Here is a 69,687-nt window from a genome sequence, read left to right on the forward strand (position 1 = left end):
TTGGCAAAGGTGTATGTAAACTTTCAAGTTCAACTGTACATGATGAGATTATTATGGATAAGATGGAGATAATTTTTACTTGTCAAATGGTAGTCAAGCACCGATAATCATGTCACCAGAAAAAGACAGTTGATATTTATTAGAAAATAGCATCAAGCTCATCACCGTGCACTTTAACCACCCCGTGAAGTTAATCATAATTTATTTAATCTGTAGCCGAATAAACTGCATGGTTTCCCAAGTCGTAGTGGGAGGACCACACAGCATATCATCGCATAACTCCAAGTTGACTTCGATTTGATGGTTATTAAATCAATATTTTAACATGAAGGAGTTTCAACTGCCCTTTCTTGCATTATTAATTTTACAGACACAAAAAGAACCCACCATGTCAAATTTACAAATTTTAAGGAATTAAAAAAATTGTACCGAAATATCCTGTTTCCATCACAGCTGTCATGATTTGTTTTATAAGGTCTGACTTTACTCGCATAAAAACTCTGGATGGAAACACGGAACTTCTTAGGGCTGCAATCGCATTAATGGGATGATATGACAACATAAAGTGCAGGGCACCAAATTCAAAACAACAGAAATCTCATAATTAACATTCCTCAAACATACAAGTATTTTACACCATTTTAACCTCTCTAGGGTATGTGGGACGCTAGCGTCCCATCTGGCCAACATCCAGTGAGGTTGCAGAGCACCAAATTGAATTACAGAAATGTTCGTTATAAAAATTCAGAAAACAAAACATATTTTACATAGGTTTAAAGATTTACTTCTTGTTAAACCAACCACAGTGTCACATTTATAAAATGCTTTTCGGCGAAAGCATACCTAGCCCAGAACATAGCCCAGTTGACAAATTATTACAAACAGTAACCAGCCAAGCAGAAGCGTTACAAAACTCAGAAATAGAGATAGAATTAATCCCTTACCTTTGATTATCTTGATATGGTGGCAATCAGAAGACATTAATTTACTCAATAAATGTTCCTTTTGTTCGATGAAGTCTCTATATATCCAAAAACCTCCGTTTTGTTAGCACGTTTTCTTCAGTAATCCACAGGCTTAAACTCAGTCAGAACAATCAGACAAAAAAATCCAAATTGTAGCCGTAAAGTTCATAGAAACATGTCAAGCGATGTTTATATTCAATCCTCAGGTTTTTCTTTTAGCCTAAATGATCTATAATATTTAAACCGGACACTAACGTCGTCAATATAAAAGGTAAACAAAAAATGCACATGCGCCTGAAAAAACTTGTCACGTTAGGGTCCACTCGTTCAGACTGGTCTTACTCCCTCATTTATAAGAATGCAAGCCTGAAACGATTTCTAAAGACTGTTGACATCTAGTGGAAGGCATAGGAACTGCAAATGGAGTCCTCAGTCAATGGATACTGTAATGGCATTGAATAGAAAACTACAAAACAAAAACAAAAACTACTTCCTGAATGGATTTGTCTCAGGTTTTCACCTGCTAAATCAGTTATGTTATACTCACAGACACAATTTTAACAGTTTTGGAAACTTTCGTGTTTTCTATCCAAATCTACCAGTTATATGCATATCATATCTTCTGGGCCTGAGTAGCAGGCCGTTTAATTTGGGCATGCTTCTCATCCAAAATTCAGAATGCTGTCCCCTACCCTAGAGAGGTTAAAGATTAACTTGTTGTTAATCCCACCACAGTGTCCGATTTCAAAAAGGCTTTACGACGAAAGCACACCATCTGATTATGTTAGGTCAGTACCTAGTTACAGAAACACAGCCATTTTTCCAGCCAAAGAGAGGAGTCACAAAAGCAGAAATATAGATCAAATTAATCACTAACCTTTGATGATCTCCATCAGATGAAACTCATAGGACTTCATGTTACACAATACATGTATGTTTTGTTTGATAAAGTTCATATTTATAAAAAAATCTGAGTTTACATTAGCGCGTTACGTTCACTAGTTCCCGAAAAATCCGGTGATTTTGCAGAGAGCCACATCATTTTACAGAAATACTCCTCATAAATGTAGATAATAATTCAAGTTATACACATGGAATTATAGATATACCTCTCCTTAATGCAACCGCTTTCAAATTATTATTATTTTTTTTTACTTTACGGAAAAAGCAAACCATGCAATAATCTGAACGTCGGATGAAAACTTCAAAAAGTTATGTTACAGGTCGAAGAAACTTGTCAAAATAAGAAAAGAAACAATCTTTAGGGTGTTGTTATCATAAACCTTCAATAAAGTTCCAACTGGAGAATTCCTTTGTGTGTAGAAAAGCCATGGAACGCAGGTCGCTATCATGTGAATTGTGCATGACCAGGACCTGGCTCTCTGCCAGTAACCTGACTTATTCAGCTCTTATTCAGCCACACAACACAGTATAAGCCTCATTCAAGTTTCTAAAGTCAGTTGACATCTAGTTGAAGCCCTAAGAAGTGCAACTTCATCCATATCCCACTGTGAATTCAATAGGGTCTGAGTTGAGAATCGACCAACCTCAGATTTCTCACTTCCTGTTTGAATTTCTTCTCAGGTTTTTGCCTGCCATATGAGTTCTGTTCTACTCAGAGACGTCATTCAAACAGTTTTAGAAACTTCAGAGTGTTTTCTATCCAATACTAATAATAATATGTATATATTAGCAACTGGGACTGAGGAGCAGGCCGTTTACTCTGGGCACCTTTCATCCAAGCTACTCAATACTACCCCTGCAGCCATAAGAAGTTAATGACAATGTCCAAACATTTTGCATCGCTCTAACTTGTAGCCAAGATAGATTAACGTTCATGTTGCTTCTGCATCAAAAGCATACTGAATGTTTTTTTGAATCCTTCAGAAGTCCAGCATATGGTGTATGTCTGGGAAACCAAATAGAGCGTAATCGTTACGTCCAGAAGACATACATCAAAACCACCAGACTCCATGCAAATGACTGGAGACAGGTATAATATACTGCAAACATTGTTGAGAGGCTACTTAGTACCGCTCTACACAGCTGGCTAAAAATATTACCAGTCTGTTGAATGGCGTTGATCAACTTGATGGGATCATTGTCACATTAGTTTTAGATTGATTGAAATGCAGTGTCATGCAGCGAGAAACAGAACAGTGCAACACAATGGTGCCCCTTAAGTTTTTCTGGTTTTGTTCTTGTACAGATGAACTCATAGATACTATTTGTATGCAGTTTGAAAGAGGTTGAAGGTTTTTGGGAGCGATTGTTCGCATGCTATCTGATCCCATAGACTTCCAGTCATTACACCAACGCTAGTTAGCAATTGCGCTAATGCCTAGTTATCAACTTCCTTCAAACTGGATGCAGAGACATACAATTTGTATCCATGAGTTCATCTGACTGTGTAAGTAGCAAAATAGTTACAAGTAGCAAAATAGTCACATTTGACATAAACTACAGAAATAATCTATCTGTCATTGTTTATATAGTATATGTTCTACTGGGGCATCGTAACCAAGTTCTTCAGACACCACTTAACCACAGATTTGTATTATAATTTTATTGCTCAGGGCCATTAATTAAAGGCAATGACTCATGCCCCAAAATATCTTCAACCGCAAATACAATACCAACAGCGTATTTCCCCAATAACATCTTTAGGTATTTTATGAATGTGTGAAGCTATAGTAGGGAAGGCCTCCACCTCCACACAGTCATGCATTATTCATCCTGATACAGGAGTGAGTGCTTAAGGTGAAAATGGAAGGGGAAGTTTGGCGCCGTGTCGCGGGGTGGTAAATGAGATTGCCGCAACAGCCAGGATATCACGGAGCCTGTTAAGTGAGTGAGCTGCAGCATGAATAAATGTAAATGTTGGCAGAGAGCCCAGTGAGGGAGTTAACCCCACACAGCCAGCTAGAGCTGCCTACCTACCCAGGAGTCGGCGTCCCTGCCGCTCCTCTTCCAATCATGGATCGGGAAATCATCAAACGATTCATGCTGACTTGCAGATTTAGCAAGGGCACCTCTTCTGGCTTCATCACAAACACAGTGGTGGGTGGGTATGTCATACCATCCTGATCTCTCACTGTGCTCTTTCTTCCTCTCACTCAGCACCGTTGGGGGGAAGGTCTTTGTTTACATACAGATGGCTTCACTTAAAATTAGGTCCGTAATTGAATGGATTACAATGCTGCGGTGCTAAACAAGAGACATTCTCATAGATCAGGCCAACACATCAAGCAACACATTAAAAGGGGGAGCTCAATTGAGGTAGACAACCATATCGGCCTGGTGGGTAAACAGATCACACTGTGTTACACTACATGCCTCTCCCTGATTCCTGCCCTTTGCATTTACTGAGAAGCATTAACAGGAGTGTGTGGAAAATCAGAGGTTTCCCCCCCCCAGACAGATTATCCCAGCCAGGAACCAGTCCCACATCACACTCATCAGCACTTCTCATTCGTATCAGTCATTTGGAGCAGTCAAGGAGGCTACACCATTTCCTGTAGTCTGTCTATAGTCTGGAATGAGCAGGCCAGGACGAAAGTGGTTTGTACTTAATGCATTAATTTATAAAAGGGCATACTGCATTGGTGTTAACATCTGGACTCAAAGAGGATCAATGAATAGGGGCAATTGATGACATTGTGTTCCTCTAGTCTTAATAAGACAACACCCGTGGGAATTTACGTGAATGACTGATAAAAGTAGAAAAGAACAGTCAGATTCCAGAAACATTCCAGTCCTCCTTCAGAATTCAGACAGTCAGGAAAGGGGATTTATCTAGAAAGAGAAAGCCTGCCTGCCCTACCGCAGCATCATGACCTCCTGGAACCCTTCCGTCTGATTACTCTTTACAAAGGTTGGTTATTTACTTTGTGCCTGTCCCATGTGCAGTAAAGTGTGGAGACAAGGAGCTGTTAAGAGCTTAGCCCGCCTCTCCCCACTCCCCAGTCTCACAGCTCCGCTCAGAGGGTCGGCTGAGGGGGTGGTACAGACAACGTGTCCAGGACTCTCTGCCCGACAGGACCGGGGCCAAGGGGACCCAAAGTCCACACTTGTCAGACTGGAGCCTGGGCATCAATCGCTAGTAGGACATCTGCTATGAAAGGTGCTCTGCCCAATATTTGTCTGTTTTCTCATAGTGGCCGGTGTTAGGGGATGGTGCCCACTGTCCAGACAGTTACTAATGACCTCTGTCTGCCACCCCCTTTGTCCAGGGGAACTAAAGAATGGACGGAAGGGTCGGATGGGTTGGCTGGCCAGAGAAGGGAGAAAAACAGAAGAAGCTGCCATCCCAGCTAGCATCAATCATCAAGTAAATGTTAGAATTAGATTGATACAGTATGTTATGTTTGGTATGGTTATATAAGACAAGATTACTTAAGGCAAAAACTAAAGTAGGGGAGTTGGTTAGGGTGGATAGTAGATGTATAAAGCAAATGTCTAGCAACCCAAAGTCTGCGTGTTCGAATCTCATCAAGGATAACATTAGCATTATAGCTAATTAGCATCTTTGCAACTACTGACAACTGACTAACCCTAACCCTAACTACTTTGCAACTACTTAGCATGTTACCTACCCCTAACCCACTGCCAAACCTTAACCCTTTAACCTGAATCCTAATCCTAACCTTAACCCCTAAACCTAAACCCTAGCCTAGCAAACTTTAGCCACCTAGCTAAACTTAGCTTTAGCGACCTAACTAAATTTACCCACAACAAATTGGAATCCGCTAATTTGTATCATAGTGTATGTGTCCTTGATTTACATGGACTATTTTACCTCTACCACTAATTCCAGGTTGAGCATATTGTGTCTTTCACTGAACAGAAATCTGGTAACTGACAACCTGTCTTGCTCTGTTTGTCTGCCTCTGAATTATTAATGGGCACACGATTTCCCCGGAGCCATGGCACAGACATGTTTGGCTATTTTAATGGTCCATCTCCTTCACTGAGCATTAGAGGCAGAGGAAAATCAGAAGAAACTCACATCACAGGACAAATCTGTGGAATGAATTGTTGATATCTGGGGCTTGGTTTCCTCTTGGCTCCCCAATGCTGGCCATGTGTTTGTGTCCAAGGCCCATTAGAGGGGACTTATAGGAGGAGTGAATTCCTATTACCCCCAAAAATGGGATCAGCATTTTCTGTTATGCCACTAATTCGCTGGGAATTCGCTGGCATCCGGTTGTCACACATTACTCTGACTGAAGCATCATCCACCAGAGTGTGGCTACCGCCAGAACATTTGACTGTCATTTATCTGCTGATCGAGAGAGAGAACAAGGGATAGAGAGAGAGAGAATGAGGGATAGAGGGAGATAACCATTGATAGAGGGAGAGGATCAGTGATAGAGGGAGAGAATCAGTGACAGAGGGAGAGAATTAGTGAGCCATCATGAACTCAACTACAGAGGACCAAGTCTGCTCAGACCTGATGGTACAGCATGTCTGCTGAAAATAAATATCTCTGTGTTCTATAACATAGCAACAATACATTTGATTTGTCAGAGATGAAGAGAGTCAGAAATCTTATGACATCATCTAATATAATAATTTATCAGATAATTTATCAGATACTTTTATCCAGAGCGACTTACAGTCATGCTTGCATCAATGCTTACATATGGCTAGTCCCAGGAATCAAACCCACAACTCTAGCAGTACAAGCACCATGCTCTACCAACTGAGCCATAAAGGACCAGGCATCTCTTAGACGAGATCTACTCCTTTGTTCTGGAAGACGGAAGAATGGTCTGCAATACATAATGTCCTCTATAACCCTCATCATCTAAAATCCACCCAGGGGAATGTAATCCACCCAGGCATTTACAATGTATAGTACTACTGTGCCCCTGTCACCTAGGCCTAATGAAAAGGGCATATGACATATTTGGAAAATAAATTACTCCCTGTTCAGTAGGTGGGGCTATGAGTTAAAAAAATATTTGAGTTATTTTACCGTTATTTTACCAGGTAAGTTGACTGAGAACACATTCTCATTTATAGCAACAACCTGGGGAATAGTCACAGGGGAGAGGAGGGGGATGAATGAGCCAATTGTAAGCTGGGGATGATTAGGTGACCGTGATGGTATGAGGGACAGATTGGGAATTTAGCCAGGACACTGGGGTTAACACCCCTACTCTTACGATAAGTGCCATGGTATCTTTAAATAATGACCACAGAGAGTGAGGACACCCGTTTAACGTTCCATCCTACACAGGGCAGTGTCCCCAATCACTGCACTGGGGCAATGGGATATTAAGGACTTTGCTGTGGGTGGTGCTCTTTGTAAATTTATATCATATCTTTATCAAAGAGAGAATCAGTCCAGAAGAGACCTAGGACACATTTAGGGTTTCACTAAGCGTACGTCTAAGGTTATTTCACTGTGGTTATTAGTAAAAAAAGCAAGAGTAACCAGCAGCCATCTTTTATGTAACTTTAATATTGTGATTCACAGCGTGAGTGAAGTAACTGATGATACATGAGATGGGATGTCACTCACTCTCTCATGCCATGTTGATAGAGCCTCAAAATAGACTCGACAGTACTCTCTTCATTGTAGTTCTGATGATCAGCAAAATGGTAATAGACCAAAAATGTTTTCTCCCCCGCTCTCTTTGGTGTCTTTGCATGTGAAATCAGTTCCCCTTAATATGTCTCTTATCCAATGATATAAATCCTACATTTGAAAATGAATTCATTTATCTTTCTACTTGCACTGGCCCTCTTTGCAGCCTCACCATTTCCCCCCATTGCATCAATCATGCTTACGTCCCATAATCCAATCAAAACCCTAATGGTGGACACGGCCCAGAGGCACAATGCTGATGCCAGACATTTTTATTGCTGGCATTAAAGTACATGTAAATAAGTGTCTTAGTTAGTGTATAATCAGAATGTAGGGACAGCGCTTTGGGAAAGATGTTGCCTATACCTCAGCTTCTAATTGATCACATTTGCAGTAGCAGGACACACAGGCCTGCTGGCTTGACAGCTGTCCTTGTCTACCTGTTTCTTTTCCCCCTTCGTTGTTGTTGCCCAGATGTGAAGGCCGGACCCCAGAGAGACGTGGCATTGTGGTAGGTGTGGAGAGTGATTCTGTGCACCTTTGCCAACACACTGTTTTAGTTACCTGCAGACATACACACACATATGCATGCAGACACACACCTGCCCTCACACACACTCCAGTAACCGAAAGTTTGCTGGATCGAATCCCAGAACTGACCAGGTAAAAATCTGTCGTTCTGCCCCTGAGCAAGGCAGTTAGTTACCCCACTGTTCCGAAGATGTGGATGTCAATTAAGGCAGCCCGCCGCTCTGATTCAAAGGGGTTGGGTTAAATGCGGAACACACCTTTCAGTTGAATGCATTCAGTTGTACTGTCACGCCCTGATCTGTTTCACCTGTCCTTGTGCTTGTCTCCACCCCCCTCCAGGTGTCGCTTATTATCCCCGGTGTATTTATTCCTGTGTTTCCTGTCTCTCTGTGCCAGTTCATCTTGTTTTTGAACCAAAGGTTCAAGGCTACAATGGAGCAAATACGTGAATTAGCTCATAGGCAGCACACCACATCTGAGACCTCCCAACCACCCAGTAAACTTTCTACTACTAGTGGATTTGTTCAACCTACCCCGGCTCCCGGAGAACCCCGGTTACCTCCTCTGGAGTGTTATGCAGGCAATCCTGGTACCTGCTGGGCATTCCTTTCCCAGTGCTCCCTCATTTTTGAACTCAAGCCCTCTTCGTTCCCGTCGGAACGATCAAAGATAGCATATTTAATCACGCTAATGTCCGGAAGGGCGCTCTCCTGCGCAACGGCTGGGTGGGAGGAGGGAGGCGGCTCGAAAACTACTGCAGGTACATCAGAACTCCCGTAGTGTGGCAGACTACGCAGTAGATTTTTGCATATTGGCCGCCGAGAGTTCCTGGAACCCGGAGTCTCTGTTTGACACCTTCCTCCATGGACTGTCGGAGGGGATGAAGGACGAGCTCGCAGCTCGGGAAATGGCTGATGGGCTGGGCTGCTGAAAGTTTTATGGATGCTACCATGGTTTCTAAATTAGGTATTCCCATTCAACTTCTCTTTGTCCCTATGGATGCAAGGGCACTGGACGGCCACTCTATTGGAAAAGTCACCCATAGCACAGTGCCCGGGTATCAGGAAACCAGTGCGACCATACAGTTCCTCCTCATCGATTTCCCCCATGTTCCTGTGGGTTTGGGATTTTCTTGACTCTAGAAACACAATCATGTAATTGACTGGACCACGAGCTCCATCCTGGGTTGGAGCCCGTTTTGTCATTCTCATTGCCTTAAAGCGGCACAGCCCTGTAGCTCAGTTGGTAGAGCATGGCGCTTGTAACGCCAGGGTAGTGGGTTCGATCCCGGGGTTCGATCCCCGGGACCACCCATACGTAGAATGTATGCACACATGACTGTAAGTCGCTTTGGATAAAAGCGTCTGATAAATGGCATATATTACTATTTATATATTACAGCCGTCCTTGAGACATCCCCTTCATCCTGTCTCAGCAATCTGCCCAGGACCAAAAGTTCCATCCCTGTCCCTTCCTGTCCCATCGCCTCAATCCTGCAGAGAGACAACCGAGAACTCCTGGCGGTCAAGATGGCGCTGGAAGAGTGGAGGCACTGCAAGGAAGGAGCAGAACAGTCATTCTTAGTTTGGATGGACAATAAAAATGTGGAATATCTCCATACCGCCAAGCACCCTAACTCCAGGAAAGCCTGGTGGGCTTTATTGTTTACAGGATTCAACTTTAAAGGTCAGAACGTAACAGTACCCCCCCCCCCCTCAAAAGGTGCGGACTCCAGCCGCAAAACCTGAACCTATAGGGGAGGGTGTGGTTGGGCGTCTGTCCGCGGTGGCGGTTCTGGCGCGGGAAGTGGACCCCACTTCACCAAAGTGCTGGTGCGCCTCTTCGCCCGCCTCCGTGGCTTCTTTAAAGCAGCGACCCTTGCCACCAACCTGGGACTGGGAACCCTAGACATGGGTCCCGAATGGACGGGGGATTCAGACAGGATGGGTGCCAGACAGGCGGGAGACTCCGGCAGCGCTGGAGTGAAGGACGCCTCCGGCAGCGCAGAAAGGCGGGAGACTCCGGCAGCTCCGGAGTGAAGGGGGATTCTGGCATCACCTGGCTGACTGACGGCTCTGGCAGATCCTGGCTGACTGACGGCTCTGGCAGCTCCTGGCTGGCTGGCGGTTCTGGCAGCTCATGGCTGGCTGGCGGCTCTGTCAGCTCCTGGCTGGCGGCTCTGGCAGGTCCTGGCTGATTGACGGCTCTGGCAGCTCCTGGCTGACTGACGGCTCTGGACAGACTGGCGGCTCTAGCAGCTCAGGACAGACTGGCGGCTCTAGCAGCTCAGGTCAGACGGGAGACTCTAGCAGCTCTGGACAGACGGGAGACTCTAGCAGCTCTGGACAGACGGGAGACTCTGGCAGTGCTGAAAAGGAGGAAGGCTCTGGCAGCGCTGGACAGGCGGGAGACCCTGTAGGCAGAAGATGGAGAGACAGCCTGGTGCGGGGGGGCTGCCACCGGAGGGCTGGTGCGTGGAGGTGGCACTGTATAGACCGGACCGTGCAGGCGCACTGGAGCTCTTGAGCACCGAGCCTGCCCAACCTTACCCGTAGCACGACCAGTGCAGCGAGGCCGGCCCAAGGAGACGCACTGGAGACCAGATGCGTAGAGTCGGCTTCATGGCACCTGGCTCGATGCCCACTCTAGCCCGGCCGATACGAGGAGCTGGAATGTACCGCACCGGGCTATGCACCCGCACCGGGGACACCGTGCGCTCCACAGCATAACATGGTGCCTGCGCGGTCTCTCTCGCTCTCCGCTAAGCACAGGAAGTTGGCGCAGGTCTCCTTGCTTCACCACACTCCCTGTGTGCACCCCCAATACATTTTTGGGGCTGACTCTCGGGCTTTCAACCTCACCGCCATGCTGCCTCCTCATACCAGCGCCTCTCTGCCTTCGCTGCCTCCAGCTCTGCTTTGGGGCGGCGATATTCCCCTGGCTGTGCCCAGGGTCCTCTCCCGTCTAGGATTTCGTCCCAAGTCCATGAGTCCTGTGTCTTCGGCCGCTGTTGCTGCTGCCCATTACCACACCGCTTGGTCCTCTGTTGGTGGGTGTTTCTGTAACGACAGATTTCCTCCTCTTCGTCTGAAGAGGAGGTGTAGCAGGGATCGGACCAAAACGCAGCGTGGTAAGTGTCCATATCGTTTATTATAAGACATAAACTGAACACTAAGAACTACAAAACAATAAATGTGAACATGAACGAAAACCAAACTGAAACAGTCCCGTGTGGTGACAAACACAGACATGGAAACAAACACCCACAAACCAACAGTGAAACCCAGGCTACCTAAGTATGATTATCAATCAGAGACAACTAACGACACCTGCCTCTGATTGAACCATACTAGGCCGAAACAGAAACCAAACATAGAAACACAAAACATAGACTGTCCACCCCAACTCACGCCCTGACCATACTAAATAAAGACAAAACAAAGGAAATAAAGGTCAGAACGTGACAACCATTCTCTCTACCCCATGCCTTGCGGCTTCAGTGGGTTGGGGTATTGAAACCTTGGTCCGCAAGGCACAATGTCCCCAGCCTGAACCCGACGGGGGCCCAGCTAACCGGTTGTTTGCCCCTACCTCAAGCTTGCCTATCGCCTGGTACTGTTTGGACTCTGACCTCGTTATGAACTCTCGCCTGTCCCCGACCTGTCTTTTGCCTACCCCTTTTGTTATAATAAATAGCAGAGCTCAACCATCTGCTACCTGTGTCTGCATTTGGGTCTCGCCTTGTGCCCTTATACAGTGGGGCAAAAAAGTATTTAGTCAGCCACCAATTGTGCAAGTTCTCCCACTTAAAAAGATGAGAGAGGCCTGTAATTTTCATCATAGGTACACTTCAACTATGACAGACAAAATGAGAGAAAAAAATCCAGAAAATCACATTGTAGGATTTTTTATTTATTTATTTGCAAATTATGGTGGAAAATAAGTATTTGGTCACCTACATACAAGCAAGATTTCTGGCTGTTCACAGACCTGTAACTTCTTCTTTAAGAGGCTCCTCTGTCCTCCACTCGTTACCTGTATTAATGGCACCTGTTTGAACTTGTTATCAGTATAAAAGACACCTGTCCACAACCTCAAACAGTCACACTCCAAACTCCACTATGGCCAAGACCAAAGAGTTGTCAAAGGACACCAGAAACAAAATTGTAGACCTGCACCAGGCTGGGAAGACTGAATCTGCAATAGGTAAGCAGCTTGATTTGAAGAAATCAACTGTGGGAACAATTATTAGGAAATGGAAGACATACAAGACCACTGATAATCTCCCTCGATCTGGGGCTCCACGCAAGATCTCACCCCGTGGGGTCAAAATGATTACAAAAACGGTGAGCAAAAATCCCAGAACCACACGGGGGGACCTAGTGAATGACCTGCAGAGAGCTGGGACCAAAGTAACAAAGCCTACCATCAGTAACACACTACGCCGCCAGGGACTCAAATCCTGCCGTGCCAGACGTGTCCCCCTGCTTAAGCCAGTACATGTCCAGGCCCATCTGTAGTTTGCTAGAGAGCATTTGGATGATCCAGAAGAAGATTGGGAGAATGTCATATGGTCAGATGAAACCAAAATATTACTTTTTGGTAAAAACTCAACTCGTCGTGATTGGAGGACAAAGAATGCTGAGTTGCATCCAAAGAACAGCATACCTACTGTGAAGCATGGGGGTGGAAACATCATGCTTTGGGGCTGTTTTTATGCAAAGGGACCAGGACGACTGATCCGTGTAAAGGAAAGAATGAATAGGGCCATGTATCGTAAGATTTTGAGTGAAAACCTCCTTCCATCAGCAAGGGCATTGAAGATGAAACGTGGCTGGGTCTTTCAGCATGACAATGATCCCAAACACACCACCCGGGCAACGAAGGAGTGGCTTCGTAAGAAGCATTTCAAGGTCCTGGAGTGGCCTAGCCAGTCACCAGATCTCAACCCCATAGAAAATCTTTGGAGGGAGTTGAAAGTCCGTGTTGCCCAGCAACAGCCCCAAAACATCACTGCTCTAGAGGAGATCTGCATGGTGTGTGAAAATGTTGTGAAAACTTACAGAAAATGCTTGATCTCTGTCATTGCCAACAAAGGGTATATAAAGTATTGAGATAAACTTTTGTTATTGACCAAATATTTATTTTCCACCATAATTGGCAAATAAATTCATAAAAAATCCTACAATGTGATTTTCTGGATTTTTTTTCTCATTTTGTCTGTCATAGTTGAAGTGTACCTATGATGAAAATTACAGGCCTCTCTCATCTTTTTAAGTGGGAGAACTTGCACAATTGGTGGCTGACTAAATATTTTTTTGCCCCACTGTATGTACAACTGACTAGGTATCTTCCTTTTCCTTTCTTGACAGCTCTGAAGAGAGCAGCAGGGCTGTTGTGAGTGAGTGAGACTCCTAGAGGAATAGGTGGGGAGCTGTGGCTCTGTGGTACGGGAGCTAGACTAGAGGAAGAGGTCATTACCATGCACACCACAAGGCTTTTTATTATGGGCAAACGCTACAATGATGCAACTCTCTCTAGCTTGAAATTGAAGAACTGTCATAGTATGTTTTCATCAAAAATGTTTATTTGTCAGCTTTGCAGAGTTCAATAATAAGTTTGAGTCACTCAGAGAAGGGTTGTCTTGTTTCTGAAAAATTATTTGAAGACCTATTCACAATCTACTATATTATTTTATTAAGGAGGGTGTGCTGCCCTATGTTGGAAAGAAAGAGAGAGACCTTCCTCTGACAATAAACGATTTCTAGGAAACAGAGAGATGAAGAAGTTTGGGAAAAAGTGCCAGCAAAAATAAATATCAAGAAGAGACAAAACAGCCTGACAGCTTGAAAATTCTCCATAGGGACACTCCACGTCAATCTTAAATAAATCACTCTTTATCATCAGAGCAATGGAGAGGTTCCAACCAACTCAATGCACCAAGTACACATGTCGATCAGGAGCTCCAATGGGGCAGTCCAATTAGTTATCTTATATACCTACTGCTTACACAGAAAGTAATATTTGCATGATTTAGCTTATTCATTATTCCTAATTAATTCATCATTAACGTTTGCGTCATTCATGTGACCAACCAATACTGGGTCATGCATGTGACAGACCAATACCTCACGAGACTTCTTCTGTCTAAGCTGAGACCTTGAAACTGAGATATCGTTCTCAAAAAGGGTCTGGGCGTATTGCCAAATTGCATATACTGATAGTGAGATTTCGTTCAATCAGTCACTTGCATGAACACAGAAATTGGTCATTAGAAAAGCACAAACAGGAACATTTCCATCACAAGCTCACCACATTCCTGCAATTATTCCAGCCAACTTTCCAAACACCTTTCAACGTCACTTTATTGGTGGAATAATGCTTGCACATGAATCTACAGGGGAACAGATCAGATGCAAATATCAAGACAATGCTAACCATGTCCCATATGCTCAATGTTTTTATGTCTACCTTACAGAAACTTACTCAATCCATCTTCCATCTGCCTGGTGGATTTGCCTTTGAAAAGGCAAGGAAACTATCCATGCATTTAATGTTAAACAAACGTGTGTGTCAGAGCAATTGTAATGGTATGTAATTCACTTGAGTTTGGCATGAGCCTTTTGAGGTGGAATTCAAGTACTGAAGATAGACTATTTATAGAGTAATTACGGTGTTATTAAACAGGTATAAGAGCATCTTATGTGAAGTGTTACCTGGCGGTCATGACATTTTGTCCAACGGTTATTGTCATTCAAAAGACTGCCAGTCTCACGGTAATTGACCGTTAATTAACATAATCACGTTTAGCATCTCCAGGCCTCCACTCATACAAGCTGCTGATGCGCACCTTTGGAACAAATACATTTAAAAAATATAATAAATCAATTGAATATACATCATCACAATAAATAAATTATTTAGGTCTAAAGAAAGATTATGATATGAGGTAAATGTATTTCAGAAGAACAGAATGTGAGTTGGCCTACTGTAGGTTTTATAGCGGAGAATGGACTTAAATATGAGCAGCTGGAAATATAAGGAAATATAAGAAAACTTATTTCACTCCATGCATCAGCCACTGTTTGAGGGGCATGCTCTCGCTTCCCTACGGGTGATATTCCACCCAAACCCTGTATGCCATGTAGTCTTCAACCTTGTTACTGCAGCAACCGAGAGTTGATTTATTTTGGGACACCAAGTGAAATCTGTTTGGGAACATCAACAGCAACATGTTTCACAATGAAACACATTTCACTAAACTGTTGACAGTCTGTCTGCGCGCTCAAGAAAGGAAAAGAACAGAGAGAAGAGGAAATGGAAACGCATGATGTATAGCTAAATGTAATGTGTCACCCAATTAATTATAAAATATAAAAATATATTACTAAGCTATTCATTCAAAACCAAATACAAATTCACTAAATTCAGTACATTCAATGAACCAACAGCATCGCTTAGGGCTATATGTTCTCTCCCAGAGTCACAGATAGAACTGTTGGAGTGTAGCATAAGGTAACCAGTCCATCCAGTGTGCATAATAATACAGTCCACACTCAAAGGCAATTACTAAAAAAAATGTTAGAGTATAGGCTAGACTAATTATGTACCAAAGAAATCTTAAGTCAGTTTTGTTTTATGTTTTTCTGCCATGCGTAATATGCGGTTGGCTATGAATTGTATAAGGGCACAACCATAATTTTAATTCCGTTTTTTGGGGGGGGCTTGAGCTCACAAGCCTATACATAAGCGCTAATATGCTTATGGGATGTTTTGAATTAATCATCACCTTAGAAAGTGCTTTCCATTTGGTTGTGTTAGGTTTTGAAACAACATCCACAACAACCATGTTTTACAGTGTTTCAACCTGTTGTTGAACATCTTTCGTCAAATTCATCATCACAGTGAGGTGAGTTTTAAAAGTATGATAGGCCTGCTGTGATGTGTTTTTCTATTTCATTTGCATTGATGTTAGAGTGGTTAGAGGGACAATAGAGCCCTGAGTAGCAGGCCATTAGAGATCTGATTGTAGTTAGCAAGTTGGGTACTACCAAAGCATGTCCAGAGTGCATAAAAGGAGATTGCCATGTGGTCATGACTCATGACTGTTAATATGGTCAACACAATAGCCCTAGCATTACCATACTTTCTTTTGGAGAGTTAGGGCTCATCTCTGCTCCGGGGAGATATTCACCAGAGAAGCTTTAGCACAGATGCACAGTCAGGTGTTATTGATTGTTTAGCCTCCAGCAGTAAGGCACGTTGTTAGATGTCTCTCTCTGTCTGCTATTGTCCCACTGTGTTGTCTCGTAGTCAACGTTGCCAGTTGCTCAGTAGCACACTCTTAGGAGCTTTTAAGACTTTCCTCTCATCCCTTTTTCCCCCTTCCCTTCCTTCACTTTGTCATCTCCCATTAGGCCGTCTTCCCTGAGTTTCACACAGAACAACAGGTTAGACCAGCTCTCTTTCCTCTTCCCAGTTGGTTCATTCTTATGTAGCTTGGCCTATGTTTCTACTTCCATTAAATACCATCCTCCAAGGTTGTTAGATGAGACTTGTTGTGATGCTCTTGTTGTTTCATATCCCATTTTCTTTCATGACTTACCTCTCTGTAACAAATAGAGGCAGTTGTATTTCAATAGAAAATCTGGTGATCCCTTATGATTTGAGTGAAGGAACTGGTTCATAACTCACTTTACAATAGTTTGTGTTCGATGATATCCTTGGATGGCTTCTACTATACATCTTTGAATAGATGACAAGTTCCAAGGAAATGGTAACATGTGTCTGCTCAACTTGATTATTTTTCTATCCAAAGATGGAATGGCTGAGGACGAGAGTGACACGCTGAATATCCATGGAGAGAGACACAGGAGTTGAGATGGAATCAGCCGTCCACAAACCACAGAGGGAGGCTGACAATGAGAAGCAATGGGTAACAATGCATGTCCGTGGAGCTAGGTCTGGGTGGGTGTATGAAATATGAGGCCGTTGTTATCATTGACTGTCTGTGCACGAGATATGCGATGTGACAGTTGAGCAGAGCTAGGAGGGCAGAGATGAATTCGCAAATGGTAGCCCCAGGGACAGCGGGTTGGGGTGTGGGGGTGAGAATGTGTGGTTGGTAGGAAGGGAGAGCACAAGAGAGGGCTCAGGAAGGCAAACTGTTCAGCCTGTTGGATGTTTTCTCTCTCTCTCAATTCAATTCAAGGGGCTTTATTGGCAATGGAAACATATGTTTACAAGCAAATGAAAATAGATAATAAACAAAAGTGAAATAAACACAAAAAAAGTTTCATGTACATGGATTGTATAATGTTGTATGCTCTCTCTCTCTCTCCACATTTTGTTGTGTTAGGGTCTGAATTTAAAATAGATTAAATTGAGATGTTGTGTCACTGATCTACACACAATACCCCATAATATCACAGTGGAATTATGTTTTGAGAAATATTTACACATTCATTAAGTATTAAACACTTTTGTTATGGCAAGTCTAAATACACTGAGTATACAAAACATTAAGAACACCTGCTCTTTCCATGACATAGAGTAAACAGGTGAATCCAGGTGAAAGCTGTGATCTCTTATTGATGTCACTTGTTAAATCCACTTCAATCGGTGTAAATGAGGAAGAGGATTTTTAAGCCTCGAGACAATTCAGACATGGACTGTCTCCAACCCCCTCATTCATTCATTGTGTCTCATTCAGAGGGTGAATGGGTAAGACAAAAGATTTACGTGCCTTTGAATGAGGTACAGTACTAGGTTCCAGGCACGGCAGTTTGCGCCAAGAACTGCAACGCTGATAGGTTTTTCAACACTCAACAGATTCCCATGTATGACAAGAATGGTCCACCACTCAAAGGACATCCAGCCAACTTGACACAACTTTGAGCCATTATCCCTGTGGAATGCTTTTGACACCTTGTAAAGTCAATGCCCCAACAAATTGAGGCTGTTCTATGGGCAAAAGAGGGGGTTGCAACTCAATATTAGGAAGATATTCCTAATGTTTGATACACTCAGTGTAAGTTCAGGAGTAAAAATGTCCTTAGCAAATCACATAATAAGTTGCCTGGACTCACTCTGTGTGCAATAATAGTGTTTATCATGATTTTTGAGTGACTACTCTATCTCTGTACCCCACACATACAATTATCTCTAAGGTCCATTAGTCGAGTAGTGAATTTCAAACACAGATTCAACCACAAAGACCAGGGAGGTTTTCCAATGGTTCGTAAAGAAGGGCATCTATTGGTAGATAGGTAAACAAATAAAAAAACAGACATTGAATATCCCTTTGAACATGGCGCAGTTATTGTTTACTCTTTGGATTGTGTCACTATACCCAGTCACTACAAAGATAAAGGCACCCGTCCTAACTCTGTTGCCAGAGAGGAAGGAAGCCGCTCAGGGATTTCACCATGAGGCCAATGGTGATTTTAGAACAGTTACAGAGTGTAATGGCTGTGACAGGATATAACAGAGGATTGTTCAACCACATTGTAGTTACTCCACAATACTAAAATAAAAGAGAGTGAAAAGAAGGAAGCTTGCATAGAATAAAAATCCAACACAACGCATCACTGAGTACCACTCTCCACATTTTCAAGCATGGAGGTGGCTGCATGTAATGGGTATCCTTGTCATTGGCAAGGACTAGGGAGTAAAAATACATGGAATAGGGCTAAGCACAGGCAAAATCATAGAGGAAAACTTGGATGAGTTTGCTTTCCAGCAGAGACTGCGAAACAAATTCACCTTTCAGCAGGACAATTACCTAAAACAAAAGGCCATATACACTACCGTTAAAAAGTCTGTGGTCACGTAGAAATGTCCTTGTTTTTTAAAGAAAATACATTTTTTTGTTCATTAAAATAACATAAAATTGATCAGAAATACAGTGTAGACTTTTTAATGGAATATTTAAATAGGCGTACAGAGGCCCATTATCAGCAACCATCACTCCTGAGTTCCAATGGTACGTTGGGTTAGCAAATCGAAGTTAATCATTTTTAAAGGCTAATTGTTCTTTAGAAAACCCTTTTGCCATTATGTTAACACAGCTGAAACTGTTGTTCTGATTAAAGAAGCAATAAAACTGTCCTTCTTTATACTAGTTGACAGCGTAAACTGTCTCTAACCAGAATAGAAAGAGGAGTGGGAGGCCCCGGTCCACAACTGAGCAAGAGGACAAGTATATTAGAGTGTCTAGTTTGAGAAACAGACGCCTCACAAGTCCTCAAATGGCAGCTTTATGAAATAGTACCTGCAAAACACCAGTCTCAATGTCAACAGTGAAGAGGTGACTCTGGGATGCTGGCCTTCTAGGCAGAGTTGTAAAGAAAAGCCATATCTCAGACTGGCCAATACAAATACCATTTTAAGATAGGCAAAAGAACACAGACACTGGACAGAGGAACTTTGCCTAGAATGCCAGCATCCCAGAGTCGCCTCTTCACTGTTGTCATTGGGACTGGTGTTTTGCAGGTACTATTTCATAAAGCTGCCAGCACCACCAAAAAGGGTACTTTGAAAACTAGTAGGGCAAAGGGGCATGTGCTCTGCACAGGTAGAGCCCTATTTGTGCATGTGCAGGCACTCCCTGGTGATGTGCCAGGGCCTCCACCCAGCTGGGGTTGTGCCAGGGCCTCTTATGCAGCCTGACAACAGCTTAAATCTGACTTTACATAGTAACAGTACTTGTCACTTTATTCTGAGAGGGGGTCAAATACTTATTTCCCTCATTAAAATGCAAATCAATTTATATGTAACGGCTGTTGGAAGGAGAGGACCAAGGTGCAGCGTGGTATGTGTCCATATTTATTTCATGAACACTGAAATCACAAAAATAACAATGCAAACGACCGAAACAGTTCTGGCTGGTGCAGACACAAAACAGAAAACAACTACCCACAACTCAAGGGTGAAACCAGGCTGCCTAAGTATGGTTCTCAATCAGAGACAACGATTGACAGCTGCTGATTGGGAACCATACCAGGTCAAACACATAGAAATACAAACATAGAACAAAACATAGAATGCCCACAACAACTCACGCCCTGACCAACCTAAAACAGAGACATACAAAAGGAACTAAGGTCAGGACGTGACATTATAACATTTTTGACATGCGATTTTCTGGATTTTGTTGTTCTTGTTATTCTGTCTCTCACTGTTCAAATAAACCTACCATTAAAATGATAGACTGATCATTTCTTTGTCAGTGGGCAAATGTAAAAAATCAGCAGGGGATCAAATACTTTTTTCCCTCACTGTATAGTGAGTGATTTAAAAGAAAAAGGGAATACATGTCTTCACCAAAATGCATGTTCATTTTATTCTGAATGGTGTAGCATTGAGACAAACAGGGGAAATTGTGTGGTAGTTAACAGGGGCATCATTTATAACCATTATAAATATGTTTCACACAACATTTCTGTGTGCCCCATTTCTGAAAAGTCTGTGCAAGTACAAAAATATAGAAATGTATGAACATGGCACATGCCATACTGTGTCACGCCTGCTCCCGCTATCTCTCCCTGGCGTTCGAAGGTGCCAGGCTCCCCAGCATTACGCACTCCTGCCACCATCATTACTCACACCTGCCTTCCCCTGTCACGCGCATCAGCAATTATTGGACACACCTGGAAAATCACCTGTGTCATTATCTCCCCTAGATCTGTCTTTTCCCAAGCTCTGTTCCCTGCTTCAGGATTAATTGTCGTATGTCGTTGTGTCACCCGTGTGCTGACGCTGTTCCTGTCTTGCTCCATGTCTGTTCCTCATTAAATGTTCTACTCCCCGTACCTGCTTCTTTACTCCTGCGTCGGACCTTACAATACTGTACATACGCGTGTTTATGTTATAAATCAGACCTGTCGTAAAAACTGTAGGCTGAAGAAATTTGTCTTGGCTCCTAAGACCCTAACAAACCTTTACAGATGCACCATTGAGACCATCCTGTCAGGCTGTATCACCGCCTGGTACTGCAACTGCACCGACTTGCCTTGAGATAAAATGTTGTGTGCCCAAACAGCCCAATTGTTTTTAAACGTCACAAAATGCCATCATAAGATATGCAAAAACTCTTCCAAACGGTTTTACACAGGCAGCAGAATTCGGATATTTTTTTCACTAATTGATGTTTGAGCAATCAGATCTGATTTGAAAAGATCATGTATGTCCAACAAAAGCCAATGACCTCAAAGTTAAACAAACCATACAACTCAGTAGAAATTATTAAAAGTAGTCATTGTGCATAGAGTTGTATGGTTTTTAAAACTTTGTAATCATTGCCTTTTGTTTAAACTATAACCAACGGGTATGTTCGCTGTGAGTATGAAGGTACTATTTTGAGCGTTTTAAGGGATCTCCCCTCATGAAAGTACTACTGAATCACTACTTATCACTACTACATAAGATTTACACAAAGCCTACTGGTTTTACTACTTGATTGCTACTGAGATGTCTAGTAAACCAGTATGGATTTATGTTATAATTTAAGTGGTAATGGGTGATAAATTGGGAAGTTTCACTACTGCTAAACACTACATATTTCCTACACATACCTACACAATTCCTATATGTTCACTATTGAATTACAGTATGCGTAGACATTAGAGTTGTATGCCCACTCAATCCCGATTGAATTACTACTGCCATTTGTGTGTATAGTGGTGTCACTACTGATCACTACTGAATTGCTCCTGCTCCTTTTTAATTTCCTACATAAACCCCCATTTGAATTACTATTGAAAACTGACACATTTACTTGTTTCACTACTGTGTCACTACTAGACTAGTGCACATGTAATTTCTGCAAGTTTCTAACTGCAGTTAATTCATCAAACAATAAATAATATGCTTATACAAACTTAATTTAATTTTTTTAAGACATTAAATTACATATTTACAATTTTTTGTTAATCTCTTTGAGGCCTTGTCTTCATTCATCTTTGACTTAACTATCTTCAGATTCTCTTTTTTGTTGCAGCCACATTCTCCACCAAGTAACCTTTTACAAAATAAAGACAAGCACAAGAGACAACCAATTATACAGTGAGCCATTATCAACCATCTGCTAACAGAGGACACTTAAGGTGTTTTCACCTTAAAATAAACTATATCAGAATCTTTAAAGTGAACTCTGTGTAAAAAAAGCTAAATAACTCAGTTGTCTTTTGTATTCAAACTGCCCTCGCCTTTGAATGACGACTCAACTCCTTTGCCAGTTCACTTCATCTATTTTGTGGTCTGAGTCCTCTATGCATTCACATTGCTATGTTTAGAAAGGAACCAAGATCTTTTCCCAACCTTCACTCAATGCACCATGGGTTTTTTCAATGTGCAGTACAAGCCATTCCATAAAAATGTGTTATCGGAACAGCTAGATCCAGTTGAAGTCAGAAGTTTACATACACCTTAGCCAAATACATTTAAACTCAGTTTTTTCACAATTCCTGACGTTTAATCACAGTAACAATTCCCTGTCTTAGGTCAGTTAGGATTACCACTTTATTTTAAGAATGTGAAATGATATATTTCAGCTTTTATTTCTTTCATCACATTGGTCAGAAGTTTACATACACTCAATTAGTTTTGGTAGCATTGACTTTAAATTGTTTCACTTGGGTCAAACATTTTGGGTAGCTTTCCACACGCTTCCCACAATAGGTTGGGTGAATTTTGGCCCATTCGTCCTGACAGAGCTGGTGTAACTGAGTCAGGTTTGTAGGCCTCCTTGCTCACACATGCTTTTTCAGTTCTGCCCACAACTTTTCTATAGGATTGACGTCAGGGCTTTGTGATGGCCACTCCAATACCTTGACTTGAAGTGCTGTCCTTAAGCCATTTTGCCACAACTTTGGAAGTATGCTTGGGATCATTGTCCATTTGGAAGACCCATTTGCGGCCAAGCTTTAACTTCCTGACTGATATCTTGAAATGTTACTTCAATATATCCACATAATTTTCCTCCCTCATGATGTCATCTATTTTGTGAAGTGCACCAGTCCCTCCTGCAGCAAAGCACCCCCACGACATGATGCTGCCATCCCCGTGCTTCAAGGTTGGGATGGTGTTCTTCAGCTTGCAAGCATCCCCCTTTTTCCTCCAAACATAGCAATGTTAGGAAAAGTTATATTTTGTTTCATCAGACCAGAAGACATTTCACCAAAAAGTAAGATCTTTGTCCCCATGTGCAGTTGCAAACCGTAGTCTGGGTTTTTCATGGCGGTTTTGGAGCAGTGGTTTCTTCCGTGCTGAGCGGCTTTTCAGGTTACGTCGTTTTACTGTGGATATAGATACGTTTGTACCTGTTTCCTCCTTTGCTATTGTTCTGGAATTGATTTGCAGTTTTCGCACCAAAGTATATTAATCTCTAGGAGACAGAACGTGTCTCCTTCCTGAGCATTATGACGGCTATGTGGTCCCATGGTGTTTATACCTGCGTACTATTGTTGGTACAGATGAACGTAGTACCTTCAGGTGTTTGGAAATTGCTCCCAAGGATGAACCATACATGTGGAGGTCTACAATTCTTTTTCTGAGGTCTTGGCTGATTTCTTTTGATTTTCCAATGATGTTAAGCAAAGAGGCACTGAGTTTGAAGGTAGGCCTTGAAATGCATCCACAGGCACACCTCCAATTGACTCAAATGATGTCAATTAGCTGATCAGAAGCTTCTAAAGCCATGACATAATTTTCTGGAATTTTCCAAGCTGTTTAACTTCTTCGAGATAGGGGGCGCTCTTTTAATTTTTGGATAAAAAACATTCCCATTTTAAACAAGATATTTTGTCACGAAAAGATGCTCGACTATGCATGTAATTGACAGCTTTGGAAAGAAAAAACTCTGACGTTTCCAAAACTGCAAAGATATTATCTGTGAGTGCCCCAGAACTAATGCTACAGGTGAAACCATGATGAAGTTTCATACAGGAAATGCCCCAGATTCTGAAGGCGCTGTGTTCCAATGTCTCCTTATATGGCTGTGAATGCGCCAGGAATGAGCCTGCCCTTTCTGTCGTTTCCCCAAGGTGTCTGCAGCATTGTGACGTATTTGTAGGCATATCATTGGAAGATTGACCATAAGAGACTACATTTACCAGGTGTCCACCCGGTGTCCTGCGTCGAAATTATTGCGTAATCTCTTGGTCCATGTGCGTTCCATTTCTTCAGAGGAGAAAGTCAACTGCCACGAAGGATCGATAGATATGTGAAAAACACCTTGAGGATTGATTCTAAACAACGTTTGCCATGTTTCTGTCGATATTATGGAGTTAATTTGGAAAAAAGTTCTCGTTTTAATGACTTAATTTTCGTTTTTTTTCTTACCCAAACGTGATGAAGAAAACGGAGCGATTTGTCTACACAAATAATATTTTTGTAAAAACTGAACATTTGCTATCTAACTGAGCGTCTCCTCTTTGAAAACACCTGAGATGACAGTGTTGTTAACAAAAAGGCTAAGCTTGAGAGCAAATACATTTATTTTATTTAATTTGTGATTTTCATGAATAGTTAACGTTGCGTTATGCTAATGAGCTTGCCTAGAGAATTTACACTCCTGGATACAGGTTTTTTTCGTAGCCAAACAAAACGGAGCGATTTGTCCTACACAAATAATATTTTTGTAAAAACTGAACATTTGCTATCTAACTGAGAGTCTCCTCATTGAAAACATCTGAAGTTCTTCAAAGGTAAATTATTTTATTTGAATGCTTTTCTGGTTTTTGTGAAAATGTTGCATGCTGAATGCTAGGCTAAATGCTATGCTAGGCTATCAATACTCTTACACAAATGCTTGTTTAGCTATGGTTCAAAAGCATATTTTGAAAATCTGAGATGACAGTGTTGTTAACAAAAGGCTAAGCTTGAGAGCCAATACATTTATTTCATTTCATTTGGGATTTTCATGAATAGTTAACGTTGCGTTATGGTAATGAGCTTGAGGCTGTATTCAGGATCCCGGATCCGGAATGGCTAGAATCAAGAGGTTAAAGGCACAGTCAACTTACTGTATGTAAACTTCTGACACACTGGAATTGTGATACAGGGAATTATAAGTGAAATAATCCGGCTGTAAACAATTGTTGGAAAAATTACTTGTGTCATGCACAAAGTACATGTCCTAACGGACTTGCCAAAACTACAGATTGTTAACAGGAAATTTGTGGAGTGGTTGAAAAACGAGTTGTAATGACTCAAACCTAAGTGTATGTAAACTTCCGACTTCAACTGTATAACTACCTACATTTTGAAGCTATTAGATTTAGTTAAAAGATGAGACATAATTGTAATCATTGTCACGCCCTGGTCAAAGTATTTTGTATTTATCTTCATGTATTGGGTCAGGCCAGGGTGTGGCATGGGGTTTTTGTATTGTGGTGTGTTTGTCTTGGGGTTTTGGTGGTGGTATTGGGATTGTAGCTTAGTGGGGTATCTAGCAAAGTCTATGGCTGTCTGGAATGGTTCTCAATCAGAGGCAGGTGTTTATCGTTGTCTCTGATTGGGAACCATATTTAGGCAGCCATATTCTTTGAGTTTGGTGTGGGTGATTGTCCTTAGTGTCTTTGTTCCTGTTGCTGTGTTAGTTGACAAGTATAGGCTGTTTCGGTTTTCGTTATGTTTATTGTTTTGTAGTGTTTGTGTTTATACGTGTTTACGTTTGTTTCATTAAACATGGATCGCAATCTACACGCTGCGTTTTGGTCCGACTCTCCTTCACCACACCTAGAAAACCGTTACAATCATACTATTAACAGAATACATAGCAGAAGAATAACTGCAGATTAAATAATGATGCAATTGAAAATTCTACACCCAATGTAGGCTACTGCCCCTTTAAGAGCTATAATCGATTTTGTACCCTATGATGTGATACTCACCAAATATTTTGTCTGCCACACTATTCAAACCCTACAATCAAATGGAAAGTGTCTGCAGCTCTCTTAGCCTTTAGATCACATATTGCAAACAAATAATCTGAACTAAAATCTCTGTGAATCCTTGACAATCGCTAATCAATAGGCCTATCCAAAAACAGTACACCTTTATCCGGGAACCTGCAAATCATCAACTTCTTTCTTTTGTAACACCAATGTGAGAGGGTTTATGACAGGGGAAGTGGTGTTGCAGTAGTCTAGAGTGTGGTCTGACAAGCAAACATGGGGAGTTTTGTGTTCACATTGCCCTAAAAAAGGGAACCGGACCCCGGAATAAAAGTGAACCAAACTCAGACCACCTCTCGAGGCTCTTTTGTTGTGTCTGAATTTCTTTTGGAGTGGTCACACTATTGTCTGAAAGGGACCAAGTGTGACAACACAACAGTTTTCTTATGTTGAGGGGCTCCTTGGCAACAGGTCAAAACAGGTATGTAGAATGGGTCATTATAGCAATGTGAACATACTGTACATCTGCATACAAACACACACAGTTATTAGCTAGCATGATGAAAACAGAGGGTACATAGCTACATTTCAATGTGTCCAGTGAACAGCTAGTCTAATCACAATACCGCTTTGGCTAGCAATCCTTTTGATGTGGTAAAAAGTGATATAAATGGCTAAACAACGACATGAAAGTGTTCATAAAACATAAAGGAAAGTTAAAAATACATATGGTGCCAGCATAAGGGCTATGAAAAACAAGATGGCAAAGGATGGAAGATGACATTTGTGATTGTCAGAAACAGTAGCTTTCTTCTGCGGTTGCGAAAAGCCTGTGTAGTAAAGCTATAGTGTTTTGAACACTTATAAAATTAAGTAGTAAAAATCTCTACATGATTACTACTGGAAACACTACTATTTTCCCACTGAACACTACAAAACTCTACTTGTGCCTAAACTACACATTCACTACAAAATCCCTAGACGTCTCTACATAGTCACTACTGCACAAATAGGGTTTGTGTAGTAAATAAGTAGTATTTTGTCATGTGGGTCTGCTCATGACATTGGTCTATGAGTCAACTCAATTTGCTGTCATGTATGGGACCACTTTGAAACGTTTGTAATTAGCCTTGTACATGTTTTGCCACAAAGATTAAGACATTGAGTTACCTGGGAAAAGTTGCAATATTCATCACTGTAAATGTGATTTTAACCTTCTGTACAGGTTGGGTAAAACTTTGAAGGCTCTAGTTGCAACATCATTGCTTTTCAACCATCGATGGCCACAACTTCTTTGGGAAAACTGAGGAACCTGTGATCTTTGGACATATTGTGCAATGGTCTGTAGAAAGCATTCAGAAGTGCCTGAAATGATTCAGTCCAAGTACAGCATCATATCAAAACAGAATGCAAATCATCTTTGGACATGCCATCCCCACCTCCCCTCCCTCCTTATAAGTGGAAAACAGTACAAATGGTTACATACAAAATAACTAAGAGCAATTGTTAGATGTGTATAGATGGCCAAGAGGGCAAAAAACAATAGAAAGCAATGTTATTCATCTGAAGAAATGAACTGCCATCATTATGACAACGGTTGTTCAGAGTAAAAGTTAACCAAAATGTAAAATAATTAACATACAAATATGTGGATTAATAATACTTAATGTTCTTGGTGGAACTTGAATAAGCAGTTGATAATAGTATCAAATCAATAGGTAAATAAAAAAGTTAGTGAGACAAATGAAACTGTCTATAGTTGTACATGCAGTTTATTCTGTGTGACCACAAAATATTCAGAATGCTCTATTCAATTATTTGGTCCAGTGTAGTCAAATTTTCAATTTCCCTATGCTTTATGTATATTTCCACACTATGAGATTGGAATAATACTGTGAAGTTGTGAAAATGGTGATAATGCTCTTTTAGTGTAAGAGTTTGAACATGCAAAGCTTCTTGTTCTTCTTGAACATGCAAAGCTTCAAGCTTCCCAGTGTATGTCCTCCTAAAGGTAGAATCTCCACCCCTACCACCACCTATTATGAAAATCATACTGCTGTCAAACATACCTCATAGTAGACCCAAAGTGTATGCGGGTCAGCTTCCTGGTATCAAATACGGCACAGTTGAATGTAGCAGTTGTGTTCTTGTCCTCAATTTCATCTGGATCATTAAACTGCTCATCCTCAAAGGCTTCTTTGAAGTGATCTTCATGATCCTTCAAGCCCTTGACGAAAATAGTATCCTGACCGTACACCAATGGCTCCATATTGTTGTACTCTTTGATTTTCTTCTCAACTTTGGCTTCCTGATTCAGATGGATTTTGTCAGTCTTAGTCTGAGGAATTGTGTTGTGTGACTGACAGTTAACTACATGAATAACTCAAACAACAATATATCATTGATTTTCCATTTTAACTTCACAACCATAATCTACGATGTAAAATATTTAACTTAATATTTACTCAACAAAGTAAGGCATCTGAGCTGAGGATAGCGTTTAAACAAGCTTCCCACACATCTCAAACTCTGCTTACACTATACCTTTAAAAAATTCAAATAAAATGTCAACATACAGATTTGAAGACTGGTTGATACTGGTTGATATTTAACATTAGGACTATACAAAGGGTTCTTTGCTCTTTTAATTTTAATTCAATTTTAAGGGGAGGCAGGCAGCTCATTAGAATATTTTGGGGCATGGTTTGCGCACAGCTGTTTTTATGCAACTGTGTGGGAGAGTGTCATTCCAGTTTAGCTCATGTGTTATATCATTGCATATTTTATATTACTATGGCCATTGATTACGTTTGTAATCGCTTCAAATAGTCTGCTTAGACCCCAACCAAGGATCATCAAAAGCCGTGCTATAAGTTCTCGGACAACCCAAAGATTCCTAGATGCCCTTCCAGACGCCACCTACTCAAGGACAGCACAGTACAAAAAACGGTTAACCACCGAACTGAGGAACTCAATTTAACCTTGTGTAACACCCAAGATGCAGTCGAACCCCTAAAAACAAAAATACATTTGTCATAGGAAACTAGCTCCCTGGTATAAAGAAAATACCTGAGCCCTGAAGCAAGCTTCCAGAAAATTGGAACGGAAATGGTGCTACACAAAACAGTCTTCTGACTGGCTTAGAAAAACAGTACCGTGCCGTATCAAAGAGCCCTCACTGATGCTCGATCATCCTATTTTTCCAACTTATTTGAGGAGAATAAGAACAATCCAACATTTATTTTTGATACGGTCACAAAGCTAACTAAAAAGCAGCATTCCCCAAGAGAGGATGGCTTTCACTTCAGCAGTGATAGATTCATGAACTTATTTGACAAAAAGATTATGATCATTAGAAAGCAAATTACAGACTCTGCACAACACTGTCAGTACCTAGGATCAAGGGAGACACTCAAGGTTTTTAATACTATATCCCTTGACACATTGACGAAAATAGTCTTGGCCTCTAAACCTTCAATCTGCATACTGGACCCTATTCCAACTAAACTACTGAAAGAGCTGCTTTCTGTGATTGGTCCTCCTATGTTGAACATAATAAAAGGCTACCTATCCACCGGATGTGTACCAAACTCACTAAAAGTGGCAGTAATAAAGCCTCTCTTGAAAAAGCCAAACCTTGACCCAGAAAATATAAAAAAACTGTTGACTTATATCGAATCTCCCATTACTCTCAAAAATGAAAAAGCTGTTGCGCAGCACCTCACTGCCTTCCTGAATACAAACAATGTATACAAAACACTTCAGTCTGGTTTTAGACCCCATGATAGCACTGAGACTGCACTCATGAAGGTGACCTTTTAATGGTGTCAGACCGAGGCTCTGCATCTGTCCTCGTGCTCCTAGACCTTAGTGCTGCTTTCGATACCATCGATCTCCACATTCTTTTGGAGGGATTGGAGACCCAAATTGATCTACACAGACAAATTCTGGCCTGGTTTAGATCTTATCTGTTGGGAAAGATATCAGTTTGTCTCTGTGGATGGTTTGTCCTGTGACAAATTTCGGTGATCCACAAGGTTCCGTTTTAGGACCATTATTGTTTTCACTAAATATTTTACCTCTTGGTGATGTCATTCAGAAACATAATGTTAACTTTCACTGCTATGTGGACGATACACAGCTTGTACATTTCGATGAAACATGGTGAAGCCCCAAAACTGCCCTCCCTGCAAGCCTGTGTTTCAGACGTAAGGAAGTGAAGTGGATGGCAGCAAATGTTTTACTTTTAAACTCGGTCAAAACAGAGAGGCTAGTTCTAGGTCCCAAGAAACAAAGAGATCTTCTGTTGGATCTGACAATTAATCTTAATGGTTGCACAATCTCAAATAAGGACCTCTGCATTACTCTGGGCCCTGATCTCTCTTTTTTTCCAAACAAATCAAGAATATTTCAAGGGCAGCTTTTTTCCATCTTCGTAACATTGCAAAAATCAGAAACTTTCTGTTAAAAAATTAGGCAGATAAATATATCCATGCTTTTGTCACTTCTAGATTAGATTACTGCAATGGTTACCCGGATAAAGCACTAAATACATTTCAGTTAGTGCTAAACACGGCACCTAGAATATTTACTAGAACCAACAAATTTGATCATATTACTCCAGTGCTAGCCTCTCTACACTGGCTTCCTGTTGAGGCTAGAGATGATTTAAGGTTTTACTGCTAACATATAAACCTACATGGGCTTGCTCCTACCTAGCTTTCCGATTTGGTCTTGCCGTACATACCTACACGTACGCTACGGTCACAAGACGCAGGCCTCCTTACTGTCCCTAGAATTTCTAAGCAAACAGCTGGAGGCATAGACTTTCTCCTATAGAGCTCCATTTTTATGGAATGGTCCGCCTATCCATGTGAGAGACGCAGACTCGGTCTCGACCTTTAAGTCTTTATTGAAGATTCATCTCTTCAGTAGGTCCTACGATTGAGTGTAGTCTGGCCCAGGGGTGTGAAGGTGAACGGAAAGACACTGGAGCGACGAAACGCCCTTGTCTCTGCCTGGCCATTTTCCCTCTCTCCACTGGGATTCCCTGCCTCTAACCCTATTACGGGGGCTTAGTCACTGGCTTACTGGTGCTCTTCCATGCCGTACCGTGCGTGGGTTGAGTCAGTGGTGTGATCTTCCTGTCCAGGTTGGTGCCTCCATCGGATTCGTGCCGTGGGGGAGATCTTCGTGACCTATACTCGGCCTTGTCTCAGGATAGTAAGTTGGTTTGGCCCTGTATCGTCGGAAGGTAGTGTGTGTGTGGCCCCATAGTGACACCATGCAATATCAATGCAAATTTCATCCTTCAGCATTGGAATTTCACAATCTATTGTCTAATAATAATTTCCAATGATTAAACCACAATTTAAATCAGAATAAGATACTATCTGCATTAGATAAGATTATCTCAGAAATATATGTCACAAATACTACACTCTGCTATTTAAAGCCTTAAAGGGCTATTTGGCTGTTCCCATAGGAGAACCCTTTCAAGAACCCTTTTTGGTTGCAGGTAGAACCCTTTTGGCTTCCATGTAGATCCCTTTTGGGTTCCATTTAAAAACCCTTTCTAAATTGAACCCAAAAAGGTTCTACCAGGAACGAAAAAGGGTTCTCTTTTTTCTGAAAGTGTACATTCTAGATTAAGGTTGTGAGTCAAAGGTTAGTAGAAAACCTTGTATTTGGCTGAAATGAGCCCTTAAAGGAGAGCCCCCGAAGTGACTCTTCTAATCAACTGTATGCAAGAATTTCCTCTGCATTGATCTTACCAACCTCCATTGTTTCACCTCTGAGAAGCAGAGTATATCCTTCCTGTTTGGCCCTGTCCGGGTGTATCATCGGATGGGTCACAGTGTCTCCTGACCCCTCCTGTCTCAGCCTCCAGTATTTATGCTGCAGTAGTTTATGTGTCGGGGGGGCTAGGGTCAGTTTGTTATATCTGGAGTAGTTCTCCAGTCTTATCCGGTGTCCTGTGTGAATTTAAGTATGCTCTCTCTAATTCTCTCTTTCTCTCTTTCTCTCTCTCGGAGGACCTGAGCCCTAGGACCATGCCTCAAGATGACCTGGCATGATGACTCCTTGCTGTCCCCAGTCCACCTGCCCGTGTTGCTGCTCCAGTTTCAACTGTTCTGCCTGTGATTATTATTATTTGACCATGCTGGTCATTTATGAACATTTTAACATCTTGGCCATGTTCTGTTATAATCTCCACCCGGCACAGACAGAAGAGGACTGGCCAGCCCACATAGCCTGGTTCCTCTCTAGCTTTCTTCCTAGGTTTTGGCCTTTCTAGGGAGTTTTTCCTAGCCACCGTGCTTCTACACCTGCATTGCTTGCTGTTTGGGGTTTTAAGCTGGGTTTCTGTACCGCACTTTGAGATATCAGCTGATGTACGAAGGGCTATATAAATACATTTGATTTTATTTGAGTTTACATCCGGTAGGTCTGCTATCTGATTGGAGGTTAACTTTACTCTAATACTATTGATCATCAACTCAGTTTTGGAATCTAGACAGCTCAGATGCTTATAAAAGGGTATTGGATTCATTGTTCTTTATCTTATGTTCCTGACCTGCTGTGGTGAGATACTCTCTCATTTCAATTTAAATTTTAATTTATGGGCTTTATTGGCATGGGAAACATATATTAACATTGCCAAAGCAAGTGAAGTTGATAACAAACAAAAGTGCAATAAACAATAAAAATGAACAGGAAACATTACACAGAAGTTCCAAAAGTATAAAGACATTTCAAATGTCAAATTATGTCTATCGACAGTGTTGTAACAATGTGCAAATAGTACAAAATGGAAAATAAATCAACATAAATATGGGTTGTATATATAATGGTGTTTGTTCTTCACTGGTTGCCCTTTTCTTGTGGCAACAGGTCACACATCTTGCTGCTAAGATGGTGGTATTTCACCCAGTAGATATCGGAGTTTATCAAAATTGGGTTTGTTTTCTAATTCTTTGTAGATCTGTGTAATCTGAGGGAAATATATGTCTCTAATATGGTCATACATTTGGCAGAAGTTTAGGAAGTGCAGCTTAGTTTCCACCTCATTTTGTGGGCAGTGTGCACATTGCCTGTCTCCGGCGGCCTTTCTCAATAGCAAGGCAACACTCACTGAGTCTGTACAGTGTCAAAGCTTTCCTTAAGTTTGGGTCGGTCACAGTGGTCAGATATTCTGCCACTGTGTACTCTGTTTAGGGCCAAATATCATTCTAGTTTTCTCAGTTTAAAAAAATTCTTTCCAATGTCTCAAGTAATTATCTTTTTGTTTTGTCATGATTTGGTGGGGTCAAATTTTATTGCTGTCCTGGTGCTCTGTGGGGTATGTTTTTGTTTGTGAACAGAGCCTCTGGACCAGCTTTATTTGGGGGTGCTTCTCCAGGTTAATTTCTCTGTAGGTGATGTCTTTGTTATGGAAGGTTTGGGAATCACTTCCTTTTAGGTGGTTGTAGAATTTAACGGCTCTTTTCTGGATTTTGATAATTAGCAGGTATTGGCCTAATTCTGCTCTGCATGCATTATTTGGTGTTTTACATTGTACACAGAGGATATTTTTGCAGAATTCTGCATGCAGAGTCTTAATTTGGTGTTTGTCCTGTTTTGTGAATTCTTGGTTTGTGTGCGGACCCCAGAATTCACAACCATAAAGGGCAATGGCTTCTATAACTGATTCAAGTATTTTTAGCCCAATCCTAATTGGTACGTAGAATTTATGTTCCCTTTAATGGCATAGAAGGCCCTTCTCGCTCTTTCTTTCTTTCTCTTTCCCTCTCCCATGACCTATGGACCATGGCACAAGCCATGATTTATTTTGACCATGCTTGGAATAATGCCTTGTAACGCTTGTTAACCTGTTAATCCTACCCCCTACTTTTTCGAACATTCTGTTAAAAATCGCGCAACATTTCAGCGCCCTGCTACTCATGCCAGGAATATAGTATATGCATATGATTAGTATGTGTGGATAGAAAACACTCAGACGTTTATAAAACTGGTTAAATCACGGCTGTGACTATAACAGAACGTGCGTTTCATCGAAAAGCGCAGGAAAATCTGATCACTGAAAATGGAAATATATATCCATGCGCGACTTGACCCCATTGATAAAGGTGAACCACATTTAATGGGGCTGAGGTTGCAATACCTACAGCTTCCACACGTTGTCTAGAGTCTTGACATTTGCCTAGGCTTTGTTTCTTGGTCAAACAGACGCAAGGCAACGCAATTCCTCCGGTCTCCGACCGGATATTTTGGTTAAGAGTTACCCGGACATTTTTTCCAGACGGACAGCTAAAGAATATACTTCGCCTCGTGATCAATTTGATCGCTTATTAACGTTTAATAATACCTAAAGTTGCATTACAAAAGTATTTCGAAGTGTTTTGTGAAAGTTTATCGTCAACTTTTTTAATAAAAAAAAATGACGTTACGTTATAAGACGCTATTTTTTTCCGTTTATCACACAGTCTTCATAGATCGATATCTAGGCTATATATGGACCGATTTAATCAAGAAAAAAAAGACCCAATAGTGATTATGGGACATCTAGGAGTGCCAACAAAGAAGATGGTCAAAGGTAATGAATGTTTTATATTTTATTTGTGCGGTTTGTGTAGCGACACTATACTAATTATTTTGTTTACGTCCCCTGCGGGTCTTTTGGGGTGTTACATGCTATCAGATAATAGCTTCTCATGCTTTCGCCGAAAAGCATTTTAAAAATCTGACTTGTTGCCTGGATTCACAACGAGTGTAGCTTTAATTCAATACCCTGCATGTGTATTTTAATGAACGTTTAACTAGTACTATTAGCATTTAGCGTAGCGCATTTGCATTTCCAGATGTCTAGATGGGACGCCTGCGTGCCAGGTAGGACCAAGAGGTTAATGTTTGTAACTTAAGCTTTATGCCTTGTATGTCAATCGATTCATTTTACAAAGTAATTAAATACACTTGTACACATACTGAAACAGACACACACTTGCACAATATATGCTATTTATCTTATGGAGTCAGATAATTCATTTAACCTGTTGCGACGAGCAATCCCGTATCCGGGATCTTAAGTATAGCCTCAAGCTCATTAGCATAACGCAACGTTAACTATTCATGAAAATCGCACTTCGGATGTTTCAATGAGGAGACTCTCAGTTAGATAGCAAATGTTCAGTTTTTCCAAAAATATTATTTGTGTAGGAGAAATTGCTCCGTTTTGTTCATCACGTTTGGCTGAGAAAAGAAAACGAAAATTCAGTCATTAAAACGCAAACTTTTTTCCAAATTAACTCCATAATATCGACAGAAACATGGCAAACGTTGTTTAGAATCAATCCTCAAGGTGTTTTTCACATATCTATTCGATGATAAGTCACTCGTGGCAGTTTAGTTTCTCCTCTCCTCAAAATGGAAACATGCACGCACCTGGAGATTACGCAATAGTTTCGACGGAGGACACCGAGCGGACACCTGGTAAATGTAGTCTCTTATGGTCAATCTTCCAATGATATGCCTACAAATACGTCACAATGCTGCAGACACCTTGGGGAAACGACAGAAAGTGTAGGCCCATTCATTGCGCATTCAAAGCCATATAAGGAGACATTGGAACAAAGCGCCTCCAAAATCTGGGGCATTTCCTGTTTGAAATTTCATCTTGGTTTCACCTGTATCAGTTCTGTGGCACTCACAGATAATATCTTTGCAGATTTGGAAACGTCAGAGTGTTTTCTTTCCAAAGCCGTCAATTATATGCATAGTCAAGCATTTTTTCACGACAAAATATCTTGTTTAAAATGGGAACGTTTTTCATCCAATTCATCCAATTTTTTTTATAGCGCCCCCTAATGCATAACTGGTGAATGGGCTAATTGCTTTGTCGTATTATGAGTCGCATGTGAGGTATGTACAGTTGAATTCGTAAGTTTACATACACCTTAGCCAAATACATTTAAAAACTCAGTTTTTCACAACTCCTGATATTTAATCCATGTAAACATTCCCTGTCTTAGGTCAGTTAGGATCACCACTTTATTTTAAGAATGTGAAATGTCAGGATAACAGTAGAAAGAATTACTTATTTCAGCGTTTGTTTCTTTCATCACATTCCTAGCGGGTCAGAAGTTAACATACACTCAATTAGTATATGGTAGCATTTAAATGGTTTAACTTGAGTGAAACATTTTGGGTAGCCTTTCACAAGCTTCCCACAATAAGTTGGGTGACTTTTGGCCCATTCCTCCTGACAGAGTTGGTGTAACTGAGTCAATATATTTGTGGAGTGGTTGAAAAACAAGTTTTAATGACTCCAACGTAAGTGTATGTAAGCTTCTGACTTCAATTGTATATAATATACTGTATGTACACATAAAATATTACTGCCTACAGACTAAGCTTTGTACTTTTACTATACCATGTATCAAGGCACAAGGTGAGACCCAGATGCAGACACAGGAGGCAGATGGTTGGTGTCTTACAATGTTTATTAATCCAAAAACGGGTAGTCAAGAGAATGGTTGTGTACAGGCAAAAGGCCAAAACCAGTTCAGAGTTCAATAGGTACCGAAGGGCAGGCAAATTCAAGGTCAGAGCAGGCAGGATGATCAGGCAGGCGGGAAAGTAGTCCAGAGTCAAAACCGGGAAGACTATCAAAAGGGAATAGAAAATGAGTACGGGGAAAAACACGCTGGGTGACTTGACTAAACATACAAGATAAACTGGCACAGAGAGACAGGAAACACAGAGATAAATACACTGGGGAAAATAAGCGACACCTGTGGGGGGTGGAGACAATCACAGGGACAGGTGAAACAGATCAGTGCGTGACACCATGAGGAGTGGGACGAATTCCGACATACAAACACTGTGCCTTTTGTGATCATGTCATATCACAGAATGTCAGTTTAAATAATACCTGGAATGAGTTTCAGGACCTCCAAGGCCGGCTCTTGAATTCCAAAGATGTGCTTTTGAACAGCATGGTCATATATACAACAGGCACTGAAAGTCCCCCCCCACAATGTTCTTTATCGCAGTTCTTCATCATGGTCGCCACCTTGTTGTGGACTGAAATGATACCTAGAACCAAGACAGAACAAACAACTCTGAGTGGAATACAATTTTGTTATGATATAAAGTTGCAAGCAGCCTTAAATCCTGTTAACTGCAAAGCATGAACTATGGTCAGTACAGCAGCAACATTAAATCTAATGAATACAGGACCTAGGTCTTATGTGATCCTTTGGTTTTACTGAGAAAACTATACCACTGTTGGAATACAGGATGTAGGAATGTATTTACACCCTTCCCAGGTCTACATAGTTCAGGAATCTTGTCAATGAAATCCTTTAGTCTCTAGAAATGTAGACACAACCACGTTGTCAAGTATTTAATAGGAATTTCAAGTGTACAGATCTTTCTGATACTGTTGTATTATTTAATTCTATATTTACTACTTTCTCGTTTCCTGGATCGAGAGTCACTCGCTAGTTTCTCTGTCTATACATCCAGTACCAGAACCAAAATCAAGTAGCTGACACTGTTCTGGGTGCTGAGATTAGTGACAACATGAACCTAATTTCAACAGTGGAATGTAGATTTGAACACTTATATGAAAAGATTATTGTTCACATTATTTCTTCAGGTTTCTATGTACTCATCTCCTTCAGTTAGGGCCCCATCTTTGTACGTTTCAGTGGAGGACATGTGCTATACTTCTTCAGTACTGTTTTAACAGTCTCAAGATGCTCTCTGATTTCGTCTGTCAAGTATGGCAGTGGTATCTGCTGGGAAACAATTAATTGAAGTTAAGTAGTGTTCTTAGCTTTGAATGTAATAGTCAATGACTAGTTTACGTTACAGTCAACTTAACTTGATATGATCTACCAGATCTTGTGGAAAGGCATTGTATTGTAACCTTGTTTTGCTCAAGAAGTGGACTGTAATTGAGATGCACAGAAAAGTTTTGGTTGACACGTGTATAAACAAGCCATAAACAATGTGAGAATAAGTTACCACATGCCCTTAGCACTAGTACCGCCATGGCTGTTTTTGATGCATTGTGAGTCCTAATAACTCTGCCATTGTGAAAGTTATTTCCAAAAACACTTGGGGGCCCATTTTAAATCCCCTGTAGGTCTAAGCCCTTAGATCACAATATCTACTCAGCTAAGATATGGCATTGTTTTAAGATAGTCATAAAATTGATAATTTAGCCATTTGATTAAGATCTTTTAGGGTTTTTAAGTAAGTTTGTGAGAAAGCATTTCACGGTAAGGTATATTCGGCGCATGTGACATTTTTTTATTTGAAATATATACAATATATTTGATCAAACATTGAATTGGCCTTTACTGTTTTAGCCCATTAGAAACACATTGAATAACACATTTGTACATAGCAACACAGAGTCCCAAAATAAATCATATGGAATAAGGTTTTGAAGTATGTGCCTTATATCTGAGAGATTTAAGAAGACACCCCTGAAGCTTGTATGCGTCATGGAGCAGAACAACTGACACCTTTGTGTTCGTGAGAGTCTCCCCTTTCGATATTGGTGACATATTAGTTTGTAGCTCCAACAGGTCGGTCTGGACAGTTGGTTTTTTGAGAAGACCTCTTTGAAATGAGGAAGTCTGCGACAGAGTTCAGACGACTGCTATAAAGCTTATGAATAGCTTACAGCAAAACAGCTCACACTGTCATATGCGTGAGTCTAATCTTTCAATGGTGGGGACTTCAGTTTGTAGCTCAAATGGTTTGAGATTTACAGACGATTTCGTAGTGATTTTCTTGTCCGGATCCTTATCTGTAGAAAAAGGCCGCTTTCACAAGCCCAATGTTACACAATAGCTGCAAACTTTATATTAGCAGAAAGAGGGGGTTGAACTGCAGCCACTACAAGCAATGGTAAGTCTCTAACCTAAACACACAGGGAGCTAGCTATTCAATATTCAAAATCAGGACCCCCGAAAAACCTGTTCTAGTTGCATCTACCAAATGTTTGGTTTGGTAAGACGAACCAGGCTTATCACTTTTGTTTGACCATGGAATTTAAAGATAACTTCTTGTAAATGTTCAATTATCAAAACTAATGACAGTTGATAAAGGCAAGTTAGCAGATCTCAAATGTCTGGTAGTTCTGCAATTATAGAAGACCTTTGAGACCAGCTGGTATTTTTAATTAGATTTTTTATTTCACCTTTATTTAACCAGGTAGGCTAGTAGAGAACAAGTTCTCAACTAGAGATAAAGCAAAGCAGTGCGACACAAACAGCAACACAGAGTTACACATGGAATAAACAAGCGTACAGTCAATAACACAATAGAAACAAAAGAAAGTCTATAAAAAGTGTGTGCAAATGACGTGAGCTGGTAAGGCAATAAATAGGCCACAGTAGCAGAGTAATTACCATTTTAGCAATTAACACTGGAGTGAAAGATGAGCAGATGATGATGTGCAAGTAGAAATACTGGTGTGCAAAAGAGCAGAAAAGTAAATAAAAACAATATGGGGATGAGGTAGGTAGATTGGGTGGGCTATTTACAGATGGGCTATGTACAGCTGCAGCGATCGGTAAGCTGCCTAGATAGCTGATGTTTAAAGTTAGCGAGGGAAATATAAGTCTCCAGCTTCAGCGATTTTTGCAATTCGTTCCAGTCATTGACAGCAGAGAACTGGAAGGAAAGGAGGCCAAAGGAGGTGTTGGCTTTGGGGATGACCAGTGAGATATACCTGCTGGAGCACGTGCTATGGTTGGATGTTGTTATCGTGACCAGTGAGCTGAGATAAGGCGGCGCTTTACCTAGCAAAGACTTATAGATGACCTAGAGCCAGTGGGTTTTGTGATGAATATGTAGCAATGGCCAGCCGACTAGAGCATACAGGTCGCAGTGGTGGATGGTATAAGGGGCTTTGGTAACAAAACGGATGGCACTGTGATAGACTGCATCCAGATTGCTGAGTAGAGTATTGGAAGCTATTTTGTAAATGATATCGCCGAAGTCGAGGATCGGTAGGATAGTCAGTTTGACTGACACACAGTATGACTGACACACAGTAACAATTAAACTGCCCAGACATTTAGTGACTTTTATAGCTGACTGATATGTTAAGGGGAGTGAAAGCAGCTGATTCAATGGCCTATTGGGATCAACATTGACCCCCTGGTATGAAGTGGTGCTCCAAAATAGTCTAAAGTGGTGGTGGTTTTTTAAGAATTCCATTTCCAGTCGAGTGGCGTCCACCAAAGAGATCTTCTGGTTGATATCACTCTGGCCAGGGCATTTTACGATGATATAGCCTTTGTTCAGGTGAACAACTTGGCCATTAACACTTTTTAAGATGTCTGGCTCTGCTCCTTTGCCAACCAAGTCTGGCTTGATCAGAATTTATTGTAAACACAGTACAAACTGTATATCCATATTTAAAATTTTAAAAAATCATGAGAGAAAAGGGTGAGGAGTTCAAATAAACAATTGTGATAATATCCAGAGTCCTTGCACCTTTGGGATCCACTGAATGTGCCATTCTCAATGCTTCAGTTGTTGCTATGTCAACATTGCATGGCACTACGACCGGGTTAATGGTCTCGTTTTTTTAAATAAACTTCAAAATAAGACCTCTGATCTAAAGCGACATGAAAGACCAAAATTGATAAGAGTATTATCTGTTGAAACAGACTGCTAACATCTGTCAGTGATACATAGTGAATCTGAGACAATGAGAAAATAACCATTCAGTTACTATAGGGCAAGACATGAGTTGAGTCACAGGCTTGACGCATTGATGGACAAAATACTAACCGTTAGACTACTTTAATCTCTTCACTGTCTAAATAAATGTGGAGAGCACTGTATATGATTCAGTGAAGTTAAAATGCACAGTGAAGGTTACAAAATGCACATTAATAATAGTTACATCGTCTACATAAAGTATCTACTTCCTCCTAACCCCATTCATTTTGTGACACTAACCTGATCACCAATATCCTCTGGTTGGTCTTTGAAAGGTACAGTGGTAATCCCAGGTAGATCAATAAGTGTGAGGTCACATACATCAGGAGACGTGATTTCCAGCGTGATCAGGTCATCACAGATCCCAACACCATCTCCGGCTAGAGTATTCTGAGCTTTAAAAACAGGTAATTGGGTAACATTACTCACCCCTGTAATCGTACCTTTGTGAATGTGACTATCTATTGAAAACTATAAGCCAACATAAAATTACACTGTCAGTATGTATCTACTGTATATTGTGGGGAATATAAAGTGAAATGTAATGCTTTTACATTCAGTTGAAACTTGCACACCTGTTCTGACATGAATCTCAACCAATGAGGGGTCCTCAAAAGTCTCCACTATCCCTTGATAACTGATCTTTACCTTCCATTTGCCTCCAAAACTCTTCCTTCGTTTCAATTCCAATAGACACCTGGTGACAATACCTAAGAGGAAATAGATTTGTTTTAAATAAAAGTTGCACCAAATTGGTATTTGTTATGCAATATAAGAAATGCAGCCTATAAAGTGTAAAGAGAACATTTACTGATCTAATGATGCAGTAGCAGATGCATGACAACATGTTTCTTCACGCAGCACTGACTTGAGGAAGACCCAGTTGGGTAGAAACATATTTCTCCATGCGTCTGCTACTCTCTACTCAAGATAGTTTTCAACTGATCCATCTCACCACTTCCTCTGGGTAGTGCCACCTCAGATTATTTTGTTTTAATTTTTTTTATTAAACCTTTATTTAACTAGGCAAGTCAGTTAAAACTTGTTAGGAACTAGCTCCCGCTGTGGGGATCAAATCAGCGGAAATTTCAAGTGCGCCACGTATAGTTTTTGATAAAACTCAAACTGTTATGCAGATGAATGAGGACCCAAAAGCGACTTGGCGAAAACAGAGTCTTTATTCCAGTAAAGGATAAGAGCACTACTCCTGGACAATCAGAGCAGAAAACAAAACATAAAAAACTTAAATCCACTCGTAGTGACGAGGACAGACTGGAGACTCGACCATTAACTGTAGGTTGCCTCGGGAAGGCACCGACCGTAGCGGACTCAGACACCTGCTCACACGCAGCATCTGAAGGAGACAAGACATGACAGGGCGAGACAAAGACACAGCACAGCGAACATCATACAAGGATCCGACAAGGACAGAAGCGGAAAACAAGGGGAGAAATAGGGACTCTAATCAGAGGACAGAATAGGGGACAGGTGTGAAAAGACTAAATGAGTGAGTTAGGAGAATGAGGAACAGCTGGGAGCAGGAACGGAACATAGAGAGAAGAGAGAGAGGGAGGGGGAGAGAAAGGGATAGAAAAAGGGAACAAACCTAATAAGACCAGCAGGGGGAAACGAACAGAAGGGAAAGCATAATGACAAGACAATATAAGACAAAACATGACAGTACCCCCCCACTCACCGAGCGCCTCCAGGCGCACTCGAGGAGGAATCCTGGCGGCAACGGAGGAAATCATCAATCAGCGAACGGTCCAGCACGTCCCGAGATGGAACCCAACTCCTCTCCTCAGGACCGTAACCCTCCCAATCCACTAAGTACTGGTGACCACGTCCCCGAGAACGCATGTCCATGATCCTACGTACCTTGTAAATAGGTGCGCCCTCGACAAGGACGGGGGGGAGGGAAGACGAACGGGGGTGCGAAGAAAGGGCTTGACACAGGAGACATGGAAGACAGGATGGACGCGACGAAGATGTCGCGGAAGAAGCAGTCGCACAGCGACAGGATTGACGACCTGGGAGACACGGAACGGACCAATGAACCGCGGAGTCAACTTACGAGAAGCTGTCGTAAGGGGAAGGTTACGAGTGGAAAGCCACACTCTCTGGCCGCGACAATACCTAGGACTCTTAATCCTACGTTTATTGGCGGCTCTCACAGTCTGCGCCCTGTAACGGCAAAGTGCAGACCTCACCCTCCTCCAGGTGCGCTCACAACGTTGGACAAACGCCTGAGCGGAGGGAACGCTGGACTCGGCGAGCTGGGGACGAGAACAGAGGAGGCTGGTAACCCAGACTACTCTGAAACGGAGATAACCCGGTAGCAGACGAAGGAAGCGAGTTGTGAGCGTATTCTGCCCAGGGAGCTGTTCTGCCCAAGACGCAGGGTTTCTAAAAGAAAGGCTGCGTAGTATGCGACCAATCGTCTGATTGGCCCTTTCTGCTTGACCGTTAGACTGGGGATGAAAACCGGAAGAGAGACTGACGGAAGCACCAATCAAACGACAGAACTCCCTCCAAAACTGTGACGTGAATTGCGGACCTCTGTCTGAAACGGCGTCTAACGGGAGGCCATGAATTCTGAACACATTCTCGATGATGATTTGTGCCGTCTCCTTAGCGGAAGGAAGCTTAGCGAGGGGAATGAAATGTGCCGCCTTAGAGAACCTATCGACAACTGTAAGAATCACAGTCTTCCCCGCAGACGAAGGCAGACCGGTAATGAAGTCTAAGGCGATGTGAGACCATGGTCGAGAAGGAATGGGAAGCGGTCTGAGACGACCGGCAGGAGGAGAGTTACCTGACTTAGTCTGCGCGCAGTCCGAACAAGCAGCCACGAAACGGCGCGTGTCACGCTCCTGAGTAGGCCACCAAAAGCGCTGGCGAATAGAAGCAAGAGTACCTCGAACGCCGGGATGGCCAGCTAACTTGGCAGAGTGAGCCCACTGAAGAACAGCCAGACGAGTAGAAACAGGAACGAAAAGAAGGTTACTAGGACAAGCGCGCGGCGACGCAGTGTGAGTGAGTGCTTGCTTAACCTGTCTCTCAATTCCCCAGACTGTCAACCCGACAACACGCCCATAAGGAAGAATCCCCTCGGGATCAGTAGAAGCCACAGAAGAACTAAAGAGACGGGATAAGGCATCAGGCTTGGTGTTCTTACTACCCGGGCGATAAGAAATCACAAACTCGAAACGAGCGAAAAACAACGCCCAACGAGCTTGACGTGCATTAAGTCGTTTGGCAGAACGGATGTACTCAAGGTTCTTATGGTCAGTCCAAACGACAAAAGGAACGGTCGCCCCCTCCAACCACTGTCGCCATTCGCCTAGGGCTAAGCGGATGGCGAGCAGTTCGCGGTTACCCACATCATAGTTGCGTTCCGATGGTGACAGGCGATGAGAAAAATAAGCGCAAGGATGAACCTTATCGTCAGACTGGAAGCGCTGGGATAGAATGGCTCCCACGCCCACCTCAGAAGCGTCAACCTCGACAATGAATTGTTTAGTGACGTCGGGAGTAACGAGGATTGGAGCGGACGTAAAACGCTTCTTGAGGAGATCAAAAGCTCCCTGTGCGGAACCGGACCACTTAAAGCACGTCTTGACAGAAGTAAGAGCTGTGAGAGGAGCAGCAACTTGACCGAAATTACGAATGAAACGCCGATAGAAATTAGCGAAACCTAGAAAGCGCTGCAACTCGACACGTGACCTTGGAACGGGCCAATCACTGACAGCCTGGACCTTAGCGGGATCCATCTGAATGCCTTCAGCGGAAATAACAGAACCGAGAAAAGTGACGGAGGAGACATGAAAGGCGCACTTCTCAGCCTTCACGTAGAGACAATTCTCTAAAAGGCGCTGGAGTACACGTCGAACGTGCTGAACATGAATCTCGAGTGACGGTGAAAAAATCAGGATGTCGTCAAGGTAGACAAAAACAAAGATGTTCAGCATGTCTCTCAGTACATCATTAACTAATGCCTGAAAAACAGCTGGAGCATTAGCGAGGCCAAACGGCAGAACCCGGTACTCAAAATGCCCTAACGGAGTGTTAAACGCCGTCTTCCACTCGTCTCCCTCTCTGATGCGCACGAGATGGTAAGCATTACGAAGGTCCAACTTAGTAAAGAACCTGGCTCCCTGCAGAATCTCGAAGGCTGATGACATAAGGGGAAGCGGATAACGATTCTTAACCGTTATGTCATTCAGCCCTCGATAATCCACGCAGGGGCGCAGAGTACCGTCCTTCTTCTTAACAAAAAAACCCCGCCCCGGCAGGAGAGGAAGAAGGCACTACGGTACCGGCGTCAAGAGAAACAGACAAATAATCCTCGAGAGCCTTACGTTCGGGAGCCGACAGAGAGTATAGTCTACCCCGAGGGGGAGTGGTCCCCGGAAGGAGATCAATACTACAATCATACGACCGGTGAGGAGGAAGGGAGTTGGCTCTGGACCGACTGAAGACCGTGCGCAGATCATGATATTCCTCCGGCACTCCTGTCAAATCACCAGGTTCCTCCTGAGAAGAGGGGACAGAAGAAACAGGAGGGATAGCAGACATTAAACACTTCACATGACAAGAAACGTTCCAGGATAGGATAGAATTACTAGACCAATTAATAGAAGGATTATGACATACTAGCCAGGGATGACCCAAAACAACAGGTGTAAAAGGTGAACGAAAAATCAAAAAGGAAATAGTCTCACTGTGGTTACCAGATACTGTGAGGGTTAAAGGTAGTGTCTCATATCTGATACTGGGGAGATGACTACCATCTAAGGCGAACATAGGCGTGGGCTTCCCTAACTGTCTGAGAGGAATGTCATGTTTCCGAGCCCATGCTTCGTCCATAAAACAACCCTCAGCCCCAGAGTCTATCAAGGCACTGCATGAAGCAGCCGAACCGGTCCAGCGTAGATGGACCGACATAGTAGTACAGGATCTAGATGAAGAGACCTGAGTAGTAGCGCTCACCAGTAGCCCTCCGCTTACTGATGAGCTCTCTTTTACTGGACATGAATTGACAAAATGTCCAGCAATACCGCAATAGAGGCACAGGCGGTTGGTGATCCTCCGTTCCCTCTCCTTAGTCGAGATGTGAATACCTCCCAGCTGCATGGGCTCAGTCTCTGAGCCGGAGGAAGGAGATGGTTGCGATGCGGAGAGGGGAAACACCGTTAACGCGAGCTCTCTTCCACGAGCTCGGTGACGAAGATCTACCCGTCGTTCTATGCGGATGGCGAGTGCAATCAAAGAGTCCACACTGGAAGGAACCTCCCGGGAGAGAATCTCATCCTTAACCTCTGCGTGGAGTCCCTCCAGAAAACGAGCGAGCAGCGCCGGCTCGTTCCAGTCACTTGAGGCAGCAAGAGTGCGAAACTCTATAGAGTAATCCGTTATGGATCGATCACCTTGACATAGGGAAGCCAGGGCCCTAGAAGCCTCCCTACCAAAAACTGAACGATCAAAAACCCGTATCATCTCCTCTTTAAAGCTCAGGTAATTGTTAGAACAATCAGCCCTTGCCTCCCAGATAGCTGTGCCCCACTCTCGAGCCCGGCCAGTAAGGAGTGATATGACGTAAGCAACCCGAGCTCTCTCTCTTGAGTATGTGTTGGGTTGGAGAGAGAACACAATATCACACTGGGTGAGAAAAGAGCGGCACTCAGTGGGCTGCCCGGAGTAACAAGGTGGGTTATTAACCCTAGGTTCCGGAGACTCGGCAGACCAGGAAGTAGCAGGTGGCACGAGACGAAGACTCTGGAACTGTCCAGAGAGGTCGGAAACCTGAGCGGCCAGGGTCTCAACGGCATGACGAGCAGCAGACAATTCCTGCTCGTGTCTGCCGAGCATGGCTCCCTGGATCTCGACGGCAGTGTTACGAGAATCCGTAGTCGCTGGGTCCATTCTTGGTCGGATCCTTCTGTTATGCAGATGAATGAGGACCCAAAAGCGACTTGGCGAAAACAGAGTCTTTATTCCAGTAAAGGATAAGAGCACTACTCCTGGACAATCAGAGCAGAAAACAAAACATAAAAACTTAAATCCACTCGTAGTGACGAGGACAGACTGGAGACTCGACCATTAACTGTAGGTTGCCTCGGGAAGGCACCGACCGTAGCGGACTCAGACACCTGCTCACACGCAGCATCTGAAGGAGACAAGACATGACAGGGCGAGACAAAGACACAGCACAGCGAACATCATACAAGGATCCGACAAGGACAGAAGCGGAAAACAAGGGGAGAAATAGGGACTCTAATCAGAGGACAGAATAGGGGACAGGTGTGAAAAGACTAAATGAGTGAGTTAGGAGAATGAGGAACAGCTGGGAGCAGGAACGGAACATAGAGAGAAGAGAGAGAGGGAGGGGGAGAGAAAGGGATAGAAAAAGGGAACAAACCTAATAAGACCAGCAGGGGGAAACGAACAGAAGGGAAAGCATAATGACAAGACAATATAAGACAAAACATGACACAAACTTTCATTAAAATACACATACAAGGTACTGAATTAAAGCTACACTCGTTGTGAATCTAGCTACCGAGTCAGATTTGTAAAATGCTTTTCGGCGAAAGCATGAGAAGCTATTATCTTATAGCATGCACCCCAAAGTACTGGAACTTCATCTAAAACAACAGATTTTGCGGTAGCCGGCGCTACCCAAAACGCAGAAATAAAATATAAAACATTCATTACCTTGACAAGCTTCTTTCTTGGCACTCCTAGATGTCCCATAAACATCACTATTGGGTCTTTTTTTCGATTAAATCGGTTCATATATAGCCTAGATATCGATCTATGAAGACTGGGTAATCAAGGAAAAAACTGAGTTTGATAACGCAACGTCATTTTTTAAATTAAAAAAGTCGATGATAAACTTTCACAAAACACTTCGAAATACTTTTGTAATGCAACTTTAGGTATTAGTAAACATTAAAAATCTATCAAAATGATCATGGGGCGATGTATATTCAATAGCTCCACGTCCTGATATCGTGTCCAAATATTCCTCAACCAAAACATCCGGTCGGAGACCGGAAAAAATGCGCTGCCTTGTTTCGGTTTGACCAAGAAACAAATCCGAGACAAATGACAAGACTGTTGACATCGTGTGGAAGCTGTAGGTATTGCAACCTCGGCCCCATTTAATGTGGTTCACGTTTAACAATTGGTTGAAGTGGCGCATGGATATATTTTCCCATTTTCAGTGATCAGATTTTCCTGCACTTTTTGATGAAACGCACGTTCTGTTATAGTCACAGCCGTGATTTAACCAGTTTTATAAACGTCTGGGTGTTTTCTATCCACACATCCTAATCATATGCATATACTATATTCCTGGCATGAGTAGCAGGGCGCTGAAATGTTGCGCGATTTTTAACAAAAAGCTGTGAAAATTCGCATGAGCCCTAACAGGTTTTAAGAAGAAATAGTGCACCACCTTATGGGACTCCCAATGACGGCCGGTTGTGATACAGCCTGGAATCAAACAAGGGTCAGTAGTGACGCCTCTAGCACTGAGATGCAGTGCCTTAGACCGCTGTGCCACTCGGGACCCCAAGATAATGCATCAAGCACTGGTCTCATACCACAGCAATGGCTGGCAATGTCAGGTCCTTCTCGATTCCAGTCGATCTCTGAAAGTCAATGAGTTCGATGAATGGTCACACTTGTCTATCCAAACGGCTGTAGAATAGAATACCCCACTTTGCATATAGCATTGCAGTGCTATATCTGCAGACAAATAAATATACCAAGCAAATGTAGGAAAACCGAGATATGTGTGATACAATTCAAAGGCAATCAGTTATGAATTAAGCTGGAAAGGATGTCTTTAATTTGAAAATCAATTGTTTGGATTTCAACTTATCTTTACTCATCCTCAGAACCTGCATCGGTCTGTACATTGCTCAATGAAACACAAATGCACCAAGAATACATGTAAGGCTAGATGTAATTTGTTCTTGGGTTATAACTTTAATTTTTCATAAAAATAAAGAAGACTTACTCAGTATTGCTCAAATGTGTTTGTCAGAGTAGAAAGAGCACACTGCAGAGACCTATCAATATACCTTTGCACTGCAACAATGTGCAAAAAGGTTACAACCCCAGAATGGACACAGTCTGTAGCATCAAAACAATGTCCACGTACTGTAAAGGACTGGCATTATATGATCATCTGCTGATTTCAAAGAAATATAAACGGGGTGCTCCAGTTTATAATAAAGGATAAGGGTCATTCTATGCACTCATCTAAGGCTTGACTACTATTCAAGAGTAAAAAGGGTAGCGAGCATTCAAACTGAGAATAGACAGCGGAAAATGATTTTGGGAGTATCATTAATGTTGAATCAAAGCAAACTTTATAGTTAATTTCATATTTATTTCATTTCATTTGCGATTTTTAGAAATCGTTAACGTTGCGTTATGGTAATGAGCTTGAGGCTGTAGTCACGATACCGGATCCGGGATGGCTCGGCGCAAGAGGTTAAGGATTGGACCCTTTCTTTCAATTTTCGCCTAAAATGACATTCCCAAATCTAGCAGCCTTTAGCTCAGTATTGAAGCAAGGATATACTTGATACCATTTGAAAGGAAACACTGAAGTTTGTGTAAATGTGAAAAAATGTAGGAGAATTTAACATATTAGATCAGGCAGAAGACAATACAAAGAAAAAAACAATAGTTAAAAAAAACAATTGTACCATCATCTTTGAAATGCAAGAGAAAGGCCATAATGTATTATTCCAGCCCAGGTGAAATTTAGATTATGGGCACTAGATGGCAGCAGTGTATGTGCAAAGTTTTAGACTGATCCAATGACCATTGCATTTCTGATTTAAATAAAAAAACATTTAAAAATTCAAAAATATAAAAAACTGAAAAGTGATGCTTGCATATTGACCCCCTTTGCTATGACGCCCCTAAATAAGATCTGGTGCAACCAATTACCTTCAGAAGTCACTTAATTAGTTAAATAAAGTCCACCTGTGTACAATCTAAGTGTCACATAATCTCAGTATATATACACACCTGTTCTGAAAGGCCCCAGAATCTGCAACACCACTAAGCAAGCCACACCATGAAGACCAAGGAGCTCTCCAAACAGGTCAGGGGCAAAGTTGTGAAGAAGTACAGATCAGGGTTGACTTATAAAAAATATCAGAAACTTTGAACATCCCACGGAGCACCATTAAATCCATTATAAAAAAAATGAAAGAATATGGCACCACAACAAACCTGCCAAGAAAGGGCGAAACTGGAAAAACCACCAAAACTCACGGACCAGGCAAGGGGGGCATTAATCAGAGAGGCAACAAAGAGACCAAAGATAACCCTGATGGAGCTGCAATGCTCCATAGCTGAGACTGTAGTATCTGTCTATAGGACCACTTTAATAAGGCTAGGCGTCCGGCTAGCGGGACAACTTCCAGTGAAACTGGAGGGCGCTCGATTCAAATAAATCATAAATATTATGGATATGAAACATTTCATTTCAACATCGCGCAACATTTCAAAGTCCTGATACTCATGCCAGGAATATAGTATATGCATATGATAAGTATGTGTGTATAGAAAACACTCTGACGTCTCTAAAACTGGTTAAATCGTGTCTGTGGCTATAACAGAACGTGTTTAGGAGTAAGAATCCCTGGGAAAACTGTTCACCAAAAACACAAAAAAGATATTCATCTGCCAGTCAATGTATTGTTTAAGGCGAGAGAAAATAGATGAGGATCCCATTAGAATCCCTACAGCTTCCACACGATGTCGCCAGTACTGGCATTTCATGACTGGTTTATCCTTGGTGAGATGACGTATAGGCACTTCCTGTCTTGGGGCGCACCGGAGGATGTTATGAAAGTGAAAACATGGACGATGATTTCAAGACTTGCTGCTATTTAATTTACCTTTATTTAACTAGGCAAGTCAGTTAAGAACAAATTCTTATTTTCAATGACGGCCTAGGAACAGTGGGTTAACTGCCAGTTCAGGGGCAGAACGACAGATTTGTACCTTGTCAGTTCGGGGGTTTGAACTTGCAACCTTCCGGTTACTAGTCCAACGCTCTAACCACTAGGCTACGCTGCCGCCCCCTATCGGTTACAGATCGCCCCGTGATCAATTTGATAGATTATTAACGTTTATTCATACCTAAAGTTGGTTTACAAAAGTAGTTTGAAGTGATTTGTAAAAGTTTATAGGCAACTTTTGTCATTTTAAAAAGTGACGTTGCGTCTTGTAAAGGTGAATTTTCCTGGATCAGACCGGCCTTCATAAAATGACATTTTGGCTATACAATGATGTATTTAATCGGGAAAAAGACCCAATTGTGATGTTTATGGGACATATAGGAGTGCCAACAAAGAAGCTCGTCAAAGGTAATGAATGTTTTATATTTTATTTCTGCGTTTTGTGTAGCGCCGGCTACCGCAAAATCTTTTCTTTAGGTCTCGTTCAGGTATTTTGGGGGGTGCATGCTATCAGATAATAGCTTCTCGTGATTTTGCCGAAAAGCATTTTACAAATCGGACATGTTGGCTAGATTCACAACGAGTGTAGCTTTAATTGAGTACCTTGCATGTGTGTTTTAATGAAAGTTTGAGTTTTATCGAAAACTATAGGTGGCGCTCTGAAATTTCCGCTGATTTATGTTCAATTCCGCATCATGCCGAAGAGGTTAAAAGCTTAAATTCTTGTTAATCTAACTGCACTGTCAGATTTACAGCAGGCTTTTGTTAGTGTTCTCAATACTGGAGAGGGAATGCAAATCAACGACGCTGGACAGAGTGGAATCAGGTGTATCAAAAAGGCCGTTTATTGGTCAAAGATATCTTGTCCTGCAGTTTTACGTGCATGGATCTAGTTCATATAACTCGGTAAGGAGTCAGGTGAAAAAGAGGACTTATACAAAGGTTACATTCATTTTTATACATACAATAAAGTAGGTATAGTCTTGTCGTGACGCCTTCTGAATGGTCCCGTAGGGTTGGAGGCGGACCCGCTCTAGCCAGAGTAGAAGCCCCCATTGGTGCACAGCAGTCTTCTGTTCTGGGCACCCAACCAGTAGAAGGGGAGAAGAGTGTTTATTCTAGGAGATGTTTGTGTCAGGGGTTCGTGAGGTAGAGGGCAGTTTACTATGGCTGGGTGTATGTGTTCATGCGATGGAATGTCTTTGTTTCCTGGGGTCGTAAGACAACAAAGCTGAGGGGATAGTGTTAGGGGGTAGTTTTATTGCTGGCTGTGTGAGCTAGTTCCAGTTTTAGCAGGGGTACGTAGATGACTTGAGTCAGGCGGTTTGGCTTGGCGCTGTATAATATATGAACTATGTATATGAATGTTTACATATATTTATATAACACTTTACAGTAAAAGCATGCCATGCGATTGTATGAGGACGGCGCCCACATCAAAATATTTTTCCACCAGCACAGGTTTCATAAATTCACAAATAACTTTTTGAAAATCTTCCTCTGATTTGTCATCCAAAGGGTCCCAGCTACAAAATGTAGTGTCATTAAAATAAAATCCTTATTTATATTCCAAAAAGTCTGTTTACTTGGCACCATCGATTTGAGTAATCCACTCTTTCAATATGCATAATAATAAACAATAAACAGCGAGTAGCAGCAGTGTACAAAACAAATGGGGGGGGGGGGTTCAATATAAATAGTCCGGTGACCATTTGATTAATTGTTCAGCAGTCTTATGGCTTGGGGTTAGAAGCTGTTAAGGAGCCTTTTGATCCTGGACTTGGCACTCCGGTACCGCTTGCCGTGCGGTAGCAGAGAGAACAGTCTATGACTTGGGTGACTGGAGTCTCTGACAATTTTATGGGCTTTCCTCTGACACCCCCTATTATATAGGTCCTGGATGGCAGGAAGCTTGGCCTCAGTGATGTACTGGGCCGTACGCACTACCCTCTGTAGCGTCTTATGGTAAGATGCCTAACAGTTGCCATACCAGGTGGTGATGCAACTGGTCAGGATGCTCTCAATGGTGCAGCTGTAAAACATTTTCAGGATCTGGGGACCCATGCCAAATCTTTTCATTCTCTTGAGGGGGAAAAGGTTGTGTCGTGCCCTCTTCATGACTGTCTTGGTGTTTGGACCATTGGTGATGTGGACACTAAGGAACTTGAAACTCTCGACCTGCTCCACTTCAGCCCGTCCATGTTAATGGGGGCCTGTTCGGCCCGCCTTATCCTGTAGTCCACGATCAGCTCCTTTGTCTTGCTCACCTTGAGGGAGAGGTTGTTGTCCTGGCACCACTGTTGTCGGTGACCAGGCCTACCACTGTTGTGTCGTCAGCAAACTTAATCATGGTGTTGGAGTTGTGTTTGGCCATGCAGTTGTGGGTGAACAGGGAGTACAGGAGGGGACTAAGTACATACCCCTGAGTGGCCCCAGTGTTGAGGATTAGTGTGGCAGAAGTGTTGTTGCCTACCGTTACCACCTTGGGGCAGCCAGGAAGTCCAGGATCCAGTTGCAGCGGGAGCTGTTTAGTCCCATGGTCCTTAGCTTAGTAATGAGCCTCGTGGGCACTAGGGCGTTGAACGCTGAGTTGTAGTCAATGAATAGCATTCTCACATAGGTTTTCCTTTTGTCCAGGTGGGAAAGGGCAGTGTGGAGTGCGACTGAGATTGCATCATCTGTGGATCTGTTGGGGCGGTATTGCGAATTGGTTTGGGCTGGGGTATCCGGGAGGATGCTGTTGATGTGAGCCATATCCAGCCTTTCAAAGCACGTCACGGCTACTGATGTTTAGGCAGGTTAGCTTCACTCCCTTCAGACAAGGCAGTATTTTATGAGAGCCCCTACTCACTTACAGTGGGGCAAAAAAGTATTTAGTCAGCCACCAATTGTGCAAGTTCTCCCACTTAAAAAGATGAGAGGCCTGTAATTTTCATTATAGGTACACTTCAACTATGACAGACAAAATGAGAAGAAAAGAAATCGAGAAAATCACATTGTAGGATTTTTTATGAATTTATTAGCAAATTATGGTGGAAAATAAGTATTTGGTCAATAACAAAAGTTTATCTCAATACTTTGTTATATAACCGTTCTTGGCAATGACAGAGGTTAAACATTTTCTGTAAGTCAACAGGTACAAATAATATTTTTTCCTCGAAAATGGAAATAATTACCACCAGACTGGAATGGCAAAGGGACATGAGCTCCGCCAAGTTTGAGCCCTATCTGTGCACGTGCCTGGGTGACATACAACAGACTGTCTGAGGGAGCTACAGCCATAAAGCTCTTAAAATATTCTGTGATTTCCATAGTGGAAGGCGAACAAATTCCATATTTTTCGTGTTAATAATGTTCCCTATCATCCATGTGGTATGTTCCTCTTATTTTTTTATATTTCAGGAATCATGGCCCTTTGATTTTAAACACTCTTGACTGAGATTGATTTATAAAGGTTTGGCACAATGCTATGGTCCAAACAGAGGGATTCCTTCTCTATCACGTGTGGTGTTGAGGGATATTATGTTGTAGCACTGAATTACAAAATTCAAAATGTAATAATTGTATTTTTCTTATTAATAACGTTCCATGTTGTCCTTGTCGAGAAGAAGGCGCAACCAACAAAGTAAAAAATATTTGCCCTGATCCACTGGGGGGAAAAAGTCACCAGATGCTTGCTGAGTGTGGATTCAGTTGATGTCTGCCGTGCTCCAGCTCTATTTCTGCCCCATGCAGCCTCCTTCCTTCTCTCTTCTTCCTCTGCACAGTATCCCTGGACCTCTTTTAATCACCACCCTGACAGCAGATTGCAAATTACATTAGTTATCAATCTATCAACCCATCACTGCTCTGCTCCCCTACCCCCATTCCGAGAGGAACCGCCAACCCATGTGCTCAGCACCGGCAAAGTTAATCACAAACGCCACAAAGAGAGAGGGGGGGAGGGGAGAGAAATGAGACAGAAAATCTGAAAAAACATTTAGCATTTTAAATAGCTGCACCACTCCGAGTCAGCCGAGCCCCATTAATTAAAGGACACGGCCCGTTGCAGCTGAACTGAAAACTCACTCCTATTCACTGTAAGACAGTGTCAGGGAGAATTATATTTTTCTCCCTCACAGTAAACCACGTAATCTTGGCTACAGACTATCATAATTGGATGAGGATGATTTATGCTAGGCAGAGGGAGAGCAATGATAGGGAAACCCTCTGCGCTCACTCACTCAGTCAGTGAGGTGCAGTAAGTGTAACAGGTCTGGCCAGTTATTCACTCACACCCATCTCCATCCCTCACCCAGAGTTAGGATTTATATTTGATTGACATTTTCATTTTACAGGATGAATTATCGATGACTTATTCTGGCATGTTTGCGTAATTGAGGAGAGTTTAATATGCACACCATTTATCTAGTGGAGCTGAAGTTGGAACCCGTTGTTAAGGGGAATAGGATAGTCATGTGCTCGAAGGCTGATACAACAGCCAACAGAATACACAGTATCCTGCTCTAAAGTGTGAGGTGTGCTAGCCTCAAGCCTATCCTACATGGCCAGAATTTACATTCAGAAGTGATAAAAAGAACAGCACCAGTATGTGTGTGCGACCTGTAGTAATATGGCTGCTGCATGCTGGGATTCTGCTCCTGGCAATCTATTCCCAACCGTTCCCCAGCTACCTGCCCTCCATCCTCCCCCCAGCGACTTCTCCCCAGAGACGCCTTATTGTTTGAACAAAAATGTCCATGGTGTCTATCTGACTGTTCAGTTGAAATGGAGGTTTGGCTTGTACTGAGTGTGAGCAACTGAGAGAGAGCAATATATTTTTTTTAAACATCCACAAATGGATTTTAACAGATCAACTGCTACATCAGCATTGTACCAATGGCCTCACCCCTCCCCTTTTCTCATACAAATTGTGACAGCACCTGTTTTTGTAGACAGCAGGGCGTAGTATTATTCATTTACACAGTTTTCTATGTTGCACCTTGTTAAGAAGGAATCACAGGACTAGGCGGAAGAATTATCATATCACAAATCTTGTAGCCCACAGTTGAAGTCGGAAGTTGACATACACATAGGTTGGAGTCGTAAACTCGTTTTTTCAACCACTCCACAAATGTATTCTTAACAAACTATAGTTTTGGCAAGTTGATTAGGACATCTACTTTGTGCATGGCACAAGTCATTTTTCTAACAATTGTTTACAGACAGATTATTTCACTTAACTCACTGTATCACAATTCCAGTGGGTCATAAGTTTACATACACTAAGTTGACTGTGCCTTTAAACAGCTTGGAAAATTCCAGAAAATTATGTCATGGCTTTAGAAGCTTCTGATAGGCTAATTTACATCATTTGAGTCAATTGGAGGTATACATGTGGATGTATTTCAAGGCCTACCTTTAAACTCAGTGCCTCATTGCTTGACATCATAGCCATCATACTGCTCAGAAAGGAGATGCGTTCTGTCTCCTAGAGATGAACATACTTTGGTGTGAAAAGTGCAAATTAATCCCAGAACAAGAGCAGCAAAGGACCTTGTGAAAATGCTGGAGGAAACAGGTACAGACTACGGTAGCCAGACTACGGTTTCCAACTGCACATGGGGACAAAGATCATACTTTTTGGAGAAATGTCCTCTGGTCTGATGAAACAAAAATATAACTGTTTGGCTATTATAACTATCGTTAGGTTTGGAGGAAAAAGGGGGAGGCTTGCAAGCCTAGGAATACCATCCCAACTGTGAAGCACGGGGTGGGAGCATCATGTTGTGGGGGTGCTTTGCTGCAGGAGGGACTGGTGCACTTCACAAAATAGATGGCATCAGGAAAATTATGTGGATATATTGAAACATCATCTCAAGACATCAGTCAGGTAGTTAAAGCTTGGTCACAAATGGGTCTTCCAAATGAACAATGACCCCATGCATTCTTCCAAAGTTGTGGCAAAATGGCTCAAGGACAACAAGGTATTGGAGTAGCCATCCCAAAGCCCTGACCTCAATCCTATAGAAAATTTGTGGGCAGAACTAAGAAAACGTGACTCAGTTACACCAGCTCTGTCAGGAGGAATGGGCCAAAAGTCACCCAATTGTGGGACGCTTGTGGAAGGCTACCCGAAACGTTTGACCCAAGTTAAACGCAATGCTACCAAATACTAATTGAATGTATGTAAACTTATGACCCGCTGGGAATGTGATGAAAGAAATAAAAGCTGAAATAAATCATTCTCTCTACTATTATTTGGACATTTCACATTCTTAAAATAAAGTGGTGATCCTAAATGACCTTAGACAAGGCATTTTTGCCAGGATAAAATGTCAGGAATTGTGAAAAACTGAGTTTAAATGTATTTGATTCAGGTGTACGTAGACTTCCGACTTCAACTGTATATTAAAGCCAATGTATGAGAATTGTGAATACAAATCTACTTTTCTTTTCTTAACCAATGAGGGGAAAATGTCAATGTCCCATACCTCGAGTCAATTTCCCCCTCCTTTCATATGTTGAGGCCTGATAGTGATAACGATGCTAAAATATTTCATACGCAGCTTGTTAAACCATCAGATCCGGAGGAAATATATAATAAAAAAATTAGCAAAGAGGCATTTCAAACATACTGTTTGGGGAGGATGCGTGGCTAATGAAATGGGCCACACAGGGGACATGCTGCTGATACAGGGGTAATTACAGAGCTACTGCTGCTGCTCCTCACCGCCCCCAGGCAAGACTTAGGCATAAATAGGAGCAGCCTACGGATGGGCCTCTCCATATCCACCATCCAACCTTGTGTCTAAAACCCACTAATAACATCCAAACAGTGGGTTGCCTTGCCTTTTCAAGTGCATCAGCCCTCCACAAGAGGCACATTGTACGTTCCACTTGGAACTGTTTTAATCAGGGGAGGGCGTGGCACCACACTGCAGAGCCATACATCCTGCAGATTGTTCATAAATCAGACCATCCGGCGAGGAGCCAGGCAGCCGCACAGGCCTATCGTTCCAGCAGCAATTAGCATACCGGTACGCTAATAGGACTGTGTGTGGAACTCTTCAGAGTAATTACAGTGTCGACTCACAGAAGGGTTCTGAGGGTTGGATACAACAGCTCATCGATTACAGCGAAGAGGGGAACAAAATCAATTTGCAGCCGGAGTATAGTTGTGAAGTAAATGAGGCTATCAAATAAAGTGTTGCTGTTGAGTGAATCACTTCCATGAAAATAAACATTTTGAGAAGAGAAACAAGAGAAATATGACTGTCAGTCAATCGCTCAATGTCTTGGCTGTTCCAAGCCCTGCAAATGGCCCAAGTGAACAAACATGATTTAACAACAGTGATTCCAACAATATGACTGGAATTTAAACACCGTAGAGATCCTCAAAGCTTATTTGGGACAAATCCTTTGAGTGAGACATTAACTCAATGCAAATGATATGAAGAAACTCAATTAACATTTAACCAAGTGGTAAAACCAAACAACACAAACAGCTGCACCTCTGGGCACATGAAAATAAGGCCTCATTAGGCAGATGGAAATTATTCAAATTAGTTAATATGAAGTTGTCCCTCAGTGCAAGGCTTCATCGGGTGAAAAAAAGCAGAGTTTAGTATATTTGCTCATAGCCAAAAAACATTAAAAAACAAGATTAAAATGGAGAGAGAAAATATAACTCTTCATACAGAAAAATTATGAAAACCTCTAAGAGCATAAAGGTAGAATGCTTTGCTTTGTTTAACATGGGAGAAGAAATGCCAAAAGCTATAGAAGTCTCAACAAGTTCTAAAGGGACCATCTTGACCTGCTTAAAATCAAAACCAAATCATGTCCCTAAAATCTAATGCTCATGCAATCTTTAAATAACATAAGACTTATTACATTCCACCAAATTACTACTGTATCCTGACCCTCTCAACTCAACACCCAAGCCTTTGGGTAGGCTAGATAGCTTCATTGATTCAATCCATTTGACCTAGACAACAGTTTATCTAATCCCGGAATCATTATAGAATTAAAAATATGTCAGGGATAAGAGGCTTGGAATGGATGGGGGAAATGTTCCTCTCTGGGAATGCCTAGTCCTAATTTATTCTGTCCTTTATGATCTTTTAATAAAGTAATATTTTTCATTTTAACAGCTTTGGGTGTCTGACCACATGGCTGTTCCTGGGAACTCTATAGCCATCCCCAATCTCCTACTACACCCTTTGCCCTGGCAGTACCTTGACCTCTCTAAGGAAAGTAAATTGATATGGCAAGAGCTACCCTTCATCATAATAATATCTGAGATCTATTTCCCGTCATTTCCAGGATAAATACAGTGACTCCATTCTTTGATTTGTTCCTGGTCCTGCCTGCATGCATGATATTGATTTAGAGTTTTTGCCATGCAGCTTATGGCTTTGTCCGCTCATCTTGTAAAACACAATAGCGAAAAGCAGTAAATCTCCAATGTACACTTCCTCCTGCACAATAATGTGATTTGTCGTGGAATTATCTGAATTTGTTGGTAACATTTGTAAGATGTTTAATATTCATCAAATGTGTGTAAGTTACTTCTCGTAAGAATGTATTTTGTTGTACTATAGTGGTGGCCATTGGCAGTTATCTGTTCTATGTCAGGACTAAGTTGCATGGGCCGCTGAGAGGGGAGAGGTCAAAGTGTCATCATGTGTAAACATATCTTTTACTACCTTTCCCATTCTGGGGAAAGAAGGGTTGCCGTGTCTGGAATCATTATATGCTCCCTCTTAAGTTGTTTCTATCTTAACCTATAGCCTCACCTCCTCTCCGTGAGTTTGTCCAGGAGTTTGTATTTAGAGTGGTTGTATCTAAATTACAATTTGATATATGCCTGTTGATATGGAGGATTTGGTTTATGGTTCTGGGGTTTGGGAAAGGAGACAAAGCTGAACGATGAATTATGTCTATGCTGTCTGACTATGTGTGTCTTTGCTATTAAAAGGAACTCAGTTGCATTGTAAGGGGGCTCTCGGAGGATTCACTGGGAGACACTGAATTTATCTGAGAGTCACATGATTGTGATAGAGCTCATATAATTAAAGATGGACTTTTATAACTAACTCTGACGTGTGTGTGTGGTTTGCTCCCATGATTTGGTAAATAGAGGAAATTTCCACGACAGCTTGCATCATCTCCATTGTACAGGTTGCAGGCCTTGAGTGTGCTGCCATAAAAGCACAGATAGCCCATGTGATACTATTAGATACACATGCTGGGCCGTATAATAAACATGTGATTTATGGAACACTCCCATCATCCCTCCATTCCAGATCCATATCCAGTGCTATAATTGTACGTAAGGCATTTTTATTGCACTTGCTGTGCAGATTGATGTTCAGAATTTATTTACTTTCAGATAAAAAAAAATTAAAAAGAAGCACAAAACCACGGCATATCCTTGGCACATCTTGCAAGTCCAGTTGAGTCGCTGTCACTTTGAAAAAAAAGAGTGGGGATATGCAAATCTGATGCCTTTCTATAAACCATGGCAAAGGTTTATAGATGACTAGGCTGACTAGGCTGATGACAAACAAAAGAGGAAGTCACCATCATCGAGTAGGCTACTCCTATGAATATGACCATTATAAGCCTTTCCATTATGATGCTTTTAATATGCAAGTTTATGGGCCTTATATATAGAGGTGGACATGGAAAGGACACATAAACAGAGGAGAGAGCAATCAAACTGGAATTAAGGAAGAGCCCTAATGTCATCATCACTGCTGATGTATGATTTCAACACCCAGGAAAGGTAGTCAGGAGAGAGCAGCACTTTTACTCAGTTTACTATGGGACTTCCACATAACTGTTCCCAGTCCACTACATGTGGTGTTTACAGCATGGGTAGTAGGGACCGGCAGACCGCCCAACATTAATAGGTTTACATGTCCTACTGTTCCACTTCCCATAGACATTATGGGTTAATGTATGAAATGGTTGCCAGAGGGAAGAGTTTTGTCCCCCACATCTAGGAATACAAGCCAGATAACATAAAATTAATATTTCATAGTGCTGCATCGCCTGTCAGACAAATTTGTGTGGACATCCCGTCAATAAATGGCTGAAAGATTGATGAAATTTGATGTCCCCAGGCCGAGCATGAACCAGCTTGTGGGGGTGTTGATACAGAGGCTATTTTTGGAGGATTCCTAGTTCTCTCCTCAGAGCTTCTAGCGGCCTGGCCAACTGACTGAAGCATCGGTGCTGGCATCACAGTGGTCTGGTAAATGAAAAGCAATGTCACAATAACTTCCCATCTTTGTGCCGGTCCAAATACAATCACTGGCTCCTCATTGCTATGTAATTGACATGGAGTACTCAGTGAATAAACCATAGTATCTCGCAATTCAATTTAGAACTCTTATTTGTGAAGGAAATCACCAATACATGCATTGACTAGGAAACATTTTTCCACAGAAAATGTGTTTAACTTCCACTTAGGTTAACACAATGAAGTCAATGTTCTGTACATTCAATTTCCATAATGATAGATTTCACACAGCAAGTCAATATATTTCACTCTTGAAAATACAATATTATAAATGTGGTGTAAGAAGAATTAGCTTTGATTATCAAAGAAATTGTGTGTGCCACTGTGCCTCAATTATGCCTGGCTGTTTTTTGTTTATCTATGACAGATTGAAGGATTAAAGAGATATTATTGCATCTGCCTCAAAGCAACAGTTCCTCTGTTGTTCCTCAAAACAAATTCTGGACGAGTACTAAATGATTAAAAGCTAATTAATATCTCCCATCATGTTTCATTCCACCCTTCATTTGGCATGTATTCCCTTGTTTAAATTGCTTCCAATTCTTAGCATGAATGCATAAAACACCAATTATTGTGACAACATTAGGCACTGCAGTGAACAATGAAGGTGGAAAGAAAACAGACAAACCAAAAATAGCGGAAACAATCATCATGTTGGTTTTGACAATGATAGATCCAGCAGTATGTCACAGATTTGACATGGTCCCATCATGCCGAGTCTGTCAAAATGGCTCTTGAACTTTCTCTCTAGAGTTTAAAACACACAGCCCAAAGGAGCTCCTACTCCTGCATGGGTTTGAAGTAATGTGGTTTATCCCGACAGTGAAGATTAAGAGGTAGATCTTGGGGTGAGGAGAATAAAAACTAGAGAGCTCTCCTGAGAGCTCACTGAGTTTCTGAAGGTTAGCTCTGCAATTTTAGGCCGATAAGGCCGGTAGTCAATTAAATTATTCCATAAAGCCTCCACCAGCAATACATTTACCAACAAGATTGAGAGTTATTTGACCTTCTTTCGCACTCCATAAATGACCTGGCTATACAAATAGCTTCTCGATTAAATTACATGTCTAAATGCAGTCTTATTTCACTCCTGAAATTCCATCACTGACCTTTTGGAGGTGGCAATTTGGCAACCAAGGCTGAACCAGGGTTTTTAAGCATGCTGTAATGTATGTGCATCACATACGGTAGACATGGTCCATCGTTGTCTTTACCATGTATGTTCACCCTTTGGATAGATATTTGATATTGTCAACCAGTCGAATCTATCAGGTTTGTAACATGGAAAAAAATATTTTATTCACGGCACGTGCCAGTTGGCTGTACACTCCAAAGGTTACTCTAGTGGTTTGATGGGAATTCCTCAGTGGCGTTGTTTAAACATCTGACATTTGATTGTAATTTTGTACCAACTAATTTAATCCCTAGGTGGTCATCAGAGAAATTACATTGTGGGTTTGGTTACCAATAAACAAATCAGCCGATTTCAGTCCAACAGATCCACTGGCAGAACAAATATCTGCATTACGAGTCAGTGTTAGCAAACCGTACCCCTGATCAACTCATTATCATATTGATAATGCCTTCAAAGGAAAACTGGTTGATGTTAATGGGGATTTATATATTTAAATGAATGATTAGAATATTCCACCCTGAAACCATATGATTGCATGAAATTGTTTAGGATCATGAGATTATTCTTATGATGCATGTGGTTTTAGTCAGTAGAATTATATATCCGTGAGTGTAGTTTTTAGGCAGAATTAGGGTATAACAATATATCTGTACAATATGTCTATTATAGTATCTTAAAAACAGACTGTCTAAGCAAGAGTCGGTGCCGACCTTGGCTGGGGTCCACAGAGTACTTCCCAGGGTCTCCCTATCTTGAGGGAGGATGGGGAGTGATTCTCACGGCCTTCCCTAATCTTTGTCGGCTGGGTAGCAGGACAGTATGAGCGTAGGATACCTACGGTTTGTGTGGAAGTATGTACTAAAACCACACCCATCATAAGAATAATCTCATGATTCTAATCAATTTCATGCAATCATATGGTCAGAGCTATTGATTGTTAGTTATTATCATTGGGATTGAACATTCTCGTGACAGGGATTTGACATTTTCTGTATTTTTTTCTACTCAGAGGACATTCAGATCTGAAGCCCTCACTTCCTGAATGCAATGTTGTCTTAGCTATGATATTGACTGGTTATGAGGCAATCTTTTGCTTAGCTGCTGAAATGTGGGACACCACACTGTTGATTATGCGAGGAAAAAAGCATTTAGAAAATGGAAATATATTTTGACAGAGCTCATTATCTTCTCCAAAGGTGTTGAGGCTTCAAAAGCAGCAGGAGTGGAGGAGAGGGATCTTCAGAGCCGCTGTGAGATGTGAGATGAGATGCGCTTGATACTCTGCATATCCATCTCTTATGAATTATTCCTTCAAGAACGTCGTTATCGCCTCCATCTTCCGTCTATAATGTACTCTCCATATGGCCCCTTTGGCAGAGGGTATTATTTTGTGTCTCAACAGGTGGTCTTGGTGAGAGAGGGTGAGGATTTGCAGAGCTTGACAAATGTGCTTACGCTTCAATTTCTTAAAACCGTGAAGAGAAAGAGGGAAGCTACGTAAAAAAATGAACTGCTGCCCCCTTGATTATTTTTATTATCACCTGCGCTCCTTCCCATGCTCTTAATTATTTATGTTCATTTAAGTAATCAAACTCCTCCTGGGACCAAAGGGGGGTCCTCAGACGTAAGTGATGTGGGGCTGGAGCGCTTGTCGCCTATAGCCGCAGTTGGTGGCATGGTGCTGATGCCAAGCTCTTCTACTCAGCACTGCAGTAGCCTAGTACTATGGCAACAGGCAGGCTGACACCCTTCTGCATACACTAGTTCTAAGCAGTCAGAGTCACAGTCTGGAAACAGTCACAGCATATCAGGGTGGCATGTAGTAGTAAAATTTAGATAACAAACATGGTGCAATATTTAAAAAATAATGTGCTTCGAGGCCTGCCTCAGCATCTTCCGCTATCCTTCCTTGGAGGCCTTGAAATGGGCTGATACAATGTCACAGGAACTAACTGTGTGTGTGTGTGTGGTGGGTTTGTGTGTGTGTCCTGTTCACTCAATCAAATAGGTAAGAAACGCAGTACCCTACTGGTGGACAAAGTACCCAATTATCATTAAAAGTAAAGATACCTTCAAAGAAAACGACTGATGTAAAAGTCACCCAGTAAAATACTACTTGAGTAAAAGTCTAAAAGTATTTGGTTTTAAATATGCTTAAGTGCCAAAAGGTACAGTTGAAGTCGGAAGTTTACATATACCATAGCCAAATACATTTAAACTCAGTTTTTCACAATTCCTCACATTTCATCCAAGTAAAGATTCCCTGTCTTAGGTCAGTTAAGATCCCCACTTTATTTTAAGAATGTGAAATGTCAGACTAATAGTAGAGAGAATTATTTATTTCAGCTTTTATTTCTTTCATCACATTCCCAGTGGGTTATACATTTTTACATACACTCAATTAGTATTCGGTAGCATTGCCTTCAAATTGTTTAACTTGGGTCAAACATTTCAGGTAGCCTTCCACAAGCTTCCAACAAAAAGTTGGGTCCATTTTGTCCCATTCCTCCTGACAGAGCAGGTGAAACTGAGTCAGGTTTGTAGGCCTCCTTGCTCGCACACGCCTTTTCAGATCTGCCCACAAATGTTCTATTGGATTGAGGTCAGAGCTTTATGATGGCCACTCCAATACCTGGACTTTGTTGCCCTTAAGCCATTTTGCCACAACTTTGGAATTATGCTTGGGGTCATTGTCCATTTGGAAAACCCATTTTTCGACTTAAGCCTTAACTTGAACTTTAACCTGAATGATGTCTTGAGATGTTGCTTCAATATATCCACGTAATTTTCCTGCCATCTATTTTATGAAGTGCACCAGTCCCTCCTGTAGCAAAGCACCCCCACAACATGATGTTGCCACCCCCGTGCTTCACGGTTGGGATGGTGTTCTTCGGCTTGCAAGCTTCTCCCTTTTCCTACAAACATAGCGATAGTCATTATAGCCAAACAGTTCTATTATTGTTTCATCAGACCAGAGGACATTTCTCCAAAAAGTATGATCTTTGTCCCCATGTGCAGTTGCAAACCGTAGTCTGGCTTTTTTATGGCGGTTTTGGAGCAGAGCAGTGGCTTCATCCATGCTGAGCAGCCTTTCAGGTTATGTCGATATAGGACTCATTTTACTGTGGATATAGATACTTTTGTACCCGTTTCCTCCAGCATTTTCACAAGGTCCTTTGCTGTTGTTCTGGGATTGATTTGCACTTTTCGCACCAAAGTATGTTCATCTCTAGGAGACAGAACGCATCTCCTTCCTGAGCAGTATGATGGGTGCGTGGTCCCATGGTTTGTACAGATGAACGTGGTTCTTTCAGGCATTTGGAAATTGCTCCCAATGATGAACCATACTTGTGGAGGTCTACAATTTTTTGTCTGAGGTCTTGGTTGATTTCTTTTCTTTTGAAGGTAGGCCTTGAAATACATCCACAGGTACACCTCCAATTGACTCAAATTATTTCAATTAGCATATCAGAAGCTTCTAAAGTTATGACATCATTTTCTGGACTTTTCAAGCTGTTTATAAAAAAAAATAATAATATGCCATTTAGCAGACGCTTTTATCCAAAGCGACTTACAGTCATGTGTGCATACATTCTACGTATGGGTGATCCCGGGAATCGAACCCACTACCCTGGCGTTACAAACGCCATGCTCTACCAACTGAGCTACAGAAGGACCACTAAAGGCACAGTCAACCTAGTGTATGTAAACTTCTAACCCACTGGAATTGTGATGCATTGAGTTAGTTATAAGTGAAATAATCTGTCTGTAAACAATTGTTGGAAAAATGAACTTGAGTCATGCACAAAATAGATGTCCTAACCGACTTGCAAAAACTATAGTTTGTTAACAAGAAATTTGTGGAGTGGTTGAAAAAAACGAGTTTTAGTGACTCCAACCTAAGTGTATGCAAACTTCCGACTTCACCTGTGAATGTAAAAGTATAAACAATTTCAAATTCCTTATATTAAGCTATTCAGACAGGAAGTTCTAGCCAGGGCCACACTCCAACACTCAGACATAATTTACAAACGAAGCAAGTGTGGTTAGTGAGCCCGCCAGATCAGTGGCAATAGGGATTACCGGGGATGTTCTCTTGATAAGTGCATAAATTGGACCATCTTCTTGTCTTGCTAAGAATTCAAAATGTGAAGAGGACTTTTGGGTGTCAGGGAAAATGTATGGAGTGAAAAGCACATTATTTTCTTTCCGAATGTAGTGAAGTAAAAGTAAAAGTTGCCACAAATATTAAAAGCAAAGTAAAATACAGATTCCCAAAAACCTGCTTAAGTAGTATTTTCAAGTATTTTTACACCACTGCAGTACACACAGCACTTATATCCATATGTACACAAAATCACCCTCCGTAAATACAGTCTATTACTGAATAATTTCTGACATTTGAATGAAGTGTACCAAAAGTGCAAGGCTCTGCCACTCTATTGAATTAAGTATGATTGATCCACACCCTCTCAGTGCCATCTAAAACCATTCAAAACCATCTCAGACTAGACTGGCCAGTCAGAGTGCAGGAGATGTCAAATAAAGCAGTGAAAGGGGGAGCTGAGCGCATTGAACGGGAAGCCTCTTGATGATGTCATGCTCCACCTGAGGGATGGCTTAATTAAAGTGTCATCCGACAAATTCTCATGTTCATTTAATTGTCTCAAATCACTTCATTCCACATGAAATATGAATATTAATGAATGAAAGGATGGATAAATTGAGCCAGAGGCGAGGGCCAAGGCATGAGACCAGCCACCAGTGTATCGCCACAGCAACAGTCGCTTCCTTCCAGGATGGGGGGACTAATGTGGAGGAACAAAACCCATACGTGATTTCACCACAGGCTAGTCGCCTAGTTCTTGGGCTGGCCTTGTCGTTGCATCTCACTTTTTGAATGCTCATTCACTTCCATCTTGCCCCGGACCGATATTGCCCGTTGGTCAAGTTATTCACTTCAATCAAAAATAATGCAAGCTCCAAGATATGGGGACAGAGACAGAAACCAAAGTGGCCAGTGTTAATCATGCTAAGTGTGTAACATTTTGACATTTCAGTTCTCTTACAATAAATGCAATGCCAACATTTCAATCTTTCAATACACTTAAGTGTCTCCTTAATTATTAAAAAGTGCTTGTTATATGCTGTGTTTACTAGATTAAGATGAGAGAGATACAGCTAGGGTCAACATGTAAATGTATCTTACCATAGCGAGACAGGAGATGAGGCAGATACTGTAACTGTGGGTGTTTACTAAGTGAATGCATCTTGCATGCAACAAGTATTTATATTTACATAGTTAAATATGCCATGATGTCATTCTGAGAATAATTAGCTGAACAGTTTCTAATTTCCGAAGCTACTTGCATGACACAATGTAGCATCCTTTTTCAACATTGACACAATGTTGCAGTTCCAATATATTCAATCCCTATCTGCACTGCATTATTGGTCAGTTCCACTATCTATCGCTGTGTTTTGTACGAATGAGATAGTCTACGAAATAGAATAGAATCCAGGTACACTCAGGCCAGACTCAAAAGTGCATATTTCTCTTTCCACTAAGATTGTTTTTTCATTCTATTTTTTGCTTTTACAAGAGCTCAACGGTAGGATATGCCCTTGTTACATACAGCAAGCAAATCAAACCAATGTGTTCTACATAGGGATGCAGTCGATCATCAGAACAACACTGCCATCTGCTGCCACTCTGGAGAGAAACCAATGGGTTAACTCACTCCTGTTACAAAATAATACTATTCCACTTGAATAGAGAGCAATCCCAATTGGTGTTTCATATTATGAATCTGAAAAATGACAAGATTTAGGTTTCATCCAAAATACCATGGAGAAAGTCTACTAAGCAGATGTATTCGTGAAATAAAAAAGGCTCAGCGCAAACTTTGCTTTCTTTCAGCATCCCTTCGTTTTTTTTCTTACTCAAAGCAACTCTTTCTGCTTGGTCTCCCTCACTAGCTCAGACTGTTCTCTTGTTGTTCCCGACTTTACTCCATTTCATGCCTATTTTCATCTGTTTCTGCTTTAAGTCCAATAGTTCTGTGGAACTGCTGTTCCTTAGTGCGCTCCTGAATTCCATCCAACGCTATAAAAAGGGACAAGGCATCAGGGAGCTTTATGGGTTAAAACTATTCTGGGTCAAAAAATAGATTAATGTGCCTTAGTCATCAGAGTGCATTGCTGCACAGGTGTGGTTTTATGGTATAGATTTATTGTTGTCAGCTGTCAAAAATGTGCTGCATTTGAAATCATAAATATTTAATGTGAAAGTGCCGATACATCAAGTGTTAACTACCCTATACTGTACACGACACGTGATGCCCATAACAAACTGGGCTGTAAAAAGAATTGATGATTTTAGTATTAAACTATAGATTTTATTGCCACATTATGAATGAAAGCCATAAATCCTGTGAAAATGACATAAATAAATCATACAGATTACATGACATGTTTATTTGATTCACTAATTCCTATAACATAGAACATTTACTGTACAGCACATTTCACGAACACTCTCTGCCTAGTTAAATAGACCTAATAGTGGGTATCCTGTAAATAATTCTGCCCCATGGACCATGAAAGCAGGAAAAACAACAGCCTTCAAAAGAGTCCCTCTTATCTTTACAGTGTGGTCCTCATGCACAGCCTCAATCACAATCTCTATGGGATTTCTCCAAGCATGGGGGAAATCATTAGACTTTTAATCAATCTAATTAATATAGCAGCCACACACAGTTCAAGTGCCATCTGATTAGAGTGGAAGTCAAGCTTTTCACACGGCCCATTTGACCTCAACGCTATAATGATGTTGTCATCACCACAAGGCCAGGGGCATACCTCACAGGGTGCTTGAGTCAGTGATCCGATCGCATGCACCGGACTGTGTCATGTACTTGTACAGGAAATTCTTATCAGCATGCACATCGACTTCCAGGGGGATGAGGAGACCTATACACACAGTTGGAGGAGGGCGCACTATTACAGCTTGTCTGAATCATCACCTTCTCTACTCTATAGAGCTGTTAGTAAGGATAGGCTACTTGCTGCAGGAAATGTCAGAGAACCCCAGAAGAAGTTATGCAATGTGGTCTCATGGCAAGTCGTAATATACTATATGTAAACCTTTAATTCTTCATTGAGTATTTTATTTATTTAACCTTTATTTAACCTGGCAAGTCAGTTAAAACCTCTCTAGGGTATGTGGGACGCTAGTGTCCCACCTGGCCAACATCTAGTGAAATTGCAGAGGACCAAATTCAAAAACAGAAATACTCAAAATAAAGATTCATAAAACATACAAGTGTTACACATCGGTTTAAAGATTAACTTCTTGTTAATCCAACCGCTGTGTCAGATTTCAAAAAGGCTTTACGGCGAAAGCATACCATGCGATTATCTGAGGACAGCACCCAGCACACAAATCATTACAAACAGTTACCAGCCAAGTAGAGAAGTTACAAAAGTCAGAAATAGCGATGAAATTAATCACTTACCTTTGATGAT

The 69,687-nt window shown here is 41.7% G+C and overlaps 1 pseudogene; it reads right to left on the reverse strand.

Moving 5' to 3' along the window:
* Positions 1–28,047: 28,047 nt before the first annotated feature.
* On the reverse strand, positions 28,048–57,503 carry LOC118396874 (interferon-induced GTP-binding protein Mx-like; annotated as a pseudogene).
* Between the last annotated feature and the right edge of the window lie 12,184 nt (positions 57,504–69,687).

The sequence above is a fragment of the Oncorhynchus keta genome, chromosome 18, assembly GCF_023373465.1.
Source record: "Oncorhynchus keta strain PuntledgeMale-10-30-2019 chromosome 18, Oket_V2, whole genome shotgun sequence".
Classification (NCBI taxonomy): domain Eukaryota; kingdom Metazoa; phylum Chordata; class Actinopteri; order Salmoniformes; family Salmonidae; genus Oncorhynchus; species Oncorhynchus keta.